Here is a 58,759-nt window from a genome sequence, read left to right as displayed (position 1 = left end):
TATTCAAATTCATATATATACATATATATATATATCAAATATAAAGTTCAAATTAATATAGAGTTCGAAGAAGATTGTGAAGGGTGCCATGGTGGTAACATGTGACACAAAATCTGAAACCTTATACACCACTGCACGGTGTATAAACATAGTTGTTGTTGCTGAGGGTGTTTCCAATTCAAATCTATGACACAATAGACTTGAACATATGAGCCTCAAAGGAATGAAGATGCTGAGTGTAAAAGAAGTTTTAGAAGGCCTAAAATAGGTTGATTTTGGTCTTTGTAGAGTTGTATTATGGGACAAGCAAAAACGAGTTAGCTTCACAAAAACTGTCACAAATCCAAAGAGAGTGCGATTGGAAATGGTCCATACAAACGTTTGGGAGCCATCTCCAGTTTCATCACTTGGTGAATCAAAGTTCTACTTCACCTTCATCGATGATTTTAGCAGGAAGGTATGAGTTTATTTCCTGAAACAAAGTCAGATGTGTTTGCCACCTTTAAGAAGTGGAAAGCTGAAGATGAAAAACAGATCGACTTGAAGATCAAATGTCTGAGGTCTGACAATGGAGGAGTACGACAAGTCAGAGTTTAAAACATTTTGGGCAGTTGAGAGAATTAGATTAATGAAGACAATTCTCGATAAGGCAAGACAAAATGGTGTTGCAAAAAGGATGAACATAACATTGAATGAGTGAGCAAAAAGCATGAGGATTCATTCTAGACTGCCAAAGACATTTTTGGCTGATGTTGTGAACATAGCAGCATGTGATGTCCCACATTGGTTGAGGAGGAGAACAAAACACTATTTATAAGGGTGTGGAAACCTTCCCCTAGCAGACGTGTTTTAAAGCCTTAAGGGGAAGCCCGAAAGGGAAAGCCCAAAGAGGACAATATCTACTAACGGTGGATCTAGGTCGTTACAAATGGTATCAAAGCTAGACACCAGACGATGTGTCAGCCTTCTCGCTGTTCCTCGAAGGGGGGGTAGACACGAGGCGGTGTGCCAATAAGGACGCTAGGCCCCAAAGAGGGGTGGATTTAGCGGGGGTCACACATCGATTGGAGAAAGAAACGAGTGCCAACGAGGACGCTGGGCCCCGAAGGGAGGTGGATTGTGATGTCCCACATTGGTTTGGAGAGGAGAACAAATCACCCTTTATAAGGGTGTGGAAACCTTCCCCTAGCAGACGCGTTTTAAAGCCTTGAGGGGAAGCCCGAAAGAGAAAGCCCAAAGAGGACAATATCTGCTAGCGGTGGATCTATCTGCTAGCGGTGGATCTAAGTCGTTACACAGCCTATTTGATCAATAAAGGGTTATCAGTACCCTTGGAGTTCAAATTGTCAAAAGAAGTATGGACAAGAAAAGAACTCAAGTACTCTCACTTGAGAACTTTTGGTTGCACTGAGTATGTTCACGTTGATCCAAAGAAGAGAGACAAGTTTGATGCTAAGGCTGTGAAGTGCTACTTCATAGGCTATGACTCTGACATGTTTGGGTACAGGTTTTGGGATGACAAGAATAGAAAAATCCTAAGATATTGTGATGTGATCTTTGATGAAAATATCTTAAACTCTAAGACTACGAAACAAGTGGGAGTTGAGCTTGAGTTGCAGGAAAACTCGCCCAATGATTTTACAACAGAAGCTTAAGAAACTCCAAAAACTATTGCTGCAGAACGAGACATGGAGCAAGTTACACCTGAGCAGGTGTTGAGGAGATCATCCGAAACTACCAGAGCACCAGATATTCACCTTCATTACATTATTTGTTGCTAACTGACAAAGGAGAACCAAAGTTCTTTGATGAGGCCCTGCATGTGGAAGATTCAACTAAGTGGGAGCAAGCCACGGATGATGAGATGAGTTCACTTGAAAAGAATAATACATGGGTGTTGACTGAGTTACCTACAGGAAAGAGAACTTTGTTGAACAAATTGGCCTTCAGAATCAAGGCTGAACTAGATGGCAAAAGACTACAAGGCTCGATTAGTAGTTAAAGGATATTCACAAAGAAAGGCATTGATTATGTTGAAATCTTTGCTCCAGTTGTGAAATTAACTACTATCCAAATTTTGTTGCATCGGAGGATTTGCAACTTGAGCAAATGGATGTAAAAATAGTGCTTTTACCAGAATATCTAGATGAGGAGATCTATATGCAACAACCAAAAGAGTTTAAGAGCTTGTATGAACTGAAACAAGCATCGAGACAATGATATAAGAAGTTTAAGAGCTTGTATCAACACAGGAGTGAAAAGGATTAGTGTTGTTACCTTAAGAAACACATTGATTCTTATATGTTTCTACTCCTCCGTGTTGATGAAATACTGATTGCTAGATCTAGTATAAGGGAGATAAACAATCTGAAGGCAAGCATGTCTTCAGTATTTGAGATGAAAGATTTGGGCGCAGCGAAATAGATTCTTGAGATGAAGATTTTCGAGATAGATCTGCTGGCACATTAAATCTATCATATGAGAAGTACATTGAGAAGGTGTTGTCCAAATTCAGGATAATTGATGCTAAGCCAAGAACTACCCATTTGGAAAATCGTATTAAATTGTCAAAGAGGTAATCTCCCAAAGACAATTGAGGAACGTAAGCACATGGCATCAGTTTCGTATGCATTTGCAGTTGGGAGTTTGATGTATGTTATGGTATGCACTTGTGATGTCCCACATTGGTTGGGGAGGAGAACAAACCACCATTTATAAGGGTGTGGAAACCTTCCCCTAGCAGACGCGTTTTAAAGCCTTGAGGGGAAGCCCGAAAGGGAAAGCCCAAAGAGGACAATATCTGCTAGCGGTGGATCTGGGCCGTTACAAATGATATTAGAGCTAGACACTGGACGATGTGCCAGTCTTCTCGCTGTTTCCCGAAGGGGGGTAGACACGAGGCGGTGTGCCAGTAAGGACGCTGGGCTCCAAAGAGGGGGTGGATTTGGGGGCGGTCCCACATCGATTGTTGGAAGGAAAGAGTGCCAGCGAGGATGCTGGGCCTCGAAGGGGGGTGGATTGTGATGTCCCACATTGGTTGGGGAGGAGAACAAACCACCATTTATAAATGTGTGGAAAGGATTGTGATGTCCCACATTGGTTGGGGAGGAGAACAAACCACCATTTATAAATGTGTGGAAACCTTCCCCTAGCACCCGAAGGGGGGTGGATTGTGATGTCCCACATTGGTTGGGGAGGAGAACAAACCACCATTTATAAAGGTGTGGAAACCTTCCCCTAGCAGACACGTTTTAAAGTCTTGAGGGGAAGCCCGAAACGGAAAAAGCCCAAATAGGACAATATCTGCTAGTGGTGGATCTGGGTCGTTACAGCACTAGACCTGATATGAGAGTTGTTAGCAAGTAGTTGTTAGCAAGTACATAGAAAACCTAGGGAAAGAATCTTCTGAAATATCTTAAAGGTACATCCGGAACTTCACTTTGCTATGGTAATAGAAAAGTAGTTATGCAAGGGTTCTTGGATGCTGATATGAGTTGAGATGTAGACTCTAGCAAGAACACATTTGAATATATCCGGAACTTCACTTTGCTATGGTAATAGAAAAGTAGTTATGCAAGGGTTCTTGGATGTTGATATGAGTTGAGATGTAGACTCTAGCAAGAACACATTTGAATATATCCGGAACTTCACTTTGCTATGGTAATAGAAAAGTAGTTATGCAAGGGTTCTTGGATGCTGATATGAGTTGAGATGTAGACTCTAGCAAGAACACATTTGAATATATCCGGAACTTCACTTTGCTATGGTAATAGAAAAGTAGTTATGCAAGGGTTCTTGGATGCTGATATGAGTTGAGATGTAGACTCTAGCAAGAACACATTTGAATATATCTACACTATAGATGGAACAATAGTGAATTGGATGTCTAGGTTTCAGAAATGCGTTGCTTTTTTATCTACTGAGGCTAAGTACGTGACAATAGCTGAAACTGGTCAGACTATCTAGAAGAATTAAGCCAGAAGCAGCACGAGACGATTCTTTATACAAATAGTAAGAGTGTCATACAGTTGGTGAGAAACTCGATCTATCATTCAAATACAAAAAATATCAGAAAACGATTACTAGTGGTTAAAGTAGAGATACTAGATAGTTATACATAGTAGGTGGTTAAAGCTAAAGATATATATGGTAGATAGTTATGTATAGTAGGTGGTTAAAGCTCATGATATGGTAAATAGTTATATATAGTAGGTGATTATAGTTGCTAAATAAACTGAACCATATATATACCGTTCAAGATATACTCCTCTATATTCTCTCTCGGTTACATACTTTGAAGTCGTCAATATAAACTTTTAGTTAGTATTCCTCTTTACATTTTCTCTATCTTATTCTTTGTATTCATCTATGTTAAGTGCGTGCGTTGTTATGCGATCCTAACATAAAACTACAACCACATAACCGACTAAGAATTTTAAGAGATTAGACAATCTATCACAACCTCAATCTAATATCAGGTTGATGAGCTTGTGGTAAATACTCATTTAGGATATTCTAGACACGTGTAGATAACTAACTCATATTCTAAGTAGGTGGATTATTCTTGTCGATAATTAGTCTCTCATGATTGTTGAGCTTCGGCCACCAATGATCTTTTAGCATTAATTTACGATGATGTAAACAACATAAAACAGTCATATCCATACCAAACGAGAATTTAAATTTCAAAATTAAACGAAAAAGACAATCCAACAATTAAGAACAAAAATACAATTTACCCTTGCTTTAACATCGGAGCGTTACAATTTTCAACTAAAGAAAACGTCTCTTAAAACGATATTTGTCACTTTCTAATGGTGGAATTAATTCTATAATGATTTATGACCATTTTATTTTTATTTAAGATCAATAAAAAGAATTAAAATTTAAAATATGTGATTATAACAAACGGAATGATTTGTGCAATTATTATAAATAAATAGAATCATAATAATCATAAGGTATTCTGAAATTAAAATTTAAAAAGCATAAAAAAGAAATTGAATGAGTTGGGTGTATGTAAGAGATGGTGACAAAAGGGAACAACGAGGATCGACAATAAAAATGCAGCCATCGCACGAGGGCCATCTTCATATCTTCTCAATCTGAGCAATCCCCACAGACACACAGCTTCATCGTTTCCCCTTGCATTTACGTTTCATTACCCCACACTTCCATAACCAAACCTCCTTTGAATTTGGTCCTCTAATACCCACTCCCTTTGAATTTCTTCTTGAGGGAGAGACACCCACTGACACACTCCACAGACCCATAAAAAGAGAGGTAGAGAGAGAAAGATCCGTGGAATTCAAAATACACAGTGGCCGGCCTTTTAGGGTTAATCGATTGTCTTCATTTTCACGCTCTCCCAGGTAGAGCGAATCTGTTTTCAGTAGCTTGTTGAAACGCGTTGGAACTCTCTAGAAACTCGTTTTATATATTGGGTCAAGGCCAAACAGGGTGAGAATTGACAAACAGAAGGAGATGGGGCGCCCTCGTTGCTTCTTGGATATCAGTATTGGAGGTGATCTCGAGGGTAGAATTGTGGTAGAGCTCTATGACGATGTGGTGCCTAAAACAGCTGAGAATTTCAGAGCTCTTTGCACTGGCGAGAAGGGAATTGGTCCTCATACGGGTGTTCCTCTTCATTTTAAGGTCGTTTCTTCTCTATTTTTATGGTGTTTTTGTGTTCGTGTGTGCATGATTATCTCAATGCGAACTGGGTTTCTTTGTATTTACGTGTTTTGGATGTGAATACTTCTATTGATCTTTCCCTTTTTGGTATAATTTGTTTAGTTTAGTAGATGTTGGATTTTCTTTCCTTTATGAACGTCTGTGGAATGATGGAGTCTCTGTCCTTGATCAGTAATAAAACAGTGGTGTTCTTGTACTTGCAGATGATATTTGAGCTGTTGCCGATTTATGTTCTTAGGATGTGTTTTTGAAGAGCTGGGTTTAGTTTTTCCTATAATCAGGGTCTTGTTTCTTCTTTCATTTGTTTTGTTCGAGGTCTCCAGTTAGTCGTGTTCGTTAAAAATGTCGATTACAGACATTTGACCTGTTGAGGATTGTTGAGAGAGGAGTCCACATCGGCTAATTAAAGGGTTGATCATGGATTTATGGAAGGAATACATCTCCATTGGTATGAGGAGAGGCCATGAGAGCTTATGCTCGAAGTGGACAATATCATACCATTTTGGAGAGTCCGTGATTCCTAACATGACCTTCGTAATATTGTTTTGCATTCTCGTATGTCGATTATTTCTTGGAACTGTTCTTAGGTATTTGTTGCAACTAGCTTCACTTGTTTGATTAGAATTTGTTCTGTCTTACTCTGAACTGGATTCGTGAATGCTTATGTGTTTATTTTTCAATCAATTTGAATTGCTCAGGGGTCGTGTTTCCACCGTGTTATAAAAGGGTTCATGGTACAAGGTGGAGATATTTCTGCTGGAGATGGTACTGGTGGAGAGTCTATCTATGGCATGAAATTCGACGATGAGAATTTCGAGGTGAAACATGAAAGGAAAGGAATGTTATCTATGGCTAATTCTGGTCCCAACACAAATGGATCCCAATTTTTTATAAGTACTACTCGCACTTCTCATTTAGACGGGAAACATGTAGTGTTTGGGAAGGTTGTGAAAGGAATGGGCGTTGTTCGTTCAATTGAACATGTTACTACTGGTGAAAATGATCGCCCTACTGCGGACGTCGTTATTGTGGATTGTGGAGAAATTCCTGAGGGAGCGGATGACGGGATTTCGAACTTTTTCAATGATGGGGATACGTTTCCTGATTGGCCAGCTGACCTAGAACAGACCCCTAGTGAACTTGAATGGTGGGTGAATGCTGTAGATTCTGTGAAGGTTTTTGGTAATGAGCATTACAAGGTATTGGCATCAGAATCCATCTCACAGTCACGTTTTATTTCGATAAAACCTCGATGAGAAGGAACCTTGGATTTAGATTTTCCGTTAGCTTATCATTGTATTTTAATGATGGGTTTCTTTCCTTACAGAAGCAAGACTACAAGATGGCTCTTAGAAAGTATCGGAAGGCTTTACGCTACCTCGATATCTGCTGGGAAAAAGAAGGAATTGACGAAGGTATAATCTTCCCTTTGACATAATTGGTAGTATCATAAAACTATACCTTGATATCAAAGTATGTGTGAGTTCACTGACACTCCGCTAATTGCTCCTCGTCTTTTCCTTCGAGTCTGCAGAGAAGAGTTCATATCTTAGAAAGACAAAATCACAGATCTTCACAAACAGTTCGGTACGTGTCCCAGTGAATGTATTTCATTTTCTTTGTTGAGTTATTTGTGAAAGACTTATTTGACAGTCGATTTGAGTTGGTAATTTGACAGACAATTGTTATAATAAACCGAACAAGTTTAAGGATGTTTCTCGATTCAAAGTAATTTTTGTGGACATATTACTTGGTAGGGATCTTTTAACATTTTTACAGTAGAATATCCTGGATCTTACAGAATTTACCACATCTGATTTTGTAAATTATAAAATGTACGTGAACGTTCCTGAAATCGGGAAGTGCCAACTTTATTCTCTTGCTTGCAGTGATCGATTAACTTTCGTTGTCCTTTTTAACCTCGAAACTAAGAAGTGGTTCTCTTCTTCCTTTAGACTTTTTCATCACTGGCTCTTTTGTTGATGTAGGCTTGTAAGTTGAAATTAGGGGATCTAAAAGGAGCGTTGTTGGACACCGATTTTGCAATGCGTGACGGAGACAATAATGTAAAAGCTTTGTTTCGCCAAGGTCAGGTTGGTATTTCGTGTGGCTAAGATGGCAATGGCTCAAAGGGTTGCAAGGCATAATCATTTGTCCCCTGTTTATGGCTTCATGATTAACCATTCTTTGTATCGAGTATTACTTTATGTTAGCCTCCTTTTACATACTGCTTGCAACCATTTGCAAAGGGTACCCCCTATTGCATACTGATGCTTACTGATAATTCGAATTCATTCCATATCCAGGCATACATGGCTCTTAATGACATCGATTCCGCTGTCGAAAGTTTCAAAAAGGCATTGGATTTGGAGCCAAATGATGGTAATAGTTTTTTTTATCGTAGTGTTGCTATTGAAGTTTCGTTATATTTCATGTTGTATATTCAGATATCTTCATGTTAGATTTCGTGATTTGCACGACACGATTGATCATAGAAGGAAGATGTTAGGATTTGAAAACTAACCATCTCATATCATACTGGAGTCAATCAGTAGTCTGAAATTGAAAACCAAGAGGGGTTTGGACATTTCCTCCCCTTATTTTATTGGTGTTATTGGCAATATTCTTGAAGAAGCCTCTCTTCTCTGCCATGAAATGTTGTCTAGAACATGGTCTTTCTCTGAGTTTCGAGTATGTGTTGCTGAAAACATGACCCATATGGAGAGGGAGAGAGATTGGAGGAGAAGATCTTCAATTGGATTGGATTGCTTGAAAATCCTTTAAATCGAAGTTGTATTGTTCTTCGAATGGGATCATCCATCCTCGAAGACGTAGATATGATTTTCTAGTTCTTGATATGACGAACATTCAACTTTTGTTGTATGTTTAATCCTCTGTTGTGTTTTGAACTTTGCTAATGACTCGCTACTTTTTCGAGTTTCAGCTGCAATAAAGAAAGAGCTCGCTGCTGCAAGGAAAAAGGTAATGAAAGTAAATTCTATGGTTGAGGTGACACGTGTATTGAACGACGGGTTTGTGTGGTATTTGATGCAGATTGTCGACAGACGTAATCAAGAAAGAAAAGCATATAGCAAGATGTTCCAGTAGCTATGATGGGTATGTGGGGTTTTTCAGATTATTACCTGCAACATCTTTTGCTTGTTCATTCTATATATCATGCTTTGGCTGATAGTCTTTTCCTTTTATTCATCTTCAATCAAGGTTATGGAGTAGAGAGCTAGATTTCATACACAGTTTCACCTGCACGAGATCAATCGATACTTTGATGACCGAGGGTCGTTAGTGCACTGGTGTTTTAAGTTATAAGATGTTAAAGCTGGATGAAACACTCCATTCAAACAATTTTGTCCAGATGAAATAACCTGAGGTTAAAATATACATTATTTGTTGTCTTTTATTCCTCTTTTTAAATTTTCATGAAATTTGGATGTTCTACAGAGAAAACTTTAGGCTGGTCTGAATCTAGAAATCATTATGGTTCTTTTTCCCCCTTTTCTGAGCAGGGTTTTAAAATTTTTGCTGTTGTGTTACTTGTATTATTATTATTATTATGAAATGTCACATCAAATAACGTATTTATTAGGAGATTGAAGGTTGTTTCTTGTGGGGTTGGCTTTGGATCCCACAGGAATGACAAAGACAAGACCAAGGTGGGGGACCTCCTTCACCTGTTAATGTCCTTTCATTTCTTCCTAGTTTCTACATTTATCAATGGCTGATAGATTCCTGTTTTAACTTTACTCGTACGTCTGAGAATCATACCTAAAACAACACTCTAAAAAGTCCCAACTTTCTAGTTTCTTCACACTGACAAAAGGCATGGTGAAATATCTCCAAAACAGGGCTAACTGGCAAGTATATTTGCTACATACATGTAGGTTCTTGCAACAACTTGGTTTCCTTTGCCTAGTGTGCTAGTTTAAGTAGGACGTAGGGCAGGGCAGGCAATTGTTGCACCATACATACCCAAGGGTATAGACCTATATAGTTTAATTCAGAGGCATTTTCTATGGCACAAAATATGGTGGCTTGGCCCCTGAAATGCTATGAAATAAGAACTTCCAAGGGGAAAAAAACACTCGTTTTGATTCTCTATGGTTGATTCGAGTGTTGAGATATCTCAACTTCACCATCTTAACTCACAATAGTTTGAGACATGTAATGCTGCTAACATCAATGGAGAATAGTTTTGAAACATGTAATGCTAACATCAATGAAGAATAGCTTAAGATATGCAGTGCTAATACCAATAGAAAATAGTAAGAGACATGTAAGAAAATAGTTTGAGAGAGCCCTATACAGTGGGTTCCTGACTACAGGACTCGTATCAAGTGACACGCGAGTCCCTTTGCATTAGTTGAGCTGAAGGGAACTTGTGCATAGCTTGAATAGCAAGATCTCCAGCTTTGCCTTCAATGGCACGCGTTGATATAATTGACATTACCTGTACCAAAAATTTATAAGGAATTTGAGACAGAAACTAATATCAGATTGTTGATGCCATAGCAGAATTATGTAAGTCATGGCTTGCAAATCAATAGATTGACAGTAAAAATAAACCCCAAGAATACTGTAGATCATAATTTGCATGAGGAAGAAACAAGACCTCGTTAACATAATGAAGGGGAGAACCGAAATGAAACAAATATGATATTCATGACATTCTATTGACAAATTTAATGTAATGCTATAGCCTAACACCAAATTCATTCAAGAAAATCAATTACGATCATCATCCTATCTCCATAATTGAAGTATGCGCAGAGTACCTTGAAGTAGTAGCTCCATAGCCTTTAAAGCGGAAGCAACAGCACGCTCGCAATCACTCGGAATCTTGGAACGAAGATAACAGAGCAATTCCAATCCCCCATTTCTTAACGCAATTATGTCCCATTCCTCATTCAATTCACACAGCTCTGATATCCTATCAAATAACAACGCCATCTCGTCAAAATCCTCATCACTAATTCAATCCTTCCAATCAACGCCCAATTGTTTCAGCTTCTCCAAGCTCGATACCAAAGGGTGATCTCTCGAGCTAGCCTCACCAGAAACGCATCTCACACAAACAATCGGAAACCACCTGAGAGATCAACGCATTGAAGAGTCAAGGATTCGATTGCATCCTGGAGAGCATCAGTCGGATCCATCCCAAGATCATCCACATTCTCTCTTACCACGCCGTCGGAGGCTTCCTATGAGATGGTGCAGAGGGTTTTGGGTGGAAATCATCTCCGCCTTGCCCCGCTGTGTCGGAGAATGTTGTGAATGGTAGCTCTGTGTGCAAAACTGAAAGAGGTCATTGTCGAATGGGTCCGGCCCATTTTAATATAAGGCCCAAGTTATAAGCCCATTAAATAAAAGAAATTGAAAATAAATTTGATGGGTGTATAGAGAAGGTTAAATTTAAAAATAAAAAAATAAAAACAAAATTACATATTTTAATTTTAAAAAGAAAAAGGAAAAAGAAAAAGAAAAGAAAAGAAACAAGGCGCCAAATTTTGAATGTTCTAATTCTCTCCAAATAAAACAAAAATCAAGATCCCTAATTAAAAAAATAAAATAAAATATTCCTAAAATAGTAATAATAATCACGTTTACCACTAATTTTCCATTTAAATAAATTAATTTTATCCAATTAAACCCTAAATTAAAAATTAATTTTCAAATTTAAGGTTAAAATGGGAATGTGCATGTTGTTGGGTGGTGGGCCACATAGTTAGTTGATGACTTAGTGGAGAGGTCCACGTAGGATTTTAAAAAACTCATGATGACGTGTGATAATTCTAGTTGGAAAAATTAAAAGCTTAACAAAAATAATTCCTCCTTTTTACAAACAAAAGCTTACTTCAACGGTCACATTAATTTGAACCCACCAAACTTTCCATTATTTTGTTTTCCCCCACAAATAACTTAATTCTTTTCAAATTTCCCCAACTAACTTAATTCTATATATATATATATATTCTTGTTCTAGATCAAGACTCGTTTCTTCAATAGTGAGTTGAAATGCAATTGAAACGATCAGAGGTAAACGAGCATCAAACAACAATAACGCCTTGGTCGCAAAGTGTCGAAGAGAAATGAGAGAGAATATGTGGATTAATAAATTGATCGAGTTAATGATATAAGTAACATTATATTATATTATACATTACGATGGAAAGTTTGACTACTAAAATAAAAGTCGTTAATATATGGATGATTGCTTAATGTGTACGAAAATCATTTAGAAACATACATATGTAAATGATGTTGTCTGTGGTCGTGTGTCATATGTCTCACTCATGCTTGTCCAAGGCTATATACCCGTTGGGCTTCCTCAAAAGGCCTCACACAGATGGAGTTAGTATTCCTCACTTATAAACCCATGATTATTCCCTAAATTAGCAGATGTGGGACTTTCATCATCAAACAACAAATTCCTTTTATTCGCTTTCCACCTGTAGTTACACTGAGTGTATTAAATAAAAAAAATAAAGAATTACATAACTAAAAATAACATCAATAAATATATTTTTTTAAACTAAATAATTATTAAATAAGACTTTAATTAATCAAATTTAAAAATTAATTTATGAGGCAATGTAGTTTCAATTATTAATTTATTTTCTCTTACAGAGTTAACTGCCAAATTAATGATTAAGTTATCACTAAGGTAGTGCACATGGACAGAACTTAGATTTTATTTATTTTAATAAAATAATATTGAAAAATACTTCAAAATCTTGTTTTCAGTTTGACTTTTTAAATTATAAATAAATACGTGGTTTTAATATTATATTAATTTCTTTCGTATGAATCTAATCCATTTGAGATTCTTAAAATTTTATTTATACATGAAAATGTTGGTTGAAGCGACCGTTTATTATCTTTTATATAACAGAAAAATATGATAAATTACAAATAATATAGAAAGAACAATAAAGATAATAAATGAATACAATATGTTTGACTTTAATAAAATGACAAATATGGTATGTTAAACGCAAATAGAAATAACAATAAAAAGAAAGGATAATAAATGAATACAATATATTTGACTTTAATAAAATGACAAATATGGTAAGCGTAAGACAAATATCGATATTTGCCTTATAATAAACGGTCAACTATCCTTAACAATATTATTATTCATGGAATATATCTTAGATCTTATATCTTAATATTCTTTTCTTTATGATTTGATTTATAGTATATTTTATTTTATTCTCAATATTTTATTAATTTATATTTTTCTGTTAAATATGAATGAAAATATATGTTATTCAAATTCCATTTTTAGTTTTCATTCTTTACCCATTATTTATGATAAATTAAATTGTATTTAAGTGGAGAGCTAAATAATAAACTTCATTTTTTATTTATTTATATAAATGGTATTCATCCAATAAAAGAAAAGGAGTATTAAAATAAATAAATAAAAACAAAGGTAAAAAAAAAATGCATAAAGTGAAAGTAAATAAAGGTAGAAAAGTATACTTTAATTTGAAAAGAAAATAATGAAAAGATAAAAACAAAAGTAGTTGGGATGATTTGTGGTGTGTCTTCACATAAGAGACTAACAAACACAATAATGACCCATATAACTATCCCCCAATGTTTTTGTTCCAATATTTCTCAACATTTGATGTGGCCCAAAAAAAAAAAAAAAAAAAAAAAACCGATAATATATCTGAATAACACTGATCATCTAAAGATTCATTCAGTATACCAATCAGATTCACCTTACTATTTAGTAACTACTCTCTAATTAAGCGTATTTTATTTGGAGCAATTCTATGTTGGGTGATAACCTTCTTAGAATCGATACATGTGAGTAAGGACAAAACATGTTTGATCTAAACATTATATACCGTTTTAAAAATCGAAGGGTTGAAATTGATTTAATACTTCCACACATAAAATCCAAATCCCAAAGAATTTCAAGACACCATTTTCAATACACAAGTATTTTTATTTATTATTATTTATAAAATATGATATAAAAATATAAAAATTGTCTATTCATGGCCCCACTCAAAGCTTAAACCAAGATATTTGAACCACATTTATTAATAATAAAATAAACAATTCTATAATGTAATATGTACAAATTTATATCTATGGTGGAAAGTACAAAATTGTCCTGTCCTTTTGTGATTAGGACCATGCTTACCCTTCTCTAATCTAATCTAATGTATTATTTTGCCTTCCTAACCATCCCCTAATAAATGTATTAAATATTCTTAATTTTTAAAATTAATTTATTTATCAATTTAAACGTTATGTAAACCGACTTATAATCCCATCGACCCTACAAACGTTTCTTACAAACAAATTTGTACGATTTTAATGTCGTTCGAACCCTTTTTTAAAAGTTTCTTTTTCTTTTTCATCTGTTCCAATGATTATTGATGGCCCAACTCACGGTAGTTAATATAAAGTCAAACTCGAGCGTAAATACATTATTACTAGGGATGATAGTGGGGTGGGTCGGGATGCATTCCTCGTCCACAACCCCGCCACATTACCCTTTTTCGGGAATCCGTGTGTTGAAGATTGGGTTACGAGGAAAATTTTATTTTATTTTAAATTAGGTTTAAATTGAAAAAAAAAATGTTATTAAAGTTTCTATTATTATGTAAATAAATAAATATTTATATTTAAATATTGTAATTTAAATCTTAGTCTACTATATATATATATATATATTATTTGCTTGACACGTGGCAAGTTTGGTATGAAGATGTACAGCTAGATGGTTCACTCGTTCAGCTCTTTCAGTTCATCCTCCTCTCTTTTTCTTTTCCTTCTTCTCTCAAAATCTCTGCAACAAAAATCCCTTTCTTCGTCTCCTTAATAACCCATCATTTTCTCTCTCCTCTTCCAAAACCCTTTAAATTTCTTGATACTATGCCGTTGATCTGTCCTTCTGCTTCACAAAACAGTGAAAATTTGAGAGGGTTCTTTGCTGATCGGCGATTTCACTGATTTTCATTTTTGTGATGGGTATATGTACTTCCAAGCCGCCGTCGAAGCCGAGTCCGTACGCTTCGAGGGACCCAGATGAGCGGCGGGTTGATCCGTCTCAAACTCCCAAATCGGCTTCCACTCCTTACCGGAAAGATGATCTCGTCGCCGGGAAACAGTCGCCATTCTTTCCATTTTACAGCCCTAGTCCTGCGCACTTTTTTTCGAAGAAGAAGAGTCAAAACTCGCCGTTGCCGGGCGGTGGAACTGAGAGTGCTAGCTCTACTCCTGGGAGATTCTTCCGGCGGTCGTTTGCTCCTCCTTCTCCAGCGAAGCATATTAGGGCTGTGCTAGCGCGACGGCTTGGGAAGAAGGCGGGTTCCACGGCGGCGATTCCTGAGGAAGGCGACGAGGAAGGTGAGATCGAGTTGGATAAGAGATTTGGGTTCTCGAAAGAGCTCACGAGTCGATTGGAGATTGGCGAAGAGGTGGGTAGAGGGCATTTTGGATATACTTGTTCTGCCAAGTTCAAGAAAGGAGAGCATAAGGGTCAACAGGTCGCTGTTAAAGTTATTCCTAAAGCTAAGGTTAGTGTAATTTCAATTTTGAATTCCCCACTTTCTTTCAAATTCCTGCAAATTTGGGTGTATAGTTCCTTAAACGAAAGCTAATTCTGAACAAAAATGAGTGGGTTTTACTGATTTTGGTATAAGATCCTGTTCGAATCTCAACCCATTTGCTTTAATCCTTGTAGAATTCAAATCTGCAAAGAATAAGCAAAGTTTCTCGAGATTTGCCCTGTTCACTCGATCTGTTTGTTAAAATATAGAGTTTGACCTGCTCATTGAAAGATCATATTCACATAGGAAAGAACTTAACGATTCTGGTGGATTGACAAATTTAGGCAATTGAATATAACCTTACTTTATCTTGAATACTTCTTCTGCTATTGGAGACGCGTAAAGGGTCGGCTTATATGGCTTTTCTTTCCTTTCGAGTCAACGATGAGAATTATCTGGACCCACCAGAGGCCCTATGTTTAGGTTTTCTACTGTTCTAAGCACAATCAAGGAGATATTATATGTTTCTTTAGAAAACAATTCTGCAATGATTTGCTTAAGAAATGATATTAAACTTGCCACTTGATACCAATTTTCTTCCTGGATATTCTTGAAATTGAGCTTTTCACTGTTTGAGATGTGACATTCTCAAGATATTGATAGAGATGAAGTAAAATATTTGAAAATGTTCTTGGCCTCCAGTTGGTTCTTGTCACACTTCTTTACCGAGAATCGAATTGATTGAACTGATGAAAGCATTCCTAGAAATACTTTCTCGACGAGAACTCATAGTATCTTAATAAAAAAATGCACTTTCCATGGGTCAAGTAGTAGTAGTAGTCTCACATGTTTCATTTATTTTTTTAATTCATTATGCATGTTGTATGTATGCACTATCTTTTTCAACACATGGGTGTGTTCAGTTTGAAAACGTTTGCTGTATATTTGGGTCGAAATTGACTTTTCAAATGATATTATGACTTTGTAAGAAATTCAGACGTGTAACTCTCATCCGTAAGGATCTTAAATTGTAATGGTGAAAGAATTATGTATATTTTATGATTGATTGGTGCCGAGTCTTTCGAGTAACTACTATTGCTGTTTTGGCGTATGCTGGTGTCCTAATAGTCTCGACTCTTCGGAGTCACAAATGTATATTAAAGATTGTTTGGTGTTCATGTTCTATACTTACTGTAATTGTGATTTTGGCATACTCTGATGCCTTACACTAGAGACTTGAGTTGGGTGTGCACTGTGCTTCTTGACTCTTTGGACTTGCCATTGGCATGTCTTTTGTTCAGTGTTCGGGTTTCGTTGTTCATTAGTTGCACCCTTAGTTGGATAATGGATCAGTGACATGTTCGTTTGGGTTATATTGTTGCTTGTATGATGGCAAGTGGGAAAGATCAATTCTCACTATCACATCTTTAGAAACCCTAGTGTTTCTGTAAACATGCCAGCGGTTTAGTTGCAACAACACTCCTTAACCTAGGATCTACTATGAGTGCATGCCCTATACAGAATCAAGTTTGTGCATGTTTGGCTTTGTTTTATTTCATGATTTCTTTTCTATTGTAACAGCCCAAGCCCACTACTAGTAGATATTGTCCTCTTTGAACTTTCCCTTTCGGGCTTCCCCTCAAAGTTTTTAAAATGCATCTGCTAGGGGGAGGCTGGGCTGTTACACATATTTGGAGAGGAGAACGAAACATTCTTTATAAGGGTGTGGAAACCTCCCCCTAGTAGACGCGTTTTAAAAACCTTAAGGAGAAGCTCGAAAGGGAAAGCTCAAAGAGGACAATATCTGCTAGCAGTGGGCTTGGGCCGTTACACATATTTATGGATGTATGAACCTTGAGTCGTGTTCTCTACTAGAGTTTGACTATGCTTCATTCTATACGTTCGTTGGGTTCTTTGATGCTTATATTTTTTTTTTTAATGTTTTGGTGTGGTCATGATTGTAAATCTTAAATGCAGAGCAAAATGATATACTCTTTCTTACTTGAGGATTGATATTTTTATAGCTTAGTATTCACCTCAGTGCTTCAATGATAGCTTCTTGCTTCCAAATTTAGATCAATTTTCTTCTTCTCATAACTTGTAAGCCTTACTTTCTGTAATTGCCAGATGACAACAGCTATTGCAATTGAGGATGTGAGAAGGGAAGTAAAAATATTGCGAGCCTTGACGGGACGCACTAATCTAGTACAGTTTTATGATGCATTTGAAGACCATGATAATGTCTACATTGTAATGGAGTAAGCTTGAAGCACTTTACTCGTATATTACTTGATATTGCTTATATAATTAATATACGCTCCGAAGATCCAACATTTTTTTCTCATAGCTTTCTCGATTGGCCTTACGTCTTTAGAATCATGCGAAATGTCCTATGGTGTTTCGGCTGTACATTTTATTTTACTAATGTAACATCCTGAACTTATAACGTTTGCATTTACTTCTGTGGACATTCAGGTTGTGCGAGGGAGGAGAGCTTCTAGACAGAATACTTTCAAGGTGGTAATTTTGGTAACAAATATCAACATTTCTTAGGTTTCTTAATCATTTAACTCGCACGATTTGTCTCTAACAGAGATTGTAATAATGTTTTTTAGGGGTGGAAAGTACTCGGAGGAAGACGCAAAAGCGGTTATGGTTCAAATATTGACCGTGGTTGCATTTTGTCATCTTCAGGGTGTTGTGCATCGAGATCTGAAACCCGAGGTTAATCATATTCTCTACTTTTTAAGAACGTTTCATTGGTAATGACACAAGATGTCCTAGGGCACATTACAATTAACCACAACAGCTCTAAACGAATCACCCAACAGGCTTGTTCACTGTTTTCCCATATCCCAGCCCCACCAAAACTGCATTGTTTCCCTGATCTGATATCGGAATGTATAAAGCCGACCCTTACGGAACCTGATCATTTGTGACGTGTTTCCTGTTTTGGTTAATTGCCAGATGTTCATTGGCATAATTCAGTTGCAAGTTACCCTTTATATTTCCTCATCCGTCAGATGAAGACCTAAAAAATTTAGGTTGCTATCCCTATGCTTGAGTAAGACAAAATTATGGAAGGGTTATCTTTTTATTTCTTTGCTAGTGATCAATCTTTTTAGTGATCAGTTGGAGAGGGAATTTCTTCTAAGTGTGGAAACATCTCCCTAGTAGACGCGTTTTAAAACCTTGAGGGAAAGCCCTTGAAAGGAAAGCCCAAAGGGGACAATATCTGCTAACGGTGGGTTTGGGCTGTTACAAATGGTATCAGAGCCAGACATAGGGCGGTGTGCCAGCGAGGACACTGAGCCCTCAAGTGGGATGGATTATGAGATCTCATTTCGGTTGGAGAGGGAATCTCCTTATAAGAGTGTGGAAACCTCTTCCTAGCAGACGCGTTTTAAAACCTTGAGGGGAATCCCTTGAAGGAAAAACCCAAAGAGGACAATATCCGCGCGGTGGGCTTGGGCTGTTACATCCCATCCTCGTCTCTGCACATGTAGTGTAATCACTGTTATCAAGGTCCACCAGCCAACTTGCTTCCATATTTGTTGTAGTCAATTGTAGATAGAAGTTTTATTCATTTATTTTATATCCTAATAGTTTAATTTTCCCAGAACTTCTTGTATACATCTAAAGACGAGAACGCCCAGTTAAAGGCTATTGACTTTGGCTTATCAGATTTTGTCAAACCAGGTTCGTCTTATTTTCCAGGCTTTTGCTGTTGATTTCTCACATACTAGATAGATGGTGGTGTTAATTTTGTTGTCATGGCTTATAGATGAAAGACTTAATGACATAGTTGGAAGTGCATACTACGTGGCACCCGAAGTTCTCCATAGATCTTACGGTACAGAGGCCGATGTGTGGAGTATAGGCGTGATTGCATACATTCTTCTATGTGGTAGCCGTCCATTTTGGGCCCGTACCGAGTCGGGAATTTTTCGAGCAGTCTTGAAAGCTGATCTAAGTTTCGATGAAGGTCCATGGCCTTCATTATCTTCTGAAGCGAAGGACTTCGTCAAACGCTTGCTAAACAAGGATCCACGCAAACGATTGACTGCTGCACAAGCATTAAGTATGCTCCTTTCTTCCCTTCTTATGATGTTGACTTACTGAATGTCCTAACTCTCTGCAATGATCCTTTTGCAGGTCATCCTTGGATCCGGAATCACAACGGTGCAAAGGTTCCTATCGACATCTTAATATTCAAGCTCATGAGAATGTATATGCGGTCGTCGTCCTTACGTAAGGCTGCTTTACGGGTGCGTACTCACATGTTTATTATAGGAATGGATTGTTTTCCCCACATAGTTTAGAAGAAGAATATTTCCTGTTCTTTTCTGACCAATACAATTCTAGTTACGTAAATTTTAGCTTATATTGTCTTTGTATTCCCAACTTTTTCTCTTTAGAGCCATTAACTAGTTACAATAGATAACAAAAAAAATGATGGTGTAACGGCCCAAGCCTGGGCCCACAGATAGCAGATATTGTCCTCTTTAGGCTTTCCCTCGAGGCTTTAAAACCCTCTGCTAGGGAGAGGTTTCCACATTCATATAAAGGGTGTTTCGTTCTCCTCCCTAACCAATGTGGGATCATCAGGGCCCGGCGCCCTTGCTGGCCCTCGTTTCTTTCTCCAATCGATGTGGGACCCCCACTAAATCCACCCCCTTCGGGGCCCAACGTCCTTGCTGGCACATCGCCTCGTGTCTATCCCCTTCGGGGAAGAACCTCCTCGCTGGCATATCACCCGGTGTCTGGCTCTGATAGCATTTGTAATGTCCCATGCCCACCCCTAATAGATATTTACCTGGGCTTTCTCTTTCGGGTTTCCCCGCAAGGCTTTAAAACGCATCTGCTACTGGGAGGTTTCTATATCCTTATAAAGGGTGTTTCGTTCTCCTCCCCAACCAATGTGGGATCTCACGGAGGGTGTGGAAGAAGAAGTCGAGAGTGTTGACACAGTCCTATTATTATTAAATAAAGGCAGTTCGACTAGTTTCAAGTATTATGAATTTATATATGATCTCATTTAACTTTAATGTGTACTCTGCAGGCTGTATCCAAGACATTGACAGTAGACGAACTTACTTATCTAAGGCAACAGTTCGAATTGTTGGAGCCGAACAAAAATGGCTTTATAACTTTGGAGACGATTAAGATGGTTCGCGCTCGCTTTCTCATGCACGTGCACACACACAAACAAATGAAGTTAATGGTGGAAATCTAACATTGTCATCCTTATTTTGGACAGGGTGTCACGAAACACGCAACTGATGCGATGAACGAGTCCCGTATGCTTGATTTTCTTGCGAATGTAATCTTTTGCTGTTTTTCGCTCTGTGCAATAAGCTGTATTTATGTATGCTTACAAAGCTTGCACAATTCCTAGTTTCTACTAATCAGGGATTGTTTCCATGACAGTTAAATACACTTCAATACAGAGGAATGGATTTCGAAGAATTCTGTTCTGCTGCATTGAGCATTCATCAGCTAGAAGCACTCGACCATTGGGAACAACATGCTCGTTGTGCGTATGAGATTTTCGAGAAGAATGGAAACCGAGCAATTGTCATAGAAGAACTAGCCTCTGTAAGCTGAAACGAAACCCTCCACTCGTAATGTTTCCAAAATTCGTCATGTCGTTCTTAGTTCGAGCTTTTTACTGAAATGTCGTCCTTCCTGTGTGTGGTAACTGTTAATCTCATGATATACCAAATTGTAGCCAAAGGGTTTTGTTATAACATCTCTCAAATATTGCAGGAACTTGGTCTTGGACCGGCCATCCCACTCCATGTTGTTCTTCAAGATTGGATTAGACACACCGATGGGAAGCTAAGCTTCCTTGGATTTGTGAAGTTGTTGCACGGCGTGTCGAGCCGAACGGTAGCAAAGGTATCGTGAGCCCCTATTAGCCCATCTCGAGGTCATCTCAGTACACACATGAGAGGTATTGGTTGGATCTATCTCAAAGGGTCCTTGAAACACACCAGAAAGCAGCAAGTTTTGGAGCAGATTTATGAAGTTACTTGCTGAGGGCCAATTCTTTTGGGAGCTGTTTGGACCATTTCAAAAGCTCTATGGACAAATTCCCAAGAATGTTAACTTGAAATTCCACTATAAATGAAGATGTAATTTATTATTATTTTTTCTTTTTTTCTTTTTTACCAGATAGTGATGATAGCATTGCCACTCATGAACAACTACTAATACATAACTTCCAAACATTTAACCCTTTTTTTTTTTCATTTAAATTTAATGTTTGCTTCATTTTTTACCGACCAAAATTCGAAGAAAATGAAGTATCACGTGGCTTGAGTATTTAAAAATACTCAATACGTAGCTATAGTGTTGAGGTTGGAAAGTAATGTAATACAAGCTTCATGATGGGACTTATCTTTTTATAAAAACATTTCATGACCTTGAACTCTACTTTCTAGTTTGGACAAAAATTGATGTGTTACTCTCTACACGGCCTACACATGCATGTATAAACTGACTAGGCGGGCGTATCTGTACCCACTAAGCCTGTCCTTCATCTAGCACACGCTCACGCTATCGTAACCATGGAGGGAAAAGAGCCAGAATAATGTCCTGGCAAAACATAGGTAACACAATCTATGCGTCTATACTCATCATGACGAGAAAGTATCCCGATGCATGTGCATGTGGCGTATGGTGCGAGTCATACCTTCATTCTTTTCATGACATAACGTCCTATGAGACATGTCATATCTTTCGTAATTAACATAGATGGATTTCTAATGTCCTATAAACAATAAGTGAATGTATTATACTACAAATTCTATTTTTCTCTGATTGGAATGTAGAGTTCAAGATGTTTTTAATGAAAAGATAAGTCCTACTATGAATACTTGTGTTTACTTTTTCTAACCCCAACCATAGGACTATTTACTGAGTATTTTCAAATATTCAAATTATGTGCTATCTCATTTTCAAGTAAAGACAAGACATCCTTGTATGAATGACAATGTCAAGATCATAAAACCAAGGCTAGATTAGTTGCATTTCTGTTATTTCGATTTTATTTACATTAAATAAATTTTAATATTATTATTATTTTGCGCATATTGTGCATGTGACGTCCCTATTTTATTATATATATATGTGTATGTATGTACGGTGGTTACTAATTAAATTTGATTTATGATTAAGGGTTGATAGGGTTGGTTGATTTGAGTTTGGTTAAATAGGCTTAGTAGACTTTAACCAATTGTTCGGGATACATATTTATTATATTTTCTACCTAAATTAAGGCCAATGGAACCATTTTTTTAAAAAAAATTTAATTCTTAAAAAAAAAAATCATAATTAAAAAATAATAATGTAAAAGCATTTATAAACTTATTTTTTAAGGGTTAGCTATTAAATTCTAAATTTGTTGGTAACCACCGAATGTGGTATTGCATGAAATATAAATGAATAAACAACAAAAGAAGCATTTATTATAATATATATTTTTCACCTTCAAATCCCTTCCCCATTTCCTCCTTCAACATACCCACTAATTATAATTTTAAATATCTAATTATTTTATTAAGATAAAACGAGCGAGGATCAAATACGTGGGTAGCGATCATCGTCACTCTTGTTACAAATACAAATAGGTAGCTTATCTATAACATAACGAATATAAGAAAGTATTGGACCCGTAAACATTTGAATATGGATTCTAAATTCTAGACCTATGGCGTTTTAAGTATTACAGCGAGACCTTTTCTAGTTGAAAATTGACGGCAATCGAGAGCATATAATTTGCAACACCTAATTTTTATGTCAATATCATATCAACACATTTTGGGTATTTAACTAATTTTTATATCATCTTAGCTAGTTCTTAAGGAGGTTTAAATGATTCGAGAATTCAACTAGTCTAGACTACCCAATCAAAACAATAAAAGTTAGGTTCGGTCTGTTTTTTTTTCAGTTGGGTTGGGTTGAATTTTTTGCGGGTTGACATTTTTTTAATCGGGTCAACTCAATAAATTAAAAAATAGAGTTTAACTGACGTTAGTGATGTGTTATGACTTGTGAATGTAGGCATTTTTTTTTTAATAATTGGGTTGGGTTAATTTGTAAACTCTATTTAGGTTACTCGGGTCACAGACCCAACCAACTTGAAATTTTGGATCGACCCAAAAGATTTTTTTTTTTTTTTTTTTTTTTTTTTGCTCGTTTCTAGAATAATATGATTTGGAGTTAATTATTGAAGTGGGGCAAACATGTTATGCATATAAGGTAGGTGGGATTATTTTGGCATATGCTTGTGGGTCTTACATTGTTATATTAATTTAATGTGCGTTACATTATCTCATAAAGTTTGGCCTCACTTTGACCCATTAATTAATTTAATGTGCTTTTCTTTTTCTTTTTCCAAATTATTCTTTTAATCACATTCCAATTATGTTCTATTTTCCTTTTTTAAAAAATAGAATAATGGTGTATGCACTTGGGCGTTCATAATAAATTCATTAAAATAATATTCTTATCAGCATGAATTTAAATAAAATAAAGTAATGTCGTGATCTAACCTTAGGGTTGTTAAACCAAACATGAATGCAATTCCAACTTCACTTCTATGATCTAACCTTAGTGTAACGACCCTAGATTTCTACTAACCTAAAGTCATTACTGTATACATGACGTAACTTCTTATGCGGAAATAATCATTTAAAATGTTTTTCTAAAATAATGTCTTGGACTTACATGTTTAAAAAAGAAAAGTCTTTAAAACAATACAAAAGAAATATTAAATAAACCAAAGTAAATATTAAAAATAACGATGTTTTATACTAACCTAAAGTCTAAGAAATTAAATGCAACTACCCTATGCATGTGTCATGGTCTTTACTTGCGATGTCGTCGTCAACTGTACATGTGTTTTGGCTTTACTTGAAATGTAAAAATAGCACACGCTTGAGAATTGGAAGATATACTCAGTAACTAACCCTACTATTGGGATCAGGGAATGCAAACACGTGTATTCGTGATTAATGACTTATCATTTAAAACCATCGTAGAGGTGGCTTCAAGTCCGAACAAATTGTATGTGTAATACTTCCCTACACATGGCCCACATGTGCGAGCGTGGGCCCACCAGACGATTCGCACACCCGATGGGCCCATCATAGTCGGACAAGTTGGTTGTAGCCGAACGTTGATCATACCATCATATCATTTGACATATCATATAACGACACATTCATAACATCAAATTACACTAATGACATATGCAAGGCCATTGGCACGTATCATCATGCATTAAACACCTCTAATAGTGAACTTGTCTCAATCGACAAGGGTCCGCGTTTGTATTTGTATGATTTATGAGTTGGTTTAACAGAGTTGAACCTTGAAATGAACAAACTTTATAGAGTCATGTGAGTGCCTAGTGGGCGCTGTTAGTGGATCTACGACCATTCCCTAATCATGATCTTGTTCGAATGAGAGTAAGGAACCACATAGGTAGATTAATATTGGCAAACACTATGTATCTCCCTCTTTAATGATATTAATGTTATTGGGCTTACTAGGGAGATGCTGACTAATCCCTACTAGATAGTCCGAAAACAGTATCCATAACGTATTATGAGAATTATGGGCTAGAACCTATGACAGGGTCACGCCTCGAGTATCTATGATATTTAGGTTTATGATAGCAAGGGACTAGTAAAAACCTAATCAATATACCTTAGAATCCAAAGATAAAACATGGGTTGTAAGCTCAAAAGTCAAATATGGAGAACTAATTGTCGAGATAGGGTTAAGCAAAGAGAATTTTATGAGTTCTTCGCCACTGCCGTAAGTTGAGCTTGGGTGACTCAAGCCAACCTACATAAAGCCTAAGAGAGCCTATGACTTGAAATAAGACTTCGAAAGACGAATAAGATATTCAAACAACCTAACGATCTAAAGGACATAAAATTTAAGAAAGAAGTATGAACTAACAAGTAAGCTACGTATTGAACTTTTTATACTCGTTCATGCTACCTTATTCTTTTTAGATGAAGGTTAGACAAGGTGGTCAAGGCGAGGGCATGCACGAGCTGCGTAGCTATAGAGGTCAAGATAGATATGAGACTCTTGATTTTCGACTATCTATTTTGAGTTTGTACTTTTGTATAATTGTCTCAATCATTTTGTACTATTTTAACTAATTTGTAACTAATGCATGCACGTTTTTTCATTGTTTTAAATTATCATACTTTTTCAAAAAATTTATGTTAGTTAGTGACGGTCTATGACTCAAACCAAAACAGTAAAAAAAAAATTGATAAATAAAATTGTAATTACAAAATGAGACGAGATAAATAATAGTGAATATACGCAATAATAATAATAATAATAATAATAATAAAACAAAATTGAGAATAGAATTTGTAATTAATTATTATTGAAAAATGTGATAAAATAGAAATAGAGATGTAAATAATTAATTGATTTATTTAAGGGATGCATACAACAAAATCTTAGTTAAATAATAAAATAAAATAAGATGTAAATAATTAATTGATTTATCAATGATGATTAATTGCTACACGTTAATCATTTGGCGTGCTCCAATCTCCAAAAATGTCTGCTTAATCCTTACTTCTAATTTCTACCCTTTTTTTTTTTTTTTTAATTACTTTCGACTTGTCGTCTCCTCTCTCTCTTTGCCAACTGCCTTCTGCCTTACTCATCTGTCAATGTCGTCTTCAACTTGTCTTGTCGTCCTCTTTTCTCATTCATTTATTCTCATTTCTATTCCACCAATGGATTTATTTAAATAAATCAAAATTTTCAACTTTCACCCCTAAATTTGAGACAAATTATCAAACATTTTTTTACCGTGAGTTAAAAAACCGGGTTGGGGAGAGGATTATATTTACAGTCTGCTCAATTTCCTATTTTATCCGGCTTAATATAAATATATTTTATTATATTAAAAAAATAAATGAGTTAATTATGAGACTATAACCGTAATATTTCAATTATGTTAGATACAATAGTTTATATATATATATATTTGTTTATGAAATATATTGATTTTTATTATAATTTTGTTTACAAATTTTTAATAAAGATTATATTGAAAATCGAAAATTTTAAAATAACTGTTTTTAAAAAATTACCAGCGGTAAAAAAAAAAAAAGAAGGCTTACCCGTTCCCGCCCCTTAAACATCTCTATTATGAAGGTCTCTTTAAAACCCGAATGTACTTTATGATTTCTTTAGATTTGGCCAATTAAGTGAGTTTTATTTTGTAAAATTAACTTAACAATTTTTATTAAATAATAAAACCGATTTATTTTATTTTTAATAAAAATTAAATGTTAGTTTGTAAAATAATTTTTAAATATTTAATTAAAATTTTTAACTTAATTTTAATATATATTTTAACAAATTACGTTAAAAACTAATTTCGAGGGTTATTAAAAAATAAATAACAAAAAATTATAAAATTAAATAAATATATGTATATATAATTATATCATAAAAGAATATATTTTATAATTAACAAGGTGAATTTGATTCAACCTAATCTAAATTTATAATTTAATCTAAACCACACCAATTAAATCGGGTTAGATTAATTTTTTTTAAAAAAAATTTAAATAGTGTCAAATTTTGTCCCTAGGTAAATTCTAGAAGCTACCAAAATTTCCTTTTATTTAATAGGCGAGTAAATTCTAGAACATGTAAAAAAAACAATTCAATATTACATTGCTTACTAAATGAAAATGGTTTATTTTTTAATAATAAATTATTAATATTACATCGCTTACTAATTAAAAATAGTCAGCTTTTTTTTTTAATTAAAAATTTAATTTTCACTTCTTTAAATAAAATGGTCTCGTTTTCAAGTATTATTAATTACAACCTTCAAAATCAAGATTCGAAACGAAGGGATATTATATAAAATTTCCTTAAGATTTCGTGTTAAGGAATAAAAAGATAATCATAAAAGTTCGTTAAGCAACCATTTAATTTAAATCTAAATAAATTGCGTTAATATATAATTAAAAAAATTACGAAAATGACCTTTATTATGCATTTTCTAATACTTGTATATTCTTTAAGAAATTCCGTTACGAAGATTGAATGAAAAATAATATACAAATACGATCAAATTTGACTAATAGAATCAAAAGTCAACTATTTGATACGGATATATTAGAATGTTTTATATTTTTAATAGGGATGGCGTTAAAAAATAAAAATTATTCATTAAAACGTTTATTTGAAATGAATATATGTTTTTAAAAAATATAAAAATGAAGAAAATGAGTATTAAAATAAATTATATTATAATATTATGATCATTTTTTTAAGTAAATGATGATAATATTATAATATAATATTTGGGTAAGCATCAAATGAATGACAAGAAAGAATGATGTGTGGCCAATAAGGAAATTAATGATATATAATAATGATATTATGCACATCAATGGGACAAATTTTCCACATATATTATTTGTATGTTGTTTATGAACAAACCATCATGCCTATTGTTTCTCAATGTTTCCTAGTAGATATCGTCATTTTTGTGCTTTTACTTGAGAGCTCAAGGTTTTTTAAACGTGTCTGTTAAATGTTTTCCTCAACTATATAGGATCTCACAGTCCACCCCTCTTCGGAGCCTAGCGTCTTTGCTGACACTCGTTCCTTTATCTAATCGATGTGGGACCCCCCAATCCACCCCCACCTCCTTTGGGGCTTTGTGTCACAATCGCACTTTTGATGGCAGCGGATTTGCGATTGTGCGGCACTCACTTTCCAACGACAAGTGAGGTAAGTCAATTCATTCTTGCGTCGTCTACGGCCAAGCGATATATGCTCGAGCCTCTGGCCTTGGTTTTAAGAGAAGGTTTTGGAAAACGAGGGTAGAGAGAGATTTTTGAAAGAGACATTATATAAGCAAGCAAGAGGGAAATGACAATTGCTCACAGTATATAATCTTTGGTAGGGAGAAGTTGACAACTAGTCGTATCCCTCTATAGTACATTATGAGGTATTTCATGTCTGACAAGCCTAGACATGATATTTCTGAAACGTCATACTTCCTAGAAATACAAAAGTAAAATACTAAAATATGAAAAGACATAAAGGGTTTGGTTTGTCATGGACATGCAGCCATGGGCAACACACCTTGGACGAGCATGACCGTGACACCTAGCATCCTTACTAGCACACTGTCTTGTGTCCACCCCCCTTTGGGGCTCAGCCTCCTCATTGGCACATTACCCTGTATCGGGCTCTAATATTATTTATAACGGTCCAAACCCATCGTTGACAGATATTGTTCTATTTAGACTTTTCCTTTCAGACTTCTCCTCAAGGTTTTTAAAACGAGTCTACTAGAGATTTTCTCCAATGAGATCTCACATTATCATTATCTAATACCAGTATAATCAAGATCTTAGTCGAAAGTGAGAAAATTTTAGCTAGGTGAGTCTTCTACAAAACCAACCAGACTAAACCCATGTTAGGTTTGAACCGACGTGCTTCAGATCAAGTCGAGTCATCGATTTCTTTTCGCTAGATCCTTCTCTATTGTCATTCTCAAAATTTTGCTCTTTCAGGTAGAAAGAAAAGTAAATCAAAGAGGGAACGAGAAGAAGATCTTAGTAAAATTGATCGATTTCTTGGACGATGATTAGGTGGGTAAGTAAAAAATGGGAGCAAGGTTTGTTCCAATTTAATTGGGCCATAGAACATTAATAGGTATAGAGGTAGATAAGATGATTAATTAAATATTACATGTGGGATGGAATTAATACCAATTACCCCACATTTTATTGCAACTTCTAAGCCATTGATACCTACTTTGTTGAATTTTCATGTTTAGGGCTTTCATTTTCTTCCCTATACGGTCCCATTCACTTGTGCCTTCAATGCCCATGTCCCCTTCCCTTCATACATTTTGCTCCCTACACAAAATCATTACCTTTCATCTTAATTTTTTTTTAAATTTCTAACCAAACTCTTCGTAATTCAATTCAAAACCCGGAAAAAGGTTTTATAAGATTAAAAAAGGTCCGTAAATGATGATATTGGAGCCTCAACTATGGTAGATGAACACGACTCTCCACAATTGTATGATATTGTCCACTTTGAGGATAAGCTCTACACGGGGGCGAAAAAGGGAAGAGAGGGATGAGGTTTCTCTCGCTTTTGGCATAGTGGGTTATTAGCTTAGTGATAGAGCGCGCCCCTGATAATTTCGTCGTTGTGCCTGGGCTGTGAGGACTCTCAACCACATGGATAGTTTAATGTGCTCATCAGCGCCTGACCCTGACTCATCAAAGACACATTAGCATAGCGTATTCTCCTATTTGAACCTGGGTTTAAAACCAAACTTCTCCTTAAGAGGATAGATGGATAGATTTAGGTGAGAGAATATTGTTTGATTATAAACTCATGATCATTTCCCTAAATTAGCAGATGTGTAACTTTCATCATCCAACAAACTATACCAAAATTCACACTTCCAATTTCACTATGCCACAATCAATTACCTAACATTCCTTTGGAAAAAGATACTATTTATAGTTTTCTTCACGAACTAACTATTGACTCGAGTTGAGTTGTATCCATATTTGTGTGACAGTAATCAGCTATCATTCATAGCAATTATGACAAAGACCATAGTTTCCTTCCCTCCATATAATTTATAAGACAATCAATTAGGCAATTTATTTCAAAACAAACAATTTAAAACAGTATCGATTTAGGTCGAGGCCACGATTGGTTGCTCCAAGTCTTTGTTGATCTTAAAATGAATAGCAATTGGAAGGTATAAGGAAGATTATGAGTATCTCTTGAACTTTGTTTTCTACTCAAGTTTTGAACAGTTGAGGTGCTCCTAGAGTGTGGAGATATACCAATTACAAGTCTGTTTCAAATAAAATGTTGAATCAAATTAAATCTATGAGGAGAAGAAGAAGAAGAAGAAAACAATTCATGTTCAATTCATGTTCAATTCATGTTCGTGTGAGAGAGCCAAAGCCTTTGGAAAAATTACGCTGCAGATTGGAATTGAATCGCAAACAGCCCAAGAGGCCATGTTTGTACGGCAAACTCGTCTTCCTCTTCAACTCCTCTGAAACTGCTCTGTTCGTTTTGTAGTGTAATTCGTGAGCCGAAATCGATCCTCTTCTTCTCGAGCTCGATACCGAACTCAGGCTCTCCACCGACCGGAAGCTTGAGTTCTTCATCTCCTCCACTGCCTTCTTGTCCGTCGCTCGTCCTTCCGATGCGCTCCGGAATAGTAACAGATCTCGGATTCTCCATCTTTTCTGGCCTCTGGAGAACGAGAATGCGGAGAGGAAGGATGCGGATGAGGAGATCGACTGTTTGTGGTTGCTTGTGGCGGAAGGTACGGCTGATTTCGCTTCCATTTCTTGCTCGGAATCGAGTATGATGTCTGAGACTCGGAGTGGAGATAACGATCGGCTTCCAGTGCGTCTAATGGATGAAGACGACCGCGAGGTGCCGGTGCTCGTCGTTCTCTCTCTACCTCGATTTCTCTCGGTATCGGCGCCTGCGTTTCCGTCGGTTCTCCGTGTTGTCGTCTTGAAAGCCTCCTCAATCGGATCGGAATCTCTCTGACGGTGGTGGCGAGAAGACAAACCTTCCTGAACTATTCTCTTTCCCTGTAGAAACACAGACGTTCAATAAAATTGGAGGAGAAGAAAAAAAAAAAAAAAAAAAAAAAACAGAGAGATCAAAAGCAGAGTTCTATTCTCGATTCAGCGATGAGTTTCTGTCTTACCTGTTCGATTTTCGACGATCTTGTTGATATCTGCGACGTCACATTAGAGGAAACGGAATCAGCCACTCGATGACACAGCGAAGGCTTCAGAGCCCTAATTTTACCGCAATCGAAGAGCTCTTCAGCGGACAAAGAAGTCCGTTCCAACTGTCCACTAAAATCGAATTCAAAATCCTCATCAGCAACACTACTACAATCATCGCCTCCAGATTTCACAATTCCAGGAATCTCCTCCCACAGCAAGGGGATCTCCGAAGCCGACGAGCTCCTTCCGCCGCCGTCGTCGCCGTAGCCAGAACCAAACTCATGAAAATCATAGTAGAATGCAGCGGCACGTGAGGGAGAGGTGGGAGCACTGGAGAAGAAGAAGGTGCCGAAGCGCTGAGGACTGGAAGGGGCGGTCATGTAAGGGGAAGAGCAGGCGCTGTCGAAGTTGAAGTCGACGGGAGTAACCGGAACCGCCACTTCCATTGTGAACGGGGGGGAGGAACCTCCGAGGTCCGGATATGGAAATGGATCAAGGTTAGGTGGAGAAAGAGGAAACAGAGAAGGATTTATAACAATGGCGGAAGGGGAAGATGATTTGGGGAAGAAGACGAAGAACAGAGAGGAAAGAGAGAGGAAGGAGAGAGAGAGTGGAAAAAATTTGACTGAGATGTGAGAGAGAGAGAGAAAACATGATTTGGAATTTGTAAGAGAAGCCGCCTTATAACAAATCCTGTCCCCACTTTTCAAAATGTGCCTTTATTATTATTATTTTTTTTTTATTTTAAAAAATATATTTTTAGCTCAATTATAGAAAATACAAGAATTTTAAAAAAAATTAAAAAATTAAAAATTTTATTTTAAGTTTTGGGGAAAAAATATTAAAATTAAAACGTAATTTTTGAGGTCAAACATTCAAATTCTCGGGTCCTTGACCTCAAAAATACTTCTTGTATCAATCAATCTTTTCATTAATTAAGTGGGTAACTAAATTAAACGCGTCTTCTTCAAGTTTACTATAATTTAAGCTCCCAGACTCTACTTTGGCTCTTCCATTGGTTCCTCCCAATCAATAGGCTCATTTTTCTCATATCAGGCACACATCATTGAGAGAGGTATTTAAGTACACAGATGAGGTGGTTTGTAAACGACCCAGATCCACCCCTAGCAAATATTGTCCTCTTTGGTCTTTTCTTCAAGGCTTTAAAACGCGTCATTGGATAGAGAGGAGAACAAATCACCCTTTACAAGAGTGTGAAAACCTTCTCCTAGCAGACACGTTTTAAAGCCTTGAAAGGAAGTTCGAAAGTGAAAGCCCAAAGAGGACAATATCTGCTAGCGGTGGATCTGGGTCGTTACATAGTTTCAAGAATGAAAGTCGATACTCGGTATATCATGAGCTACAAAAATTTTCTTCCACCTAGATCTCTTTGTAAGCATTTTTGTTTAAAATTGATACGAATAACTCAGGAGTCTTGCTCATTTAAGGAATACAAAGGAGGTATGTGTCCACTCGACTAAACACATGAACCCAACCAACGGTCGCTCCTATTAATGACTGTAAGAGATTCTACCAGATGCATCGATTCCGAATATTCCCATTTTGTAGGAAAAGATTTTATTTTTGAAATCAAATTGATTTATGCAAATATGAAAGCATGAATTAATATTTTATTTGATGATGATGAGAGTAGTTGTAAAGTGAAAAGACAAAGCTCCAAACTCATGGCCTACTTTTAACTGCATGCCACCACCACATCTTCATTTTTTCTTACTTTGGGACCTTCATCTTTGACTTTTTTCTATCATTCTTTCCATACATTCTTACCTTTTGGCGAGTTGGTTAAGTTAGTCATCCGAACAACCCGAGAGAGTTTACAACCCTATCTAACCTTTGGGTTTGATTGGGTTGTCGAGTGGTTCTCTTTTTAATTACTTCAAAAAAATCTTATTTATGACTGAATCTCGTAAATCTCAAATATCAAACCTTCACAATTTACAAAGCATCACTATCATCAATTACAAACGTCAAATATGTTGATTGGGTTATTGTGAGAATCTCACATTAGTTAGAGAAGAGAACGCAATACCCTTTATTAAGGGTGTGGAAACCTTTCCCTAGGAGACGTTTTAAAGCCTTGAGGGGAACCCGAAAAGTCCAGAGAAGACAATATCGGCTAGTAGTGGACTTGGGTTTGGGTCGTTATAGTTATAACCCTATTTTCAAGTTGATCGAGTTGACCCAACCCAAAAATTCAAAGTTAGTCTGATTTTTGGATCATATAAGCATCCATGCACGATAAAACCGAGGTGCAATGATGAAAAAAAGACGAGGATTAGAACCCATGCCACAAAAATGTGATGCATATATTTTGAAACAAAAGTACAAACAAAAAGAAGAAAAGTGAAAGGTTTTTTAGCTTCAAAAGTGAATATCATCTCAATATGCTTATATTCATCCAATTTATTCTTTGTACTATCACTACTTTTTCTTTTCTTTTTTCTTTTCACACTCTAAGATTCGACCGATTTTTCTCTTACGTCGATTTTATTATATTCTCAAACTTTACGCGTGACATTTAAGGTTAAAAAGATAAAGAACGACAAGTAATAAACTTCTTACAAATAAATTTGTAACATACGTATTACAATGGATGGATACTACTGCTACGTACCAGCCATGTAGCCAAGGATCGTATTTCTCGAACAACCAATCAAAATGTTGGGATGGAGTTGTATGAAGCGAGAGTGTCACGTATAGTTTATTTGAGATAGGTGTGGGTCTAATTTGTAACTATAAAGTATGTATGTAACGACCGAGATCCACCGCTAACCGCTAGCAGATATTGTCCTCGTTGGGCTTTTCTTATCGGGCTTTCCCTCAAGGGGTGTATGCTAGGAGAAGGTTTCCACACCCTTATAAATAGTGTTTTGTTCACCTCCTCAAACAAATGTGGGACATCACAATTCACCCCCTTCGGGGCCCAGCCTCCTTGTTGGCACTCGTTCCTTTCTCCAATCGATGTGGGACCGTCATCAAATCCACCCTCCTTTGGGGCCCAGCGTCCTTACTGGCACACCTCGTGTCTACCCTCCTTTGGGGAACAGCGAGAAGGCTGGCAACATCGTCCAGTGTCTGGCTTTGATACCATTTGTAACGACTCAGATCCACCACTAACATATATTGGTCTATTTGAGCTTTTCCTTTCGAACTTCCCCTCAAGGCTTTAAAACGCGTATGCAGGAAGGTTTTCACACCATTATAAACGGTGTTTTGTTCTCCTCCCCAACCAATGTGGGACATCACAATGTAGCTCGATCCTGGACCGAAGCTCTATAATTATTGGACTAAGTAATAATAATAATAGAAACAACAAAATAGATCAAAATTTTGAGTTCACACTTATAAAGATTTGTAATGACATATATATATATCATAAAGAAGGTGTTTTTAGATTTACAAGCATAGAGAAGGTGATGGGGATGTTGAGGTCAATAACACGAGGGCATAGAGGGGAGCTTTGGTTGTTGGTGCCTAAAAAGTCCACATTTTCGGCCCAACCTGGCCGTTTTTCTTTTTCTTTTTAAATTATGTATATATAATTTTCTACCCGATATGATAGGTTAGAATGATGTGATGTATGATGATGCTATGATACATTATGATGAAGTAATATGATATCATAACATGAGATGTACGATGATATGACATAGTATGATGATATCTCATGTTACGATGATATGCACGTATGAGATACTATGTTGCATTATGATGAAGAGTTTTCTGATATACAACTCCTAAGTGATGTTATGAATGATGAATGTATGAAAGCTAATGCATGCATGTTACCTATAGTAATATGTGAAGGATGTGTGGAGTTGTGTCACATGAATGATTTAAAACGACAAGTATAGGGACCTCATACATATTGTATGTTCATTTAGATCGGAATATTTCCCATATGATGAGTACGAATGCATAAACTATGATGATGATGATGGTTATTCTGCTTTGCATGATATTCGAGGGTTTGTCGTGCCTCCAGATGTTCGACTACAACCAACTAGCCTGACCATGCAGGCTCAACGGGTGTGCGAGCCCGCCTGGTAAATTCACGCTCGCACATGTGGATAGTGTGTAGGAAAGTACTACGCATCCAATTTTTTCAGACTGGAGGCCACATCTATGATAGTTTTAAATGATAGGTCCCTAATCATGATTACATGTGTTTGCTTTCCCGGATCACTAACTGAGTATTTCTTAAAATACTCAACGCATGTGGTATTTTTATATTTCACGTAAAGACAAGATACCCATGTACGGTTGACAGCGACATCGCAATTAAAGACTATGGAACTTGTATAGGGTAGTCGCATTTAATTTCGTAGATTTTAGGTTCGTACAGGACATTGCTATTTTTATATTTACTCATGTTTATTTTAATACTTCCTCTGTACTGTATTAAGACATTTTCTTAAACAGGTAAGGTCATGACATTGTTTTATGGAGTCATTTTAAATGAATATTTCCGCATAAAAAGTTACATCATACATATGGTAGCGACTTTAGGTTAGTAAAAAATTATGGTCGTTGCAATGGTACTCATGGCAAGGATAGTTTTCATTTTTTTTTAAAAAAAGATTAAAGGTGTTTTTGAAAACTTATAGTATCTCATGTTCGAATTTTTTTTCTTCTTGCTCGATGATTGAGCAATTTGAATAGAGAGGGTTAGAAAGAGATCGAAGAGTTCATATCTAGAATGGTGGCAATAAGTTAGAAGACTTTTTTTGCTCTTATGCTAAAATGAAATCGAGTATTCATTGATAATGTAAATTATTAATAAAAAAAGTCACGTCGTAATTATTTATTAACTACTACTTCATAATTTAGCACCGACGGACAAAAAAGTCTTTGTTGAGGATATATACGAATTGAATTATGTTCGTAAGAACGTACCACTCACTTTAGAGCTATTTTAAAAAAAATTAATAATAAATTGTCGTGAAAGTAATGAATAGAGGTTAGCTTAACTTGATTGACGGTTTTATAAATATAAGTTTTTTACGACACATACAGTTCCAGGGTCTTTGATGCGATACTGCTGTCAACTGTACATGGGTGTCTTGTTTTTACTTGAAATATAAAGAGTAGTACATCACTTGAGTATTTTAAGAAATAGTCAATAACACATGCAACATGAATTGAGACCTATCATTTAAAACCATAGTCTCTTAGGTGGCTTCCCATTCGGACAAATTGGATCTGTAGGAATTCTCTACACACGACCCACATGTGCGAGCGTGAGCCCACCAGGTGGGCTCGCACACCCCTGGGCCTATTTGTCAGGCCAGCTCCTTTGGGCTATAGCCGGACACCCGGAGGTACAACTACAAGGACCGTCGTGCACCATGTCAAGCATGATGATCATCTCATCCTCATAGTGTATGCGTCTGTACTCATCATAAAGGAAAAATATCCCAATGCATGTGAACATACAATTATGCATGAGGTCCCTATACTTTTCATCTTAAACAAGTCATGCAGCACAACTCATTCATTCCTTACATATTAACCTGGGTATATGCATGCATAAGCTTTCATATATTATACCATTCGTAACATTACTTAGAGGTTGTGCATAAATAAATAAAAAACTCCTAATTTCCATATATGTCGTAGCATGTCATACATTTCATTGCCAAACATATTTATGTCATAGTACAACATGACATCTTATACATAACATATCATCATAACATAACATATCATCATCACGTATCATATTGTCATACATCTCATGTCATTATAACATATCATATCATCATCACATAACAGTCATATCAAACAATGACACATGGAGGGGCCACGACTGTGCCGATAGTATAGCCACTTACTTGATCGTGCCGATAATAGGTCACTTACTTGGTTAGACTAGGTTGAAGCTACTACGACCCTTTGATGCTAGCAACTACTACGATCCCTTGATGCTAGCTTATCACTATTCTCTGATATTTAATTCTACCCAAGGAGTTACAATTATAAATTAGAATTCTATTATAGGAATTGACTCACAAACATTTGTATAAAATAATTTAAGCTTACTTTTAATAATTTAAACTATCTAAGCGTAATTTGTGCATAATAGATGTATATAAAAAAAAATGGATTGAACCTAATCTGAATCGGTCCATAACCCAAACTGCTAATTTGCGTGTTGACCTGCCTTGCTGAAGCTGACTTGAGCCATTTCCACGCCCCTTCGACTCTACACCAACCCATCTCTTTAGTTGCAGCGTGCATCTTAGCTTGGTGACTTGGTTGATGGCTTAGTTCACTTTTCTATGCTTAAACGACTCGGTTTGAAGTTTTTGTACCCTATACTATCATTTGGACCATGTCGGAGCCAAAGTTTGAAAGTAAAAATGATTTTTTTTTCGTTATTTCTAATAAATTAAATGTAACTATATAAAGTATATTAAAAAAAAATGGGGCATTTATAACATGTGATTGATTTAGTGTCGTTGATTCTTGTCCTTTTGTTTTGAATGTCAAAGTTTATAAAACAGTTGCATGTGCAATTGTGCACCCACCAACCACCCTTAGAAAATGGGTCAATTCTGAAAATTCTAAAAGAATAAGGGTCATAATACAATTTTTTAATTAATTAATTAATTTATTTATTTATTTTTCTTTTCCAGACTTTAGGAGTAAATTTTGTACAGCGCTTACTATATAATATTGATTTTGACAAAGTCTTAAAATGTTTGGTAAATCACCAACTGATCTCTTGGGTAGAAACTTTTAACACTAATTTTCTCGTTTTGTCGATTGTGAGAAGGGAGGAGACCTTGCCTGTAACAGCTCAAACTCACCGCTAATAAATATTGTAATATTTGGCTCGTTATGTATCGTCGTCAGCTTCACGGTTTTTAAAACGCCTAAGAAGAGGTTTCCACACCCTTGAATGTGGCACATTGCTTACTAGAGTGTTACATTAGAACCTGGAGTATGCTTGATCGTCGAAATGATATCTAGAGAATCTAGTAGATGAGTCATATTTGGTTGAGAACAAATTTTATGTACGAGTTTGAAGATTATAAATAAGCATGAATAGAGAAGATAGGAAGAAGTTAATTAGAATACCTTCGAAAACTCCAACAAAACATAGGGAACGTCAAAACTCTTTAGAGTAAACAAAAACTTACACTCTTTGAAGGACGCCCATCACCGGAAGTGATTGAGAAGCGACCCAAGAGATGCAAACTCGAGCCACATCTAGGGTTGACATTTAGGGTAATTAAGACCTTTAAGTTTTAATTTTTAGGCTCGTTAATCAAATTATCTAGATTAATCAAGTAAATAATTAACGTAATACAAATTAGCAACTTACATAGTAAATTCTACGCTCATCTAAATTATTTCTAAGGTGATGTTGTTTGACCATGGCGACCGTGTAGACGAGTTGGAAAACTTTAGAGATCATGGTTAGACACGAGTCTACATTTTCCATACGTAACTCTTTTCGACCGTGAGTTGAACCTATTGTCATCGTTGGTAATGCCTACAAGGATTAACAACACGAGAACACGAGAACACGAGCAAATGAGGTATGAGAGAAATTTGTGAGAGAAGAGGGAAATGATAAAAAAGAAATTAATCAAAAAAGTAAATAAACTTTCTTCAGCTCCAAGAGCAGGTGGAAAAAAAAAGCCTAAATTTCATACAGAGAGAAATTGTGTTAACAATGTTGAATGCAAAAGTGAAAAGAAGACGTAGCGGACGAAGTCTACTGTTAGCAAATATTGTCTTCTTTAGGTTTTCTCTCAAAATTTTTGAAACACGTATACTAGGTAGAGGTTTCTACACCCTATTAAAGGGTGTTTCGTTTTCCTCTCCAATCGACGTGGGATCTCACGTTAAAAGAATAAGGAAGAAGGAAGAGAATCAAGACACAATGAAGCTCAAATTGCAACGGGGAAGAATGGCTCTATTCCTCCTCCTGTAGGTTGTGATTACTTATGGCACAAAATGATATGATGATGCTATATACAGCTGCTAGCTTCTCCCATGTTTCTATCGTTACTTCCGGTAATCTGCGTGTAATAAACTCTCGTATCGGCTACCTTGTACCGTCTTCTGGACATCTTCCCAGTTCTCGATCTGGTTCGACAATGAACCTCGGTGTATCTTCACCTGACGACTCTTTAACTCCCTCTGTGGAACCTTCAGAAAGTCTTGAAGATCTCTTAATTTCTGCAACCACACAAGTTTTTGGTAAGAAAATGATCTCTCAAAACACAAGGATCAAACAGGAACACGGTTCAGGGTTGCGTGTTCGAGTAGTGGCATCTTACAGTGCGGTTCCTAACTACATCTTCGTAATATAAAACGATGTGTCGGGTGCTCTTGAAGTACTCCAAGGCTTTGGCTGTTGTTTCTTCTACTTTCTTCAAATTGGGTATCAACAGAGTGGCATTGATTACGGGCTTGTATTTTGCGAGTATATCAGCCTGAAACATTTCTATAACAAGCTCAGACCTTCCTTGAGTTTCAAACTGATTAAGGAAAAAATAAGATATTGAATGAGATTGATAAAGAGCAAAACCTCATGATGTGAATGCACATGAGACTTGTGGGTTCCATTCAACAGCTTGGCGTCTCGATCGTAAGAATTTGCAAGTACTGAGATCATTCTACGTAGAAGGTTTCTTCGGAATAGGAAAATGGCAGATACCCCGCGACGTTTGAAGTACTCAACTATTTCGACATGGTGCTGCATCAACCCCTACACGAATTGTGCAAGTTGCAACAACGTTATGTTTCGCCGACACGATCAAGAGTCGATTAGCAATATATCTCAGTTCATGATAGCATCAGGAAAGATTGGTCCCCCTCAATAGATATAAACACAGCATGCATATACATGATCCACCAACACTTCAAAGAACTTGACATTTAGTTCTTAGAAAATTAGAGGAAAACTTGAGGGTGATACATGTATCTCGAAGAACACTTAAGGAAGCGAATCAAAAATTTAATCCCATGAGCAAAAAACTAATACTGATATGATAAGTAACATAATCAAAGTAAAGCGTTTAGTCTCTTGGAACAATGCAGCAAATAAGTAGTTGTACATGTTGATTTAAGGAGATTTAGGAATAAAGACTCCGTACAAAAGAATCGTGCATATACAAAAGCGTAATCCATACCTATAACAAAAAAATGGCAAATGAAACTCTCTAAAAGATAAACAATGAAAGAATGAATGTAACATTCATCTACCCGTTGTCATAGGTTACAACATTTATTCATCTACCCCGTTGTCATAGGTTACAACATTTATTCATCAACCCCGTTGTCATAGGTTACAACATTTATTCATCAACCCCGTTGTCATAGGTTACAACATTTATTCATCTACCCCGTTGTCATAGGTTACAACATTTACAGGTTAACAAAAAGATGAAGGGTGTGAGATCCCACATTAGTTGGAGAGGAAAACTAAACATTCATTATAAAGGTGTCGAAACCTCTCCCTAGCAGACGCGTTTTAAAACCGTGAGGCTGACGGCGATACATAACAGGCCATAGCGGACAGTATTTGTTAGCGGTGGGCTTAGGCTATTACAAATGGTATTAGAGCCAGACACCGGGCGGTGTGCCAGTGAGGACATGGCCCCCAAGAGGGGTGGATTGTGAGATCTCACATTGGTTGGAGAGGGGAACGAAACATTTCTTATAAGAGTGTAGAAACATCTCTCTACCAGACGCGTTTAAAAACCGTGAGGCTGACGGCGATATGAAACGGGCCAAAGCAAACAATATTTGTTAGCGGTGCGATCAGAGCCAGACATCGAGCGGTTTACTAGCAAGAACACTGGCCTCTAAGGGGGGTGGATTGTGAGATCCTACATGGATTGAGAGGGGAACAAAACATTCCTTACGAGGGAGAGGAAACCTCTCTCTAGCAGACGCGTTTTAAAACCAAGAGGCTGACGGCAATACGTAACGAGCCAAAACAAACAATATTTGTTAGCGGTGGGCTTGGGCTCTTACAAATGGTATCAGAGCCAGACGTTGGGCGGTATGCGAACGAAAACACTGGCCCCCAAGGGGTAGATTGTGAGATCCCATGTTGGTTGGAGAGGAAAATGAAACATTCTTTATAAGGGCATGGAAACCTCTCTCTAACAGACGCGTTTTAAAACCGTGAGGCTGACGGCGATACATAACGGGCCAAACATATAATATTTGCTAGCGGTGGGCTTGGGCTATTAGGCTCATTCATAACGATAGGCATCATAAATCAAATTGGAATTGGAAGCTAGCCAAAATGGAATAATCTTTTAGTGAAATGAACGAACATATAGTTAATCTATCACAATGATGAACGTAACATGCAACACCAGCGATAATAGCATAAAATCCATGAGCTTCACAGTAAAACGATAAAATGAATACAGTTCTTACCTGATTAAGCATCCACTTAAGACCAACAGCAGCGGTGCACTCATTTTTCGAAGCGCTACTAAACCAATCAAGATTGTAAATTTTATCCAACGTTTCAACAATGGTTGAAACATTGCTTCTCCTAACTTTAACAGAGAATATCTCTCCATTGGAGCTTATGTTAGTATGATTATTCAATAATGTCTCAAACCAACCACTCCCTGATCTCTGCATTGACAAAATGGCAAAAAATCGAACCGGGTGGCAAGCACATTCAGCCCTGAAAACGTGCAAAAAGTCCAAGACTCATCAATCTAATCAATTTTATTTCCAAGTCAAACAAAAAATGGATATCTACTTTACCTGCTATATGTTATAGGTTTAGGAAAGTGCACAAAAGGAACATCCGAAGGATCAATCCAAGGCTTTGAACACGGCATTTCAATAACCTGGACTTTCAGAAACCCAACCTTCGATTTGGTGCTAATTTGTTTGAGACAAACGGAGCACATAAATACACCACAGACCATGGCAAAGACCAACACGATCATCCTTAGCATCAATGGGGATTTCTTGGGAACCTTTAAAATAAAATCCTCCTGCCATTATGAAAAGCAATTTATGCAAAAGCTATAGCCTATTAATCAGAGATTAGACCGACCAGACAGATTCATCTCCCAAACTTCAGATGTAACAGCCCAAGCATCCATCACCTTGGGCTGTTACAAATGGTATCAGAGCCAGACACCAGACAATGTGCCAACGAGGAGGTTTAGCCTCGAAAGGGGTGGGCAGTGTGCTCGCAAGGTGATGGATTAGGGGGTCCCACTCGTTCTCTTCTCCAATCGATGTGGGACCCCCAATCCATCACCTAGCTGACACATCGCCTCGTGTCCACCCCTTTCAAGGCTCAACCTCCTCACTGACATATTGCCCGGAGATACAATTTGTAACAACTCAAACCCACCGCTGACAGATATTGTCCTCTTTGGGCTTTCCCTTTCGAGCTTACCCTCAAGGTTTTTAAAACACCTATAAAGAATGCTTCGTTCTCTTCTCCAACTAATGTGGAATCTCACATCAGATATAAAAGATTGAATAAAAATCAACTACCATAGCCACTAGGGTCAACATAGAATTAGTAAAAGAGACCTAGGATTGAACATGTCCATGCTAGACCTTACAAAATTGGGTTTCAATATTCAATAAGGATTTCTTGCCATTATGAAAAGCTCTGTGAATCAAAAGCTATAGCCTATTAATCAGAAATTTGACAAACAAATTCATCTCCCAAACTTGACAGCTAAAATGGCCCAGAGCTATAGCCTATTAATCAGAAATTCGACCAACAAAATCGAGAATCAAAAGCTATAGCCTATTAATCAAAAGCTATATCAAAGATTAAATAAGAATTAACTATCACAGCTAAAATGGTCCACAGAGAATCATTCAAAAGGATCCTAGGATTGAACAAATCCACATGCAGAGAGAGAACTATTTCTTTGTTTCTACGAAGCATTGATCTCACGAACTCGAACCGAAACATAGAAAATAACATGAAAAAAAGAATAGAACGGGAAATCAGAGTTGGATTCAGTTCGAGCTGGAATGCGAACACAAAATCAAACCGAAAATTTCAGGAATAGAAGGTAGCTTAATGAACATGGAGATGAGAGAGTTTTCAGATAATAAAGATTAGAGAAAAAAAAAATTAAAACAAAAAACAAAACGCGCTAAAAACGCAGAAAAAAGATAAGAAAACACGAGTGTTAAAAGGAGTATTGAAGAAATACCTGAGTGAAGAGAAAGGGATCGTCCGCCATTGTTAAGAAGGTAAAAGGGCATTTGAGGAGGATGAGAATCTTGTTTCCTTTTATTTCTTCTTTCTGCGACTCTGCTCTCCTCTCATAACTGGAAAAGGAAAAAAAAAAAAAAAAAATGTAATGAAAAGGGAGAGAAAAAGAAGGGGACAAAAATACAACAAAGAAAGAGAAAATTTAGAAAAAAAAAAAAAAAAACAAAATGATTAGCCTTTCCTATTTGGCTCTTCGGATTTGCTCTGGTTCTTCCTTTTATATGATCACTAAACGACAGCGTTTTGCTTCTCTCTCCTCCCCTTCCTTTTCTAATTCAAAAGGAGAGCTCAGATTGGTGGCTTTTTAATATTAGTTTTCAAAGTAATTTTAAAATATTATTATTACTTTTATAATTAATTAGTTTCATTTTTGTCTAAATATATATTTTTATATATATTAAAATTAGTATGTATAATTCGAAAAAAAAATTAACTTTAAAATTTAGTCCAATAAAATCGAGCTAATTAAGTATAAAATTATTTTTTTCTCATTTTTCTTTTATTTTTTTTTAACACTCTTGTATAGGGTGTGTAGATGTAAATCAAAGATGTCTCGTGGTGGAGCTAGAAGGGAAAGTCTTCCTGTCTCCATCCCCGCCGCCTATTTCATTCTCCATTTATTTTTGGGTGATCAAGTTCACCGCTAATAACTTTTTCTCATTTATTATTCTTTTAAAAATAATTATTTTAAAATTTTCATTTTTCAATATAATTTTTATTAAAAAAATTATAAATATAGTTTATAAAAATTTAAATTTGAATATTATAAAATAAATTTGAACAATTAAGAAAATCTACGACATAATCTAGAAGATGGGATGAGGAATATATTCCGATTTCCATTTCCATTTATCTCACGGGAAAAAAATTTAATAAATAAATATTTAAATGGTAATAATTTTGGACGGTCTAATTCTTAATAAATATAATAGAATATAATGCCAAATTTAGAATTATCCAATCAAAAAAATATATATACAGTTTGATTTTGTTATCTGTTTTTTTTTTTATATATATATATAAATATATCTAATTCTATGTATTTGTTTATTTCTTATTATTTTATTATTTCACCCAAAAATTTATTACTTTCTTCAAAAATAATTCGATTAAAATCTCATTCATGTAGGGATTCAAATTAAACTCTTTTTTTTTTTTTTTATCTTACATTAATAATTTAAAATCTAGTTGATAATCATCTATAAATATTATAAATTTTTTATATTTGTTATTTACTTTTTAAGAATTAAGTAAATTTTTAAAAACTATAAAAAAAAAGTTCAAAAATTTATTTTTCTTTTTGATAATTGGTTCAAAATATTTTCTTTTCAAAAATGGAATTTGTTCTACAAAAATGGATGAAAAACAAATACAATTTTCAAAAGATTTTAATTATTTAAAAAAAAATGTTCGCTTAAAACTTATCTATTGCACAATCGAACTTATTCTATTTATTTTCAACGTTAGTGGACACTGAAGTTCGAATAAATGAAACAGTCTACATGTGATTCAACAATGAATTTGTAACTGTGAGAAGAAAGAGGTGACGTACAAAACAAGAAGAATTACATGCTTGGTATAGTGTAGCTACATTAGCTTCGTTACTTGAGTCATAGTTGTAAAAATGTTGCAACTTTTCGGTTTAGAGAGCGAGGATGAAGTTTGGGTTACCTTCAATATTGTTTTTATAATTTATTTATTACGAGAGTTGACCTCGACTTCTCATTCCCTTATTCCGAACAAGGTTATTAGAAAGTTGAATCAGATTTCATTGGGTCTTGGGATGTGCCTACCCATATGTATTCAGCCCACCTTGACTCAACTCGGTTTAGGTTGAGATGGTTTTTAGGTCTTTTTGGCCTAGCCGCTAGCCTAATCTTGTCTAGGATTCTATGTAATCTCAGCTTGGCCTCTGGTTGTAATAATCGAAGAAAAGAAAAGAAAAGAAAAGAAAAAAAAAAAAAAAAAAGAAAAAAAAAAAAAAAAAAAAAAAAAAAAAAAAAAAAAGTAGTGTAAGAAGTTGTCCCACATTGTTTATGTTGAAAAGGTGGGTGTTAAAGTCTCTTGCTTCCTTTCATCCCATTTGAATGGGTTTGAAGTCAGTCGAGGAATATATTTTCTAATGGTTCTAGGCCAACATTTTTGTTGATCCGGTTCGGATATGATACACTTTGATCCTTTCCTACCCGTTTCAACTTTTTAGAAGTATTTAAGGTTAGTATGACTACCTTTTAGCCCGTTTAAATTATTTGGTGTCAATTTTAAATTATTTTATACAAAATCAAGTTTAAATTATTTTATGCATAATTAGGTGAGCCAATTCGGACGTTAGTAACTCCTTAACAGAATTAAATTTTAGAGAGCACTAAACTAACATCAAGGGGTCATAGTAGATTCAACCTAGGTCAACCAAGTAAGTGTCCCTACTATTGGCACGGTCGAAAGAGTTCTCTTATGTGTGATGACACGTACCCAGTGGCCCTTACACGTGTCATGTGTATGATGTGTTATGATGTTATGTTATGCTATGATGATATGATATGTTATGATGCTATGATATGTTATGATGACATGAGATGTATGATGATATGTCATGTTACGATGATATATATATATAGGAGATGTCATGTTGCACTATGACATGAATATGTTTGGCAATGAAATGTATGACAGACATGTATGACAATGAAGAGTTTCTTTATGCACAAACCCTAAGTAATGCTACGAATGATGTAAAATATGAAAGCTTATGCATGCATGTTACCTAAGATAATATGTGAGGAATGTATGAGGTTGTGTCGCATGAATGGTTTAAAATGAAAAGTATAGGACCTCATGCATATTGTATGTTTTTATACATCGGGATACTTCCTCTTTTATGATGAGTATGGACACGTACACTATGATGATGATGACGACGACTATCATGTTTGGCATGAACATGACGGTCGTTGTACCTCTGGACGTCTGGCTACAGCCAACTAGCCCGACCATGTAGGGTGTCACAGTCATGCTTGTCCAAGGTGTGTTGCCTATGGCCGCACGATAGATGTCCTGATCTTGCTTATTCGAGTAAGTTGACAAAGACGTCAACCAATTGAGTGGGGAGGATGTCATAGTCATGCTTGTCCATGGTAGCATGTCTATTCCAAACCCCTTTTACATGCTTTCATTCTAGATAGGCTTTTACCATTTCACGTTGTGTCAATACGGGGGTATATGACCGTTCACCAAAACCAAGTCTACATTCGTCGAGGCTAAAATGCCCCAAAATGTACTATAGGGGATATGACTAGTTGTCACTTTTTCCTACCCTGAGTTATATGTTATTTAAGCCGTGATATTTCTTAATTTGTTTATAGTCATATAACGTTGCTTTCTTCAGTTATTCAAACTATTTTCAAATGTATTTCCTCACTCACGTTTGCTAAACCTTTTCTCATAATGTGACTCGAGCCTCAAACATACGCCGACGTTGTCCGTGATGTTTGAATTTCTCACGACTGACTTATTTGCTTGATTAGAACAAATGTCCCACAATCGCTACCCCGTTATTGCAAGAGTACGACTGTGACATAGGGCCAAGGGGTGTGCGAGCTCGCCTAATAGACCCACGTTCGCACGTGTAGGTTGTGTGTAAGGAAGTACTATATATCCAATTTGTCAAAATTGGAGGCCACCTGAGAGACTAACTATGGTTTTAAATTATAGGTCTCTATTCATGATTGCACATTCCCTAACCCCAACAGTGTGGTTGGACAGCAAAAATTCAATCGGAAAGTATAGAGTTGTGTGTTGAGATGTGGGTTCATTTGCAGTAATTCATTTGGGCTTAAGTCGTTGATTAAGTAGGAATAAGAGGGGTTGAAGCTTGAGTAGTAAAAAACTTGGATTTACCATAGAAAAAGAGTTCATGAATGCCTACTCGGAGTTTTGGATGATTCTTAAGGATTGGGAATAATTTTTCTGTCTCAAACAATTCCAAACAATGTTACAAACCGTAATAGTTTCTATAAAATGTCTTGTAATCGTTTTTTTTTTTTCCGTCTTAATAAATGAGTGTTCCTAGAGAATTAGTTGCAGCTCTGTCTGATCTTTCATCTTAGAAACGATTTCTTCAGATTATTAGTGAGTGAGTTTATTCGTGTCGTGAGTTGTATGTAACCCTACAAATTTTGTATCGAAAACGAGGTATTGCCAACAAATAGGTGATCTCCAAGTTGTTTGAGGAATTAAGAAAGTCAACCTCAAGAATGGGCAACATGCATAATGTCCTATCTACAAGGACAAGACGAGAGATATCACAGGAAACATTCCCCCATTCTCATCCCTCCATCTATTTCAATATTTACCATCCTAGCTAAATTCTCCGTTTATTTTTGCAATACAACTAATTTTTTCCATTTATTATTCTTTAAAAATAATTATTTTAAAGTTTTCATTATTCAATATAATCTTTATTAAAAATGTGTAAAAAAAAAACCTAATCAATCAATATATTTCATAATTAAAAAAAAAAAAAAAAATATATATATATATATATATTGTCACAATTGCACTCTTATAGTAGCAGACTTGTACTCACTTTCCACCGACAAGTGAGCTAAGCCAATTCGTTCTTACGCCGCCTACGGCCAAACGACGTATGCTCGAACCTCTTACCTCGATTTAAGAAGAAAGTTTTAGAAAACGAGGGCAGAAAGAGATTTTAAAAAAAGAGATTTTGAAAGAGACTTATATATGCAAGCCAGAGAGTAACAACAACCAGTAACAATATATAATTTTTTTTGGTAGGGAGAAGTTGACAACTGTATATATAAAATAAAATATTTTATTAACATAATTTCTAAAAATTCAAAATTTAATTTTACAAGCGTTTTAACCATTAAATTCAAAGCCTAATCACTTTTAACTAATTTCTACCGAATTCACTAGTAATTTTACGAGTTTGATCGCCACTCCTAAACCTCTCCTCACGCCCTTAGTTCATTAAACCCCATTTCCATTTCTCTCTCTTTGATCCTTCATCGAAGTCCGTCAATGGAGAAATCCGTTCTCCTTCGTTCTCTCACCTGTTCTTCTTTGGTTTACAATAGAATCTTTTTCCGTTCACCTTACAACTTGTGTCGCTCTGCATTATCGCCATCTTCCTCCTTTGTTCCGAGGAAATTACACCGTCTCAGTCACAGCCTCGCCACACGCTCATTGCCGCCTCCTCGTCGATGGAGATTACTGCTTACTTCCTCGCCTTCTGGTTCGTTTCACTTCAGAAAACATTTCTCCTCTCTGCCTCCGCGTGCTGTTGCTGCTTCCCCTGCGCAATCCCCTCCAGGTTTCAGTTTCCTTTCTGTTTTGTTTTTGGATTCCGTGTGTCTTACACAATTCATGAAACGATCTATTTCGAATTTTCGCACTTGGATTCTGATTTCCTGTTTGATTACTTGCTGGAAATCTGCTTGTGTTTCTTGAGTCTATGGTTGATTGCAATAAGTGGACTTAATGATTTTTGTTTTTCTGAGTGTAGAGTTTGCAGAAGTTTCATATGAGGTTGCTCAGAAGCTTGGATTCGAGAAGGTCTCTGAGGAATTTATTGGTGAGTGCAAATCAAAAGCTGTGCTTTTTAGACATAAGAAGACTGGTGCGGAGGTAATGTCCGTGTCAAATGATGATGAGAATAAGGTCTTTGGGATTGTATTCCGTACACCACCGTGAGTATACTTTAGTTTTGATTTTCCTGTTTGATTACTTGCTGCTAATTTTTTGAGGAAAAACCAACTATTAAATGAAAGAACCAAGACATGTAATGTTATTCTTAGTTGTTTCCATTTAATCAAATTTTGAGATGCGTCTCTAAGTTATAATTCTTTCGCAGGAACGATTCGACTGGAATTCCACACATATTAGAACACAGTGTATTGTGTGGATCAAAGAAGTATCCAGTGAAGGAGCCATTTGTTGAATTATTGAAAGGAAGCTTACATACATTCTTAAATGCATTTACATATCCTGATAGGACATGCTACCCAGTTGCTTCAACAAATACAAAGGTAAGTAGTGAACATGCTGAGTTACAAATAAGATTGTTGTGGTTGAGATGAGAAAATTGTTTAGCTTTCAGCTGACTGAAAATGGCTTTGTAAATCTTTAGGATTTTTATAATCTTGTTGATGTGTACTTGGACGCGGTCTTCTTTCCTAAGTGTGTGGAGGACTTTAAGACGTTTCAACAGGAGGGTTGGCATTATGAACTAAACAATCCATCAGAAGACATATCTTATAAAGGTAATTTCCTGTTGCATATACTCATCATGGTGCAGTATTCTCTGAACTGCCATGAGAGGAATGTTGATTAGTTTTCTTTACTAAAGCTTTTCTCAATGCTAGGGGTGGTGTTCAATGAAATGAAAGGAGTTTACTCCCAGCCTGACAATATCTTAGGACGAGTTACTCAGCAGGCAAGAACTTTTTGTTGTTTATCTCAATCTGGTTTTCTTTTTCCCCTCCCAAATTCTAGAACCTTTGCTCATGCAGTTTATACGTCTATATGATTAAAAAATTTCAATTTTTTTTAATCGAGTTTGCATTGCCTATGTAAATAGTCCATCATCAAAAGCTGAAAAAAGAAAGAAAAAAAGGGATAAGAAACGTTAGAATACTGGCTCTAATCCCACGAGTAATCAAGGATAATGGAACAAACCTCTATAATGCTCATGTACAACATATTTTTTATGGTGACATTTGGAATAGGAAATAAATGGAGAATGCTACCCATCAGAAATTCAACTACCACACAAAAGTAAACATAAAGTGAAATAAGAAATAGATAAACCAATCTTTCAAAAGCTTGGCCAGCTAGTATCTACTTGATTTCAGGCAGATGGAGATGAGAGAAATTGAGACTACATTTTGCAGTTTGTCATGTTTCTGATGCTTAATTGCATCGCTGCTATTTTACATCTCTATAATCTTGCCCTGAACAAGAGCAATATAATTTTTTTAATGTTGAGACACCGAAGAGCCCTTAAAGAAGGGAAATTCTCCAATCTTTCCCAGAACAAGAGCCACAAAATATTTGAGTGTTGGGACGGGGAAAAGTTATTTATCTAGTATATACAAAATTGAAAGTAGCAAACAAAAAAAAAAAAAAAAAAAGAAAAAAAGAAAAAAAAAAAAAAAGAATCATTTTCAATGCATAGGAGTACATTTAATAAGTCCCTGGTTGTATATGTCACTGGTTGTTCATTGATTAAAGTTTTGCAGGCTCTTTTCCCGGACAATACATATGGAGTTGACAGTGGAGGCGATCCACGAGTTATTCCCAAGCTTACATTCGAGGAATTCAAGGTTATTTTCTTAGCATTCTTTTATTGGAATTGATTACAGAATACATTTTGAGATTCTAAAATAAAATACCGGAAAGAACAAAGGAATTATAATAGATGGGAGCTTTTAAAAACGCTTGCCTGGATAACAGCTTGAAAAATGTAAATCCTGAGGCTAGATCTTTTTTGGTAAATGCTTTTCATGTGGCCTGTGGGTTGATTTCATGTTGTCTTGTGCATGTTCTTTGTTGAAAGCTGGTTATTTTAATCTTTTTAAGGTTTATTCTCTCTTCCTCTCCCCATACATTTATGCATGTGTGTGCATAAAGCACATATTTATCTTGATGAGTAAAATAAGATTTTATATAAGAACAATATAGTACGAACTACTTAAAATTTTACTTTCAAATGTACTACGTAAGAGAGAACTGCAGAATAATCCGTTCTTCATAAATGTTATGCTGATTGATGACCTCAGTTATTTATTATCCTCTCAATTATCTGTAGACTTGTAATTAAAGAAGCTTTTGGTATCCAGTAATGGAATGAGGGAAGATGGGCATCACAAAGCCTATGTTATTAATGGACATTGGCATTTTAAGTTATTTAATTTTTCATTAGAAATAATTTATTTTAATTTTAGTATGAAGTATTCTTTTTAAGGAATATGAAGTACTTTTTATCAAGAAATTTAATTTAACTTTATACCGTTCATTAAGCCGTATGAAAAGCAAGGGCGACTGTGAGGATTTCCAGTTCCAAGGGTGTTGATTTTTTTTTGTTATCTTTTATCTTTTAGTTGGAGTAGGATTTTATCAATCCCTAATTATTCTTTTTCACGAACCAAATATTTAGTGTACTTGTTCGTTCAGTTAGCTTTATAGAGTCGAAATTCAAGGATTATTCTATATGTTGGTTAAAATTCCATTAGGATTGGACTCTCTCTTCAATAATGTGCATTTACATATGTATGATACATTTCACATTGAAGTTAAACTATAAACCTTATTTCTGACCGCACATATTTCTTTCACTACTGTTTGGTTGATCTTTTAAGTTATATGTTCTCTGTTTTGTGTTTTCTTATTCTTCGTGTCTGCAGGAATTTCACCGTAAGTTTTACCACCCCGGAAATGCAAGGATCTGGTTTTATGGAGATGATAGTCCAGTTGAACGTCTACGTGTCCTCAAAGGTAATTAATAGAAAATAATATTTATGTTTTCTTTTTAAAATAAAGGCAATTAACTTTTCTTGTCCATCGTTGTTTTTATTTTAATGTAGTACTTGAAACTCATAGGTTTTTTATGAAGTGCAAACTTGTAGTTGAAATATTATGCAACTATGTATTATGCCATGTAAGGTAAGTCATGAGACATCATGCATGACATGTTTGTGTGTCATGTGCATAGGGATACTTTCCCGTTATGTTATAATGGTACGGATGCGTACGTTCGACACTATGCTCGCTATGGTGGGCCCATGTATCCATACCTGTGTTAGGTTATGGAGCCTGCTCCTTATTTATAGCTTGGTCAACGGTTATATTTGGTAAAACTATATTTGGTAAAGCTATATTTGGTAAAGCTATATCCGGTAAAGCTATATATGGTAAATAGCTATATATAATAGATTGCTAAATCTGGTAAAGCTATATATATAGTAAACTAAACCATATATATCCCGTCCGGGAGAGTTTTGAAAATGTACTTTCTATTCTCTGTACTCTCTCTTGTTTCTCTTGTTGTACATACCTGAAGTCATCAATAAAAAATTCTTTTAGCCAGAGTTCTCCTTGCAATTTTCTCTATCCTGTTCTTTATGTTCATCTAGATCGAGCGTGTGCGTTGTTGTGCGATTCTAACCACTGGTATCAGAGCTAACAACTGGTATCAGAGCTAGGCGGAAGTCACCACGATCTGTGAAGATGGAAAGTTCAAAGATTGGAACTGAGAAGTTCGATGGATCCGATTTCGGTTTCTGGAAGATGCAAATTGAAGATTATAGAGCTAGGCGGAAGTCACCACGATCTGTGAAGATGGAAAGTTCAAAGATTGGAACTGAGAAGTTCGATGGATCCGATTTCGGTTTCTGGAAGATGCAGATGGAAAGTTAATCTTCAATCTGCATCTTCCAGAAACCGAAATCGGATCCATCGAACTTCTCAGTTCCAATCTTTGAACTTTCCATCTTCACAGATCGTGGTGACTTCCGCCTAGCTCTGATACCAGTTGTTAACTCTGATACCAGTTGTTATGCGATCCTAACCACTGGTATCAGAGCTAACAACTGGTATCGATCCCAACAACTGGTATCAGAGCTAGGCGGAAGTCACCACGATCTGTGAAGATGGAAAGTTCAAAGATTGGAATTGAGAAGTTCGATGGATCCGATTTCGGTTTCTGGAAGATGCAGATTGAAGATTATCTGTACCAGAAAGATCTTCACGAACCTCTGTTGGGGGTGAAGCCGGATACCATGACCACGGAACAGTGGAAGCTCAAGGATCGACAAGCCTTGGGGCTGATCCGATTGACGCTATCCAGAAACGTGGCGTTCAACATTATCAAGGAGAAGACAACGTCAGGTCTGTTGAAGACACTGTCGAATATGTACGAAAAACCGTCGGCTATGAACAAGGTGTATTTAATGCGGAGATTGTTATGAGTCCTTGTGAGAACTGCGTTATGAGCAAACATAAACGAGTTAGCTTCACAAAGACTGTTAGAGAATTGAAGAAAAGTACCGAAAGCGTCGCTGAAACTCCAGAGGAGGTTGTGTCGGCCGGAAGCGTCGCTGAAACTCCAGAGGGGGTTGCGTCGGCCGGAAGCGTCGCTGAAACTCCAGAGGGAGTTGCATCGGCCGGAAGCGTCGCTGAAACTCCAGAGGGGGTTGGGTCGGCCGGAAGCGTCGCTGAAACTCCAGAGGGAGTTATGTCGGCCGGAAGCGTCGCTGAAACTCCAGAGGGGGTTGCGTCGTTGAAACTCCAGAGGGGGTTGCGTCGGCCGGAAGCGCTGCTGAAACTCTAGAGGGGGTTGCGTCGGCCGGAAGCGTCACTGAAACTCTAGAGGGGGTTGCATCGGCCGGAAGCGTCGCTGAAACTCCAGAGGAAGTTGCGTCGACCGGAAGCGTCGCTGAAACTCCAGAGGGGGTTGCGTCAGCCGGAAGCGTCGCTGAAACTCCAGAGGGGGTTGCCTTGGCCGGAAGCGTCGCTGAAACTCCAGAGGGGGTTGCGTCGGCCGGAAGCGTCGCTGAAACACCAGAGGTGAAGCAAGTGGGAGTTGAGGTTGAGTTGCTGAAAGATTCACATAGTGATGTTGTAGCAGATACTCATGAAACTCCCGAGACTCTTGCTGAGAAACCAGAGGTGAAGCAAGTGGGAGCTGAGGTTGAGTTGCTGAAAGATTCACATAGTGATGTTGTAGCAGATACTCATGAAACTCCTGAGACTCTTGCCGAGAAACCAGAGGTGAAGCAAGTGGGAGTTGAGGTTGAGTTGCTAAAAGATTCACAGAGTGATGTTGTAGCGGATACTCAAGAAACTCCTGAGACTCTTGTTGAGAAACCAGAGGTGAAGCAAGTGGGAGTTGAGGTTGAGTTGCTCAAAGATTCACAAAATGATGTTGTAGCGGATACTCATGAAACTCCTGAGACTCTTGCCGAGAAACTAGAGGTGAAGCAAGTGGGAGTTGAGGTTGAGTGGCTCAAAGATTCACAGAGTGATGTTGTAGCGGATACTCAAGAAACTCCTGAGACTCTTGCTGAGAAACCAGAGGTGAAACAAGTGGGAGTTGAGGTTGAGTTGCTGAAAGATTCACATAGTGATGTTGTAGCAGATACTCAAGAAACTCCTGAGACTCATGCAGTTGGCGAGGAACCCGGTCTATCATTCAAAACACAGAAGGCGATACCATTTCACTCGGAGGTTAGTGGAAGATGGTGATGTGTTTTGAGAAGATAGAGGGTGCAAAGAATCCAGCAAACATGTTGACAAAATGTGTTGATGTTGGAATATTGAGGTTGTGCAAAACCTCAATTGGTATGGTGCAGTGAAGACTTCATGATCGTTTGAGAGTGAAATTCTTGGTTGACTGGATCAGTCTCCAAGTGGGAGAATTGTTAGGTTATGGAGCCTGCTCCTTATTTATAGCTTGGTCAACGGTTATATCCGGTAAAGCTATATTTGGTAAAGCTATATCCGGTAAAGTTATATATGGTAAATAGTTATATATAGTAGATTGCTAAATCTGGTAAAGCTATATATAGTAAACTAAACCATATATATATCCCGTCTGGTAGAGCTTTGAAAATGTACTTTCTATTCTCTGTACTCTCTCTTGTTGTACATACCTGAAGTCATCAATAAAAAATCCTTTTAGCCAGAGTTCTCCTTGCAATTTTCTCTATCATGTTTTTTGTGTTCATCTAGATCGAGCGTGTGCGTTGTTGTGCGATCCTAACCACTGGTATCAGAGCTAACAACTGGTATCGATCCCAACAACATGGGCCGTGTGTGGAGAAGTTCTCCACATCTACCTGCCCAGATAAAGCAAGGGCCTAAGGCCATGTAAAGTGAATGAAAGATAGGTCCCACTCAAGTTTTGCACGTGATTTACATGTGTTTTGTATGTGTATTGTATGCCTAACCTCAACAGTGGGGTGACTTACTGAGTATTTCATAAAATACTCAAGCCACGTGCTGACGTAGTGAAGACCATGGAAGTTGGAATGGGGGCTTTATAGGATAGTAGATGTTTCTGTTAAGTTTTATCTTGAATAATAAACGTTTGCATTTAATTTCTCTGGTTTTAGTTGTCGAATAATTTCCTGAGTTAGGTTGAATTTCGTGTTTTAAACTACTTATGTAAGACCATGCCGTTATTTTCAAAGTTATTTTATATGAGCTTCCGCATTATGTCTTATGCATGCAAGGTAACGTCACTAATTAGATTAAGAAAAATTAGGGGCGTTACAGTTGGTATCAGAGCCCTAAGTTATAGATCTTGTAGACTGGCTTACGATGTAGGTCTAATGTATTTCCATGGTCCTCTAGTGAACGCACCGTTGCTGTCGGGTATGTCTTGTTAAGAATTAAAATTGTTTAGTCATTGGTGTATGCAGCAGGTTAACTTGAGCTTGGTAAAGTATGACGTGATGTTCATATTTTAAACGTTAGCAGGATTCATGATATGACATGTGCTATGGGATGACTATGTGAAAGCTATGATTGTATGCATCTTTTGCTTGTATTGTTATGAATGTTATAGAACTTAATAGACAAGTATGTGACTTAGCAGTTACGTGCTTTGTAGAGATATGTCACCTAGAACTTGAGGAGGAGGTATTAGGGGCCGACCCCTAGTTAGGGGTAGAGGAATGGGTGGAAGAGGACGAGGTCCAAAGCGCAAGGACTCCGTGGAAGAGCCTGATGTAGCGCGAGGACTTACGTGCTTTGTATCGCTTGTGGCGGGAATGGCATAGCTACATCAGGCTCTTCCATGGAGTCCTCGCGCTCTGGACCTCGTCCTCTTGCACCCCTTCCTCTACCCCTATCTGGTGGTCGTCCCCTAATACCTCCTCCTTGAGTTCTAAGTGACATATCTCTACAAAGCACGTAACTGCCAAGTCACATACCTGTCTATTAAGTTCTATAACATTTATAACAATTCAAGCGAAAGATGCATACAATCATAGCTTTAACATAGTCATCCCATAGCACATGCCATATCATGAATCCTGCTAACGTTAAAAATATGAACATCACGTCATACTTTACCAAGCACAAGTTAACCTGCTGCATACACCAATGACTAAACAATTTTAATTCTTAACAAGACATACCTGACAGCAGCGGTGCGTTCACTGGAGGACCATGGAAGTACGTTGGACCTACATCATAAGCCAGTCTACAAGATCTATAACTTAGGGCTCTGATACCAACTGCAACGCCCCTAATTTTTCTTAACCTAATTTGTGACGTTACCTTGCATGCATAAGACATAATGCGGAAGCTCATATAAAATAACGGCATGATCTTACCTAAATAGTTCAAAACACGAAATTCAACCTAACTCAGGAAATCATTCGACAACTAAAACCAGAGAAATTAAATGCAAACGTTTATTATTCAAGATATAACTCAACAAAAACATCTACTGTCCTATAAAGCCTTTATTCCAACTTCCATGGTCTTCACAATGTCCACTATCAACCGTGCATGAGAGCCTTGCCTTTACCTAAAAAATAGGGTAGCACATGACTTGAGTGTTTTATGAAATACTCAGTAAGTCACCCCACTGTTGGGGTTAAGTATACAAAACACATGCAAAACATGAGTGAGGCCTATCTTCCATTCACCTTACATGGCCTTAGGCCCTTGCTTTATTTGGACAGGGTGGATATGTAGTACTTCTCCATACATGGCTCACGTACATATACATGGGCCCACCAGGCGGGCTCGTATATGAATCCCCTAAGCCTGGCTTGGTCGGGCACAATGTATTACATGTCATCGGATGACACGGAAAAGAAAAGACCTGCATGATATCATAGCGAGCATAATATCGAACGTGCACGTCTGTACCATCATAACATAACGGGGAAGTATCCCTATGCACATGACACACAAACATGCCTGAGGTCCTATTACTTGCCTTACATGGCATAATACATATTATGTTTCATTTCCTTTTCGCATTCCATAGCATGGCTCAGTTAAGCAATGTGTATGCATAGCAACGTTCTTCAGTCCATCGCAATTATAGCATATCAATGCACTTCATGGAAACAGTGTAATAGGTTATATGCATAAGTAGTAAACAATTCATGATAATACAAGAACACATAGGCATGACATAATATCGACATTTCACAACAAATAGGGCGCATACGAAGGCCACAGGGCATGCACCATCATACATACAGTAAGCTAACTCCAACAGTAAAGTCACTTACCTCGTTAGCCTGGGCCGAAGTTTACTCACGATAAGCTAACTCCAACACCTAACTTACTTCCTATAAAAACCATATTATATGCTTAGAGCCTTTTTATAGCGTAACCCAGCTAAACCTTATGTTTAATTATCAAGGTAAGCCCCTAACGTAATCTGTTTTGACAATTAAGAGTCATACTGACCTTAGATGGCTAAAACAAGGGCATGAATGGCTTCAGAAGGGCTGAAAACCTTGGAATCGGTATATTATACGTATACTGAGCCGCCAAGTCAAGCTGCCAAGCTGAGCAGCGGGATCTGACAGAGCCAAGCTGACGAAGCCAAGGGTACTGAGCCGACAAGCCGAAGGTACAGCTGAAGGCGCAGATTTTGTATCCGTTGGTCTTGGGCCGAATGTAAATGCGACCTGCAGTCTTTGTCTAGAATGTGAGCTGGGACAGAGGCCGAAACAGAGGGCTGTGGGGTTGGCTGTGCGTGTTCGCGGGTATATGAAGAAACCCGACCCGCAATCCGTCACTTTGTCTTCCTTACTCGAGAACCCCAAAGAAACCCTAATCGCGAACTCCCTTTTCCGTTTACCGACGAGACCGCCACCCTCACGTTTGTTCTTGCTGCCGTTTTGTTTGTCCCTCTTTGTTATGCTACACCACGACATTAGTTTGCTCTTACCCAAGAAAACTCACTGAAAACTGAAGCTTCGCAATGTTTTCCGATTTCTCACTTCAAACCCTTCTATCTTTCTCTCACAGGTGCACAATGACAATCCTAGTAAAAGAGCGACTATTTAGATACCCTAGGATTTAAGTGTGGGGAACTCAAGGAAAGTAATACGTTTCTATGCCTCGCCGGAAATCACGCGATTTCGCGTCATCGAGTATATATATATATATATATATATATATATATATATATATATATATATATATTTTTTTTTTTTTTTTTTTTTTTTTTTTTTTGAAACACATATGGTTATAGTTATTGTTGACACTTTTTCCTTCAAATATTTCCTGCTTCCAGTAAATCTATTTCTTGCCAAAAAGCATGAATATTTCTTTCCTTCAATGAAATCTAGTTTTTCTTTTTAATAAATGCGTAAACATAGTGTGATACCTACATGCGCTCATACACACAAAGCTCATTAATTTGAAACAATAACACAATTTTTTTTAAAGAAAATTCATTT

At 36.7% G+C, this 58,759-nt stretch overlaps 5 protein-coding genes and 1 long non-coding RNA gene across 7 annotated transcripts in view; 3 read left to right on the top strand and 3 right to left on the bottom strand.

Moving 5' to 3' along the window:
• The first annotated feature begins 5,046 nt into the window (after positions 1-5,046).
• Positions 5,047-9,205, top strand: LOC111792762 (peptidyl-prolyl cis-trans isomerase CYP40). The gene is made up of 9 exons (XM_023674341.2): positions 5,047-5,655; positions 6,393-6,893; positions 7,022-7,109; positions 7,229-7,281; positions 7,683-7,787; positions 8,001-8,076; positions 8,639-8,676; positions 8,749-8,811; positions 8,917-9,205. The coding sequence occupies exons 1-8, from the start codon at positions 5,485-5,487 to the stop codon at positions 8,800-8,802; spliced, it is 1,086 nt and encodes a 361-aa protein (XP_023530109.1). The 5' UTR covers positions 5,047-5,484; the 3' UTR covers positions 8,803-8,811; positions 8,917-9,205.
• A 658-nt stretch (positions 9,206-9,863) lies between these two features.
• LOC111792797 (uncharacterized) lies at positions 9,864-11,063 on the bottom strand. The gene is made up of 2 exons (XR_002814850.2): positions 10,485-11,063; positions 9,864-10,159 (listed from the first exon to the last, which is right to left on the bottom strand). It is a non-coding gene; the product is annotated as an uncharacterized LOC111792797 (long non-coding RNA).
• A 3,444-nt stretch (positions 11,064-14,507) lies between these two features.
• Positions 14,508-21,467, top strand: LOC111792739 (CDPK-related kinase 5). The gene is made up of 11 exons (XM_023674315.2): positions 14,508-15,254; positions 17,355-17,485; positions 17,703-17,744; positions 17,843-17,951; positions 18,848-18,926; positions 19,012-19,308; positions 19,383-19,495; positions 20,290-20,397; positions 20,488-20,550; positions 20,658-20,825; positions 20,997-21,467. The coding sequence occupies exons 1-11, from the start codon at positions 14,703-14,705 to the stop codon at positions 21,135-21,137; spliced, it is 1,803 nt and encodes a 600-aa protein (XP_023530083.2). The 5' UTR covers positions 14,508-14,702; the 3' UTR covers positions 21,138-21,467.
• An 8,588-nt stretch (positions 21,468-30,055) lies between these two features.
• Positions 30,056-31,681, bottom strand: LOC111792758 (uncharacterized). Its single transcript, XM_023674335.2, has 2 exons — positions 31,015-31,681; positions 30,056-30,895 (listed from the first exon to the last, which is right to left on the bottom strand). Exons 1-2 carry the CDS (start codon positions 31,483-31,485, stop codon positions 30,224-30,226), a joined length of 1,143 nt encoding a protein of 380 aa, XP_023530103.2. The 5' UTR covers positions 31,486-31,681; the 3' UTR covers positions 30,056-30,223.
• A 7,016-nt stretch (positions 31,682-38,697) lies between these two features.
• On the bottom strand, positions 38,698-43,468 carry LOC111792765 (uncharacterized). 2 transcript variants are annotated; one of them, XM_087122881.1, is made up of 6 exons: positions 43,243-43,468; positions 41,813-42,048; positions 41,471-41,729; positions 39,606-39,785; positions 39,355-39,510; positions 38,698-39,253 (listed from the first exon to the last, which is right to left on the bottom strand). In XM_087122881.1, the coding sequence occupies exons 1-6, from the start codon at positions 43,270-43,272 to the stop codon at positions 39,080-39,082; spliced, it is 1,035 nt and encodes a 344-aa protein (XP_086979007.1). In that variant the 5' UTR covers positions 43,273-43,468; the 3' UTR covers positions 38,698-39,079. The 2 variants fall into 2 exon arrangements, with proteins under 2 accessions (XP_086979007.1, XP_023530112.2); XM_023674344.2 differs by having other exon boundaries at positions 41,813-42,030.
• A 4,786-nt stretch (positions 43,469-48,254) lies between these two features.
• Positions 48,255-58,759, top strand: part of LOC111792731 (presequence protease 1, chloroplastic/mitochondrial) — an 18,516-nt gene continuing 8,011 nt past the window's right edge. Inside the window, exons 1-7 of the mRNA XM_023674296.2 lie at positions 48,255-48,636; positions 48,829-49,012; positions 49,177-49,351; positions 49,453-49,585; positions 49,688-49,758; positions 50,564-50,647; positions 51,728-51,818. Coding sequence (XP_023530064.2) covers positions 48,345-48,636; positions 48,829-49,012; positions 49,177-49,351; positions 49,453-49,585; positions 49,688-49,758; positions 50,564-50,647; positions 51,728-51,818 — 1,030 coding nt within the window. The 5' untranslated portion in view covers positions 48,255-48,344. The remainder of the gene's footprint in view (positions 48,637-48,828; positions 49,013-49,176; positions 49,352-49,452; positions 49,586-49,687; positions 49,759-50,563; positions 50,648-51,727; positions 51,819-58,759) is intronic.

The sequence above is a fragment of the Cucurbita pepo genome, chromosome 4 (assembly GCF_057944985.1).
Source record: "Cucurbita pepo subsp. pepo isolate OVF chromosome 4, ASM5794498v1, whole genome shotgun sequence".
NCBI classification, from domain to species: Eukaryota; Viridiplantae; Streptophyta; class Magnoliopsida; order Cucurbitales; family Cucurbitaceae; genus Cucurbita; species Cucurbita pepo.
Note: the sequence above shows the minus strand (reverse complement) of the source record. Positions and strands in the feature narration are given on the sequence as shown.

Coding starts and splice junctions, on each gene's coding strand:
- LOC111792762 (XM_023674341.2), top strand. CDS start 5,485: ATGGGGCGCCCTCGTTGCTTCTTGGATATCAGTATTGGAGGTGATCTC. Junction 7,788..8,000: donor CTTTGTTTCGCCAAGGTCAG/GTTGGTATTTCG, acceptor TTCCATATCCAG/GCATACATGGCTCTTAATGA. Junction 8,077..8,638: donor GGATTTGGAGCCAAATGATG/GTAATAGTTTTT, acceptor TTCGAGTTTCAG/CTGCAATAAAGAAAGAGCTC.
- LOC111792758 (XM_023674335.2), bottom strand. CDS start 31,485: ATGGAAGTGGCGGTTCCGGTTACTCCCGTCGACTTCAACTTCGACAGC. Junction 30,896..31,014: donor GATCGTCGAAAATCGAACAG/GTAAGACAGAAA, acceptor GTGTTTCTACAG/GGAAAGAGAATAGTTCAGGA.
- LOC111792765 (XM_087122881.1), bottom strand. CDS start 43,272: ATGGCGGACGATCCCTTTCTCTTCACTCAG. Junction 39,511..39,605: donor ATGTGCATTCACATCATGAG/GTTTTGCTCTTT, acceptor GAAATGTTTCAG/GCTGATATACTCGCAAAATA. Junction 39,254..39,354: donor ATGTAGTTAGGAACCGCACT/GTAAGATGCCAC, acceptor GTGTGGTTGCAG/AAATTAAGAGATCTTCAAGA.
- LOC111792739 (XM_023674315.2), top strand. CDS start 14,703: ATGGGTATATGTACTTCCAAGCCGCCGTCGAAGCCGAGTCCGTACGCT. Junction 17,486..17,702: donor AATGTCTACATTGTAATGGA/GTAAGCTTGAAG, acceptor GTGGACATTCAG/GTTGTGCGAGGGAGGAGAGC. Junction 19,496..20,289: donor TACGTAAGGCTGCTTTACGG/GTGCGTACTCAC, acceptor TGTACTCTGCAG/GCTGTATCCAAGACATTGAC.